This window comes from Typopeltis vanoorti, chromosome 14 (assembly GCF_054136105.1).
Source record: "Typopeltis vanoorti isolate ZY-2024b chromosome 14, IOZ_Tvanoo_1.0, whole genome shotgun sequence".
Classification (NCBI taxonomy): domain Eukaryota; kingdom Metazoa; phylum Arthropoda; class Arachnida; order Uropygi; family Thelyphonidae; genus Typopeltis; species Typopeltis vanoorti.
In genome coordinates, this window is record NC_143562.1 from 4,908,832 (window position 1) to 4,980,920 (window position 72,089).

Consider the following 72,089-nt stretch of genomic DNA (forward strand, 5'->3'; position numbering starts at 1 on the left):
TCAGCAGAATGTAGGCAACATCTTGCAATGTACCTGAATCGTCATGAGAAAAATTTAAATCATTTGAACAATTAAAAAATGGACAGAATTACATCCTTAAAAAATAAAACTTGTATTGATCATTTTGCAACAAACAGTTATAGATAATGAAAGGAAACGTTGGTATGAAGTTATAAAAATAATACTTTTTGTAGTACAGTTTTTAGGCAAACAAAATCTAGCTCTTCGTGGTAAAAGTAATACACTTTACGATCGCAACAATGGCAATTTTTTAAAATGCATTGAGATGTTCAACTTTCAACTTTATTGGCTTAAAGGGTGAAGCAGATGCTTTTCATATTCCCTGCTGTCTGATGATGATAACTGTGAGAGGGAAAATATTAATGAGCCTGTTGCTCGTTCTGAGTGGGCCTGACGATTAATCATTGAGGTTGCAGTTTAGAATAGCTTTTGGTCTTTTGTACTTGGTATAATCTGTTTCGTCGTAATTTGCAGCTAGTTGAATTAGATTATTAGGATGCACAGATGCTACTGAAAAGAGCTTAGTTGCTATAGTCTGCATGAAGTATAAATATAGGGGACTTCTGTGTCCTGGTGTGGTTGCACAGTGTATGAACCATGGTGCGTTCAGGATTATTCTGAGACATTTATTCTGCACACGTTGTAGTTTGAGGATATTAGTATTTGCAGTATGACTCCAAGCTGGAGAAGCACAGATGAGTATAGGACGAATCATCAATTTATAGATAAGTAGTTTAATTGTGATGCTCAATTTGCCGTTTCTGTTTATTACAGGATAGAGCTGTGCAATGATTTTTGATGTCTTTAAACATTGAGACTTGATATCGGAGCTGAAAGTCAATTTTCTGTCCAACAATATGCCAAGATATTTGATCTCAGACTGCCAAGAGATTTCTGTGTTAAACAGGAGAACATGTCCAGTAGAAAGCATTGATCTTCTGGCGAACAGTACAGCTACGCTTTTCTGGGGATTAATTTTGAGTTGCCATTTGGTGAAATATTGTTCAATTATCAGTAGATTTTCCTGCAATCTTTTGATTGCTAGATGCAGTTTTAAAGATTCTGGCTAGTATCTCTGTATCATCCGCATACAAAGCCTTGATAGAAGATAGTGGAGTGTGCGGAATATCACACATATAAATGGAAAAGTGTTGGTGCCAGTAGCGATCCTTTTGAGACACCAGCTAAGATGCGTTTTTGTATGGAGAGTGTGTCATTTAACTTAACTTGCATGCACCTATCATAGAGGTATGATCTGATCAGGTGAACCAATTCCAATGGTATTCCAGATGTTATCATTTTATATAGCAAGCTGTAGTGCGAGACTTTGTCGAATGCACTGGCTATGTCAATGAAAACAGTCCCAGTGCATTGACGTCAATTAAATCTCATGGTAACATATTCTAGCAATCTGTATATTTGTTGTGTAGTACTGTGAAATTGTCAGAATCCAAATTGCTCCTCAGGAAGAATGTTTAATTTGTGCACTAGTTCTTAGAATCTGGTAAGAATGACTTTCTCGGCAGTCTGTAATTTTGAGGTGATTGCGGGTCTTTTCCTGGTTTATGGACTGGCATTACATCTGCTAGTTTCCAGTGGGAAGGAAAATATTTGTAGTGTAAGGTGGAGTTTATAATGTTAGCCAGATGCGCAATAGTGTGGGGTAGTAGTTTTATCACCCTGTTTGTGATTCCATCAGGTCCAGGTAGTAGCTTTTTGTTTTTAAGCTTCTTGATTATGTTGTATAATTCTACAGGTGATGTGGGTGCAATTTGACTAGAGCATGTGACAGAAAGTTTGAGCAAAGATCTGACATGTCGATGAACCTTGAATATGTGATTGAAGTCGAGATGGTCATATGAGGGTTTGCATTGCTTTTCTAGAGATGTTACTATTACCTCGGCTTTGTCTGCATCAGTATGAATAAGGCCAGTATCTCTTTGGAGAGGAGGAAGAGGTTTGAATTTATTCTTGATGTTTTTGATAAGATTCCATATGGAGTGATTGTCAGTAGGGATAGAATTCAATTTTCCTTCCAAAATTTGATTTCTGTGCGTTGTGAGGGCATCTCTAACTGCAGAGTTGAATCTGTTCAAGACTCTTTTATCTTGAGGTGCTCGCGTGTTGTATTACCTTTTTCTTGCTCTGTTGTTTTCTCTGATCAATTTCATAATGTCTTCTGGCAAGTGGTTACATCTGGGGGTAGTTCTGGAAGTAGTTACTGCTGCAACGGCAGTGTTGATTTGTTTAGTTAGATCAGTTAGACATTGGTAGGGGTCGATTTGGGCTCAGGGGCCGACAGAAAAATATAAGACATCATTGTATGGGTAATATTTAATTCGGTTAACTTGGATTACCTCCATGACAAAAGAGGAGGTAATGACAACGCAATTAAGAGTGAATCGTGGGATCAGTACCTCCATCTTACAGGTCCATGAATAGGACCTGTAAGGTCATGAAAATAGTTACTGAGGGCAATCAAGTAGGCCAAAATGATGTATTTACCAATAAACGGATGTTGGTGGTTCCTGCCGGCCGGCGCAGTAGGAGCGAGATTGCAACACGTGCGTGGTTCTTATTTACTGATACTTACAAGTATTTGATCGCAGTCTCATTTTTGCGCATCGACATACAAGTGAGCGTTAATGTTCTAAAATTCATCAACATACATATTATAATTCAATCGTTATTCATTCACGAACTAAACAACTCTATGTTGGAGAGTGGAGCAGCGCTGGTAGTAATACCAGTGATATTAATACCAGTAGTTTATTAATATCACTAGTGATACCAGTGATAGTAGTAGTAATAGTAATATAATAATATATACTATATTATACATACAATAAACACTGTAACTATAAAATAAACAATCTAAAAACTCACATAAGCGTCTTTTTTTGCTTGTCCTATTATAATTACGTAATAGTAAAATATAGGGGGTCGATAAAAAGTCAAGAAACTCTTGAAGGGGTGAACGGGCAAATAACTTTGGCGACCCCTGAGTTAGATCCTTTATAGCTGTTTCAATTTCCTCTGTGGATTTTATCAATGGTACAGGACAGATATATTTTGGGAATACTTTGGATAGCTTATTCCAAGATATATATGAGTGGGGGAGGTGAGAATCGTTATCCTGGTTTCCCAGCTTTAATAGAATGGGATTGTGGTCAGATTAAAGATCATTTAGAGTCACTACACTCTACTGGAGTCTTACATTCTGTAGGATAGTTATGTCTAGTACATCAGCCCGACCGTATGTGTTGTGATGGGTAGGCGCTGTTGGACCTGCCACCACCAGCACATTGTTGGATCCAGCGTAGTTAGCGAGGATGTGACCATTTGTATTTGTGGAATGGCTTTTTCAGATAGGATGCTTGGCGTTTAAGTCGCCAGCCATGAATGACAGGCTCTCTGTTGATCAGCACAGCATTCAGATCTGAAAATAGTAATGTTTTTTGCGAAGGATTATATGCTGCGAAAATCTTTAGTTTTTCCACCGTGCACGTTGGAATTTCTATGCCTGTAATCTCAATATTAATGGTGGATGGAATATTTATAGAGTGATGATTGATGTAATTTTTAATGTAAATAGCAGTGCCGCCTCCTCTGCAGGATAATCTGTCAGTTCTGTACATCTGGTATCCATTTATTTTGGGATTACCTGATGGTCGGATATGGGTTTCATTTATCAAGAGTACTTCTGGGTGACGACTTTGGGCGAACTCCCAGAACTCCAAGATTCTACCTCTCAATCCTTTCGCATTCCATGCTACAATCTGTAAAGAATCTGGTTTAATTTTATTTCTGTTCATGAGTGAGCGCTGAGATAATAACTTGTGTGTTCTTTAGAAATCTATTTGTAGAGCATGGTGAGAGGTTGGATCTGTTAAACTCCAACAGCATATTTGCCAAGGAAGATGTAATGATACCTGTCAGATTTGGATGTGATGATGGCTGTTCCAGGGATGTCTGTTTAGGGTGAGTTACATCTGCATATGTCCTAAACTGATGTTTCTGAGTTGTTCTTTTAAGGGCCTCAGATTTCAGCAGTGACGGAATAATTCTTCGATAATTCCGTCTCTGTCCTAATACATATTTTCCAATGAGCTGACATGAAAGCAATATTTTCCCCAGTTTTGAACTAATACTTTCAATCGCCTGTTCTGAAAGCTTAAAAAGTTTCGACATGTCAATACCTCCAGTTACGTTGCGATGGCAAATGAAACTTTTCACTTCACTTCTGCCCAAACATGCTCAATAGCATTGTGGTAGCCTCAAAGCTAGAAATCCAGTTTAGTTTTGAGCGAATGACTTTTTAGCAATTCAATTTTTCGCATATCTGGGGAATGAGAAATGTTATTTGCAGAGAGCCAATCCATAAGGACTTGCTTCTTATTTGAAGAATTTTGAACTTTGTTTAATTGAATGGAGTGATATTGGGCATTATCAATTAGAACAACAGCATTTTTTGGAAGGTTTCGAATCAGTTTTTCTTCTGCCCACTTTTCGAAGATGGTAGAATTAATTGCCCATAGTTATAGTTGAATTGGCTTTGTATAGTAAGTTTTAATTTGATTAAAAAAAAAAAAACATTTCTCCACCCCCACACAAAATTATTATGCGCTGCGAGGCATTTCCGGTTTGTAACACTTCACATTCTTCTTTAGATTGCCAACATTTTCCATAAGTTAAATTACTGTCGATCCATGTTTCTCCTCCTAGATACAATCGGTTTTTTTTCCTCCCTGAAACGTCGTATTGCTCTCAAATAGTGCATTCTACATAAAACAATGTCACTTCGTTCCATGATAAATTTCCTTTTATTCTGGGACTTTTTGAAACAAAATCAGATTTCATGAATTATTTTCCTTAAAGTTTCTCTTTTCCAAGGAAAATTATTATTATTTTTTTTTCAGCACAGGAATCAATTTAGGAATAGTTGGCACTTTTTTCTCAACCACGTAAAATTTGTGCATAGTTCTTCTTATAACGTCAACATCAAAATCATTCAAAGCTACGTGGTCAATGGTTTTCTTTCTCTGGCCCTTTTTAGGAGATTTAAATTTTGGCTTACATTTACCATTTGAATCCCTATGAATTCTTTTAATAGTCGACTCCGGCACGCCCGCCATTGCACTTGTAGGTTTTGTGATATGAGAAATTGGAACAAGGAGACTGGTTGCTAATGATTCTTTTTCGCTGTCAGCACGTTATGCAATATTCTTTTGCAAGGGCTACTGACAGGTTTAACACCAGAACTTGTTGATTGTACTGGATCCATCATACAAATTAATAATAATAATAATAATAAATTAATACAAAAAAGCGACAACAAAAATCAAGCTACTACAGCGACAGACAAGAAAGCACGTGATTTCGCGTGTTGGCGACCAATTCATACATCCTTCATTTCTTTCTCTCCTTCAGCATGAATTGACTATTCTTGGCAATTCGTCAAATTAGGTTCTAGGAACTGTGGGCGTACGATAGCCATTTTAATGAGCTTTATCATATGACAGTTTAGCACCTCACATAAACAAGGAATGGTTTCAGGTTTTTGTAAATATTGCTATTCCTATACCTGTGTAGCTCAGTAGAAGTGGCGTTTGCACTCTACAGCGCTTGACCGCACGAAGAAAGGGTTTGGTGGTTCAAATCTAGTCGCCGACTAGAGGAAATTTTTCTAAGCCTTTTTTCGACCAGTTCCCGAGTTAGTCAATCTCTGGCACGGGCAAACGGGTTTTTCCTCCCGGAAACTCGGGTTTTTCGTCCCGTAAACTCAAGAAAATCGACCGCAGAACCCACATTATTTTCAGACATTAAATATATTGTGTTAAGGTTAGGGACCACGAGATGGCGGCACATTTGAGCCGTCTCTCTTCACTGTGTACCGCTTAATTAGTGATAGCCTTGGGCTATCTATCTCTGATTGGTACCAGTGGAGATTGAACTGCCCACTCAGTCTCCAAAAGTTAGATAGGGCTAAATGGCCTCGCCTACTCCCGTATACGGGAATAAAAAGGCGTTAGCTGATTTTTTTTTTTTTTTATTATTGTTCTAATGTTCAAAATAGCTTAAGCACTTATTTCCTGGTGTACTATCTACTCTTCAATTTTACCGCGAAAAATATCGATACTGATAACATCCCATGAGGTGAGGGTTGAAATTGAAGCAAAACATAGGGTGACCACCCAACAAAAATATTTTGTACCTACTTATGCAAGAAAAAGCTACTAAATCAGAAAAAAATTTTAAAAAGTACTAGATTTTTGTGTAACATTTTATGTAAATAAAATTTTAAACCATTAAATTTTTAGTTATTTAGTATTCTATTTTCATATGTACAGGGGTACCCACTCACAAGAAAAATACTGGAAGTATTTATTCATTATTTTTTTAGCAGATTTTGCTAAATTAATTGACTCTTTAGAAATAGTAAAACCTGTAGCTGAGGAATGTTTGCTTTTTTTTTTTTTTTTGTCAAAAGGAGTCCTTTCATCAAAGGAGTTTGTAGTTGATTTCTTATTTATTCTTATTTGTTGTCACTGCTGAAAATATTCTTTCAGTTACTTCTGATGAATGAGGGAGACACAGTACAGCTTTAACTAATGTTATTAAATTAGGAAATATTTTTCTCTTACTGCATTTTTCATTTCAAACACTTTATTCCAAAGAACCATGAATTCTTGACCTTTTTTTTTCAATGCTTCTACAGTCTTCAATAGTTGGTATTCTTTATCAAGCTCTTCATAACTATTTTCTCCAATAGCATTAGGAAAATTTACAACAAGCGCATCATACTGTAAACCAGTCTTGATTTGCATATTTCAGGATTCAGCATCGCTAAACGTTTTAATACCGAATCCGAATATTTCACCTCAAAGTGTCTTATTTCTCTCTCTGGAACTTCACTCTTATTTAAAATCATTAGCAGGGCTTCCACTCTCTCCCCTTTATATACATTTTCTATGAGTAAAACTGACCATTATCGGCTGGATTTATCATTTCAATTGTTGTATTTATAACATATTGAGATTTTATGAAATATTTCGTGATCATTTTCATTTTCTCTCCTACTGATGAAATTAGAAGATGAAGATGATATTCAGTGCCTTGGTAATCTAACTTTAGATTTACTACTGCTGGTAGGATGAATGCTAAGAAGGGAAAATATGCCTTAATTAAGGGATTTTGTAGTGCAGTTAAAATTGATTGGCTTGCTAAATACCATATTCTACTGCACTCAAATTAAAGGATGAAACCAAAGCCTTCTATTGCTCTACTGTTCCATGCACAGCATCATGCATTGAGAGCCAACCAGTTTTACCCAACCTTAGTAAGTTCAGCAGTTTTAAGTTGGACAGTTCCTGAATTTGTATAAATTCTGTTAAAATTTTCAGTTTCTTTTTTTACGAAATTGTAAATATCAATTACTGCACATAGTTGAATAAATTTGTTAGTTGTGGAATGACTTTTAATGGGATTATATTGATCAAGTGCATATAATAAACAACTATGTTATACCCCAGTTTCACCAACTAAGGCTGTTGGCATCTTCAGGGTACATAACTGATGTAAGGCACTAAAAAGTAAAAAACTGTTACAAACTATAATCAACCGATTCCAATTATATTAAACAAAGAACAGAGCGAGTACAATACATGCATAGAGTGTGGATGATATCACTTGTTGTTATTTAGGAATTCTATAGTTGGCACTGTAATTCAGTTCTGGTGAGTTAAGAGATCTAATAAGGATCTTCCAGATCACAGGAAAGATTAGTCCTAGGTTCCTGTTAAGGTTTTGTATACAGCGGGCAACTGTTGTGACCTCTTTAAAAATTCGGGAGCGGAAATCCTCCTCCATGTAAGGAATTGTGCTTCTATCCCACTCCATGGTATGGTTCGTTCTTGAGAAATGAAAAGCTAACCCCGATTTTTCTTCTCTGTTATTATTAACGTCACCTATATGTTCTTTTTGCCTAATTTCAAGGCTCCTTGAAGTTTGGCCAATGTAATTCAAGCCGCACCAGCAGGGTATGTTATAAACTCCAGCATATTTGAAGAAAGCATGGCTATCTTTTGGAGATCTTAAGAGTTGTCTAATCGTTTCTGTGGGTTTAAAGGCCACTCTTATTTTATGTGGTCTGAGGAGTCTAGGAATCTTCTTGGAAACTGTCCCTAAGTATGGAATGACGGTGGTAGAAATATAACGTATATCATCTCGTTGTCTTTGTCGGGGTTCAGAGAAAAGTATCTTGTGGACGAGTGTTCGAGGAAATCCATTCATGGTAAGGTTGGTGGATATCAGGGATAGTTCTTCCTGGAGGTCTTGTTGATCTGTTCTAAGGAGAGAGACACGGTTCTTCAGCATCTGTACAATACTATGTTACTGAGAAATGTGGTGGCAGGAAGTGAAATGTAGACAAAATGTAGTGAAATGTTAACAAAACCAGAGATCAATATACTTAAAAAAGGTTTCTAATTTGCGATAACACCTGATCATGTCCCTAAAGTGGATATCATTTGTAATATAGAAAAGGCAGTCTCATCTTACTGGAACCCATAGCTAATGATGTTAGATTAAAAAGTAGTATCATCCTCTCATCTTCCAGAACTCCTAACCAAAACATCACTCCTCTGGAATTGTATAGTTTGAAGAAAAAGAAAGACATTATCAGATAAGGAAAATTCCACAGTGATTTTAAACACCTGTGATTACGAAGATAAGATTAACAGCTTACTGTCGGATACATCAACTTACCGTGTCCTAGTCACAGATCCAACACTAAAGAATCACAATGACACCAACGGTTTAATACGTCATATGGTGAACTGGTCTATAGGCTTAAAATGAAGATTGAAATCCATGCATCCACTAACACCAAGACTATATGGTGCTCCTAAGGTACACAGAAATGGAATACCACTACGCCCGATTGTAGATGGAATCAATTCACCAACTTATCTAAACACCTGGCAGGCCTCCTGAAACCACACATCCATAATTCAGATAATCATATACGAAATTCGCAACATTTCGTTGAGAAACTGAACAACATCTCTATCTCCAATACGGATCTACTCGCCAGCCTGGATGTTACATCTCTATTCACTAACATCCCTGTGGAGGAAGTCATCAACATTTTAGGAAGTTTGCTCCCACAAGACATTACTTCTCTGTTCTCTCATTGTTTAACATCAAACTTTTTCTTATGGAATAAAACCATATATCAGTAATTGACTGGCCTTGCAATGGGTAGCCCCCTCTCTCCATCTTGTGCTTATCTCTTTATGAAGTATTTTGAAATCAAAATCTTATCTCAAACAGACCCTAAACCCACGGTACGGCGGAAATACGTGGACGATATCTTTATTGTTTGGAACCACACAAAAAAGGACCTATTCGACTTTCTTAACAAAATCAACTCTCTACACCACACAATCAAATTCACTCTAGAACTTGAAAAAGTTAACCAATTATCGTTTCTGGACAATTTAATTAAGAAGCTTCTGAATGGTGGTATCAACCTCTCAATTTACCGCAAACCTACAAATACAGGACGATATTTACATTTCACTTCCTGCCACCACATTTCTCAGAAACTTAGTATTGTACACATGCTGAAGAACCATGCCTCTCTCCTTACAACAGATCAACAAGACCTCCAGGAAGAACTATCCCTGATATCTACCAACCTTACCATGAATGGATTTCCTCGAACACTCGTCCACAAGATACTTTTCTCTGAACGCCGACAAAGACAACGAGATGATATAGTTATATTTCTACCATCGTCATTCCATACTTAGGGACAGTTTCCAAGAAGATTGCTAGACTCCTCAGACCACATAAAATAAGAGTGGCCTTTAAACCCACAGAAACGATTAGACAACTCTTAAGATCTCCAAAAGATAGCCATCCTTTCTCCAAATATGCTGGAGTTTATAACATACCCTGCTGGTGCGGCTTGAATTATATCGGCCAAACTTCAAGGAGCCTTGAAATTAGGCACAAAAGAATATATAGGTGACGTCAATAATAACAGAGAAGAAAAATCGAGGTTAGCTTCTCATTTCTCAAGAAAGAACCATACCATAGAGTGGGATAGAAGCACAATTCCTTATATAGAGGTGGACTTCCGCTCCCGAATTTTTAAACAGGCAACAACAGTTGCCCGCTGCATACGAAACCTTAACAGGAACCAAGGACTAATCTTACTCGTGATCTGGAAGACCCTTATTAGTTCTCTCAACTCGCCAGAACTGAATTACAGTGCCAACCACAGAACGTTCCTGAATAACAAGAGATCATGCACGCTCAATGCATGTTTTGTACGCGCTAAGTTCTTTTGTCTAATATAATTTGAATCGGTTGATTATAGTTTGTAACAGTTTTTTACTTTTTAGTGCCTTACATCAGTTATGTACCCTGAAGATGCCAACGGCCTTAGTTGGTGAAACTAGTTGGTATAACATAGTTGTTTATTATATGAACTTGATCAATATAATCCCATTAAAAGTCATTCCAGAGCTTTTTTGGTCAAGAAAATTAAACGTTATAACTAAGATGAAAAGCCAAATGGCTATATTTTTTTCTGGCGAGGTTGATAAGTTAAAGGGATAAAAATCCCTTATTGTTTTTTAGCCAGTAAGAGAAACTAAGATCGAACACTACGATCTGAACGTTTCATGCCGGCGAATCCAAGCGTAAGTGACCCCTTGGTAGTGCCACACCAGGGCAACTCGTTGCAAAGGTAGAGCAAGGTCCCTCCCTATTCTTGATATTTTCTCATAATGTAAAAACACCCAGCTCCTAGGAGATGTAGTACTGTTTTACACTATGAGGAGAGGTCACTACCCAGACCGGTTTCAACCTTTTTTGAAGTCTCATCAGTGAGTAGCTAGACCTAGAATAGAATATCAAAGTTTAAGTGAAAAGAACTTACATACTTCCGCTATACGATTGCCAGAAAGGTGTGTCACTATATTATATTATAACATAAGGGATTTTTATCCCCTTAACGTATCAACCTCGCCAGAAAAAAAATATAGCCATTTGGCTTTTTATCTTAGTTATAATATGTTATAATATAATATAGTGACACGCCTTTCTGGCAATCGTATAGCGAAAGTATGTAAGTTCTTTTCACTTAAACTTTGATATTCTAGGTCTAGCTACTCACTGATGAGACCTCAAAAAAGGTTGAAACCGGTCTCGGGTAGTGACCTCTCCTCATAATGTAAAGCAGTACTACATCTCCTAAGAGCTGTGTGTTTATGCATTATGAGAAAATATCAAGAATAGTGAGGGAACTTGCTCCACCTTTGCAACGAGTTGCCCTGGTGTGGCACTACCAAGGGGTCACTTACGCTTGGATCCGCCGACAGTTCGTCGGCATGAAGCGTTCAGATCGTAGTTTTCGATGTTAGTTTCGCTTACTGGCTGAAAAACAATAAGGGATTTTTATCCCTTTAACTTAAAATTAAACGTTTTCTAAATTCAGTAGTTTCTCACATGCTTCAGCTGCACATAAAGTAAAGCTATGACATATGCATCTGGCAACATATAAATGTTCATTTAATGATTTAAGGCGCCCCTGAATGCCAGAATGTTTGTATCAATATAAGTGAAGCATTATTAGCGGCAGCCTAATAAGTTTGCAAGAGGCACCTTCAGCTCGTTTACTGATTCTATAAGAGGCTTCAAACAGAGTTGAACTTGTTGCATCACTAACATCAATGATATTTAAAAACTAATCCTCTACTGATTTTGGGAATTATCGTAGTGATGAGCCACAACTTCTAGAAAATTAAAGAAAATAGCCAGCAAAAGTTGGTCGATTGGTAGAGCCTCTGCTACTAATGGCTCGCAAAACGTTAAGCAAGTTTGAGCGCGGTTGGAAGGGGATCATTCATTCGATACTGTTGGCACACTTTCCCTCGATGTGTAACGACTCCCTGGAGGTGTAACGTAATAATGCTAAAAATTAGTGTTTTAATTTTTTTGTTTGTTTGATTGAGATTTCATTGGGTGAATCTACAGCCAAAGCGTTTTTGATAAGACAGTTACATTTAGTTCATCCACACTGTTTTTTCTTAGCAATTTCACTACCAGGGGCAGTTGTTTTCAATTGAGTTGGAAGAATATCCATAAGCCTCAAAGGTAGATTGTGTTCTGGAACAATGGACATAATCTTAATTCTGCCCCTTTAATTTGTTTCCAACTGCTATTAGGAACCAGATTTAAACAATGAGATTATACCTGGTGTGCTTCTTTTAGATTCTACATTCTGCTTGTGTTTTGGAGTGTTTGCATGATGAGTCATTAGATCTTTGTTACCATTAATGCTTATATCACAAAATTTACAATAAGCAGTAACTTTGACCTGAACCGATCCAGGATTTAAGAATGGGATCCTCCAACCATTCTTCTTTGAATTTTTTCTTCTATGATTTTTTTTTCATCTTTTTAAAAGAACCTTATAAGCCTGATTCTGAATTTGAATCATAACTAGCATCACTTTCTTTTTCGTCTGAATTATCTGTGTCAGAAGTAGTTTCTTGTGTGTGGGAAGGGCCAACATTGAGATCTTCACTTTCAATGGCTCGTTTATGTACTTTACTAACTGATGCACTGCACTCTTTTCCCTGAAATTTAGAATGAAATATAAATTTAGAAGGTTTTTTTGCCACGTGTCCATGTTTAAAAGGAAAATCTAAATAATAATATTTTTCATGAAAAAGTTGTTAATAAAAGCACCGGACTTCAAACCCACTGTAGCGAACATCCACCGACTTCAAATCCAACTGCGAATGCGAATAATGAATTGAAATTCGTACAACGTCGATTATATCTCACTGCTGAAGTCTGAAAAATTTAAAACATCTGACTGTTTACATATCTCGAGAATTTCATTGTTGTGTGCTAAGTATTAAGTATGGAGCAAAATGTTTACGTAATGGGTCCAAATTACACTGTGCATCAAGATATGGTGGTTACTGATATAAAAAATAAATAAAAAAATCAGCTAACGTCTTTTTGTTCTCACATAGGGAGTTGGCAAGGCCGATTTAACCCTATCTAACTTATTGGAGACTGAGTGGGCAGTTCAATCTCCACTGGTAGCCAATCAGAGATAGCTGGCCCAGGGCTATCACTAATTAATTGGTACGCAGTGAAGAAGGCAGCTAGCAAGCGCCGCCATCTCGTGGTCCCTAATCCTAACATAATATTTTTAATATATGAAAATAGTATAGGTTCGACGGCAATTTTCTTGAGTTTGCAGGACGGAAAATCCAAGTTATTAAAATATTTAAATTTTCCATTTATTTTCATTTTTCTAATGATCTTATAACTCCCTAGAAGTGTTTGAATAGCGAAGAATATACAGTATTTTCATTGGCGAATGTCAGTTGGATGGCATGAGTAAGGGAATAGAGAAGGTTAGCGAACAGTGAGAGGGAGAGGGATAAAAAGAAAAATCATGCTTGTGACATATGGGGAAGGTGTGTACGGTATACAGTATCTTATATGGAAAGTGTATGCTTCCCCGTATAACCAGGTATACAGGGAAGACTGTGTGACCCAAATGCAGTGCTATGAGCGGTTTAAGCGTTTTAAAAAGGGCAAACATCGGTCCGCGAAGATCCCAAGCCTGGACGACCTTCTACATCAACAGAAGATGATCATGTCGAGAGAGTTCGTGCTGTGATTCGTTGAAATCGTCAATCAACTGTCCGAGAAGTTGCTGATGAAGTGGGCATCACACTGGATCTTGCCATAAACTTTTGACTGAAAAACTTCAGATGCGTCGCGTCAGTGCAAAATTCGTGCCGCGTTTGTTGACTGACGATCAGAAAGAGAACCGTGTTGAAATTCCTCAGGAACTTTTTGCCAAGCAAATGATAATGAAAACTTTCTTAAGAACACCATAACAGGAGATGAGACATGGGTTTCTTGCTGTGATCTTGAAAACAAGATGTGATATGCGCCATCACAGAAAGTGAGTTCCGGGAAGTATTCCAACAATGGAAGAAACGTGGGAAAGATGTGTAACCAGTAGAGGGGACTACTTTGAAGGGGACAGTATTTAAAATGTTGTAAAATGAGCAATAAAGTCTTTATAGCAAAAGTTCGGACTTTTTTTAAACATCACTTGTATTTTGTCTGCTAGTTTTGTAGAGAAGATATACACTGAGTTAGCTTTGCATTAGGTACCCCCAAGTAATATCGCGTTGGTCCACCCCTCTCTGTGCAATCACAACTAGCAGACGCCTAGGAACAGATTCCACAAGGTTTCGAATATCCTCCATGCATAACTCAACCATGTCCGATACAGCAACTCCATCAGTTCCCTCCCATTTCGGATCAGCAGTGCTCGCACCCCATTCGAGCATATCCCACACACGTCAATTGGGTTACAGTCAGGGAATTCTGGAGGCCAAGACAATGTGGTGTATTTGCTGTAACGTTCCTCCAACCACTCAGCAATTGTACGGCCTGATGACAAGGGTTGAAAGATTGAAAGCTCTCCAGACCATGTCAACCATGTTGCATGTGAAATAGTTCGAACTACCCCGCTGTTGTTCTGGTTGGTGAATTGTTCGACTTTGCACGTCATGGTACAGGACTGGATTAATCATATACAGGAGCAATCAACAAGTGTAGTTGTTTACGAAATACAGCACTGGCACCTACCCTCAGGGCCCCAGATATCTGCTCGGGGTCAAATTGGCTTACGTGATAATAGAGTAGAAAATCTCATCATCGGCCTCTTTAAATAAAAGAGGTGAGAAAGAGGGAAAGGTAAGGGAGAAGTAGGGATAGGAATGATGTGGAAGAAAAAAATAAGAAAGTCATAGGGAAGATGGGGAGGGAGGAAAGGCCTAAGCTAATAATTTTGATCTTTCACTTAGATTAGTAACCTCTACCTCTTCTTGGTGTTGGGAACTGCAGGAAAATGACTTGATCCTGCATTACCAGTGGGATGCCAGCACGTCATTCAGCGTCGTCCAGATGTTTTGGGAAACCGAGCACTCACAGAAGGCATTCTTCACGTTATCCACACTCAGGCAGAAGTCACAGAAGGGGTTCCTGGTGTTGTGGAACTGCAAGATGTTAAAGTTGACTGGAAAGCTATGATATGCTATCCACCATGCCAGGTACTTTCTCGACGGGCAGCCACGATTTCTTGCTAGGTTACCAAACAGGATGTTGTTGTTGTTGTTGTTGTTGCTGGTGGTGGTCCCTAGAACCAGAACGCAGAAGGTTAACGATGACATTGTATAAGTTTTGCGGATTTGGATGTCATTGATGTCTATGCCTGCAGAGTGAGTTGCTGTAAAATCTGGCAAGCTGGTTGTAGCACTCTGGGACAATTTCTCCCTTGCATCGTTTGTGAGCTGTAATTCCAAAGAAGGAGAGATTGAAACCCAAATAAGATCGAACAAGTTAACTGTTAAGATGGTACAATTGCAGTATCATGTTCAGATGGAAAACATTATTACTTATGTATCGTTATGAGAACTAGGATGCCAAACCCAAACCTAGAGGTTGAAGGATTTTGGTATCAACTTCACAACGAAATTTTCCCCAGAATAATGTTAAGTATACAGGCTTTCTGTATAGCCGGTTTTCTTGATGTTCAGAAATATCTGTTTGTGTTGATAACATATTGGTAAGCTTTGCACACAATAGTCTTGATTACTGGAGCCTGTGAGGAAAGTGACAGAGGTCTGTTTTTCTAGTGTTCAGGCTTTCGACGGTCTTGGCGATGAGATGTTGTTCGACTTGTCTGAGCCCAAAAAGGCACCCCTAGGGTGGTAATAAGGTCTTCCTTTGGGATAACACTCATTAGGACGTTGAAGGGATCCATACTCCATATGACTGGAGCTGTCTTATTGGGATTTGTTTGTAGTTGCAACACTAAAAATCTCTCTAGAATGTGAAAGAGATTCCTGATTGAGTCGTTGTCCCTAAGGGTGCCAACACATCATCTGCATAGGCTGTTATTTTGGACTCCTCCATATGACGTCTATAGAAAAGGCTCCAGGACAGTGCAAAAGAAGGGGATGAGAGGACATTTGTTTTGGCCCTTGTTGGATGATAATTGGGTAGGATAAATGTCCGTTTATTTATATATAGAGTACAGAGTATAGAGCGCTTGTTGCAGCTTCCCTGGAAACTGAAAAGGAGGCAACTGGTGTCCCAAACTTCCTGGAGAATATGGAACGTATATGAGTGACAGACGTTGTCAAACGCTCGGTTTGCATCAGTTAAAGCAATGCCATTGGGATTTTTTGGTGGATACCAGACGGAGCAGATGTGATGATGATGATGATGATGTGCATATTAAATTCTATTGATTGGCCTGGGATGCCATACTTAGGTGCTTTTGATGACGTATTTCATCCATACTTTGTCTGATATTGATGGCTCGGGCGAGGATCTTGAGTTTATGTTAAAGAGCCTGATATACTGCCAGTTCTGTATCACGGAGGAAACCCTAATGGCATTGGTTATCAAAACCATATGCATTCCACGAACTCGCCTGGCGTGTCTTCGCTGGTAAGGAAGATATCGTCGAGTGTCAATCTTAGAGTGCGTAAGGCCTCCACAGAGCCCTCATCTCAACTCTATTGAGGTACGTGAACATTCTGGCAATGCAATGCTTCCTATTTTGTGGCATTTCTATAGAATTCACCATTGTCTCTTATCAAGACAATGCACTTGGTCATAAGGCAAAAACAGAACACTGATCTCAACTCTACTGAACATGTGGCATGAACCTGAGCGTCGGGTGAAGCCAAGAGACGTCTTCTCCATAACAAAACATGACCTCCTACAAGAAGAATGATCCGAAACTACTGAGTGTTATCGTACACATGTAGAAATTATGCCGCATAGGATTGCTGCAGTCATCGCAGCAAAAACAGGTCTTATAGCTTATTAAAGTGAACGCCATGGCTGTTTGTTACTTACACTATGGTGTCTGTTAACTTCTTTTCAAACAGAGTAAGTGTCCACTCTTAGACTGGCAGTGAGGGAGAATTACTTTTCCCTTCTATTTGCTTTGCTACTGTATGCAAAGTCAGAATGTACAATTAAGCTAATCGGAAACTAGTTGCAATAGCGTATCAAAAAAAAAAAAAAAAATCAGCTAACGCCTTTTTGTTCACATATAGGGAGTACACAAGGTCGTTTTTTAGTACTAACCTTTGGAGACTGAGTAAGCATTTCAATCTCCACTGGTAGCCAATCAGAGATAGCTGGTCCAAGGCTATCACTAATTAATCAGCATGCAGTTAAGGTGGCGGCTAATAAGTGCCGCCATCTGGTGGTCCCTGACCCTAACACAATATTTTTGTCTGAAAATAGTGTGGGTTCTACAGCTGATTTTCTTGAGTTTATGAGACGAAAAATCCGAGTTTCCGGGAGAAAAACCCGCCAGCCCATGCCAGAGACCGGGAAAAGGCTTAGAAAAAGTCCCTCTAGTCGGCGACTAGATTCGAACGCCTTTCGTCGTGCAGTCAAGCACTGTAGAGTGCAAACACATTGTTATACCAAGCAAAAAAGCAACCACAGGTCAATTGCTGCTTCAAAGAAATGAAATAATCTAGATAAAGAAAAATGTTTTCTTATGGAGGCTAAAGAACATACAGAGAGAAAAAGCTGACGACTTTTCTTGAAGGTAAAAATGGAGGTAAAGGATTGCTTTGCAGTAAAGAAACAGCATCTTTGAATTTCCTGTCACCGAAATTCGCTGTGGTGTCTGATACGCACTTAATAACGCTTTCGAAATCATTATTTAGGTTTTTCCCCTATATTACTTCAAAAAACAAAAAGAAATCAAAATGAAAACATTAAGAAAATAGTTAATAAAACAGGGAGCCTGTGTAGCTCAGTGAATGTGGCATTTTGCACACCACAACACTTAGCCACATAAAGGAAGATTTGGTTTCAAATGTAGTCAGCGACTAGACGTAATTTTTCTCCCAGAAACTCGGTTTTTTTGTCCCATAAACTCAAGAAAATCGACTGAATAGTGACAGCCTTCAGCCAGCTATCTCTGATTGGGTACAAGTAGAGATTGAACTGCCCACTGTCTCCAAAAGTTAGATAGGTCTAAAACAGTCTTGCCTACTCCCTATACAGGAATAAAAAGGCATTAGCTGATTTTTTTTAGTCAATCAAACAAAATTGACAAAGCAAATTATTTAGAAAGATTTATGAAGTATGTCAGGTAGAATCCATAAATACATGAATAAAAAGAGATCAGAATGTATTCAACTTGTTAATAGGATGGATCTAAAAAGAATACACACCTGCCACTGAATTAGAAACATTTATGCTAATATATGTAAACATCATTTACACAATGTACATGCAAATATATGCTACATAAAGGACGTTTGTGCTGCATATATTTGGTCATGCATGTCACCCCATGTTCTGTGAAACTATATAAGAATGCTGCTGTTCAGTATTTGCCAACAGTGTTGATCAAAATGAGAAAAGCAAAGGATTCTTCAGGGTTTCATAAAGTGCTTATTGTGGTTATCTGGCTGGAGCCATAACTCTGATTATAGCACCAACTGGATTCTCAAAAGGTGACATATCCCAGATGTTTAATCAGTTGAAGAATAACCCACATTGCTTGTCTAAGAGGCATAACTGTGGTGTTAAGAGAGTGTCAGAAACCAGATCATCATCGTCCGAGGCTTCCTTCCCGATGACTTCAAATTTTTTAATGGTCGTCACTAATGAAGATGAGACAAAGGGTGAAGTCTTCTATTTATTCTTCAAACTCTAGTGACGTATTCTGATATCACATCATTTAATTATTTTTTAAACATTTCCTAAACACTGTCAATATCCTTACAATCCAATAACTGATACCATGGTACAGAATCCAGCATATACCTCAAGGGATTATAATTTCTTGCTTTGTAGTTCAACATGTAAACTTCTCTGAATGGAACATTCATAAACTTAGCCACTTTGCAAGCAAGTTCCACATGTCCTGCCACCAACTGGAGGCGGAATAGTTGTCTTTAACTGAACTTCTACCTCTGACACTATAATCAACATCTCTAACTCTTTGACCTTCAGTTCCTTCTTGCTGTTGAGGAAGTTGTTTGCAACAGCTCAACAAATGCAGTGTCATTCTTCTCATGTGATTTCATAGTTATCCACAATCAATGTCAGTAGACATCACAAACCTGTTGTCTAAATTAGACACAAAAAAGTCTCCTGACCATGATGGCATTCCTCCAATTATCCTGAAGGTCTGTGCATCGGAACTGACTCTGATCCTATGTCACCTGTACACACTCTTACTCCACTGGTATATATCCCAAAACCTGGAAACTGGCCTATATTCAACCCATTCCTAAAAAAGGGTGACAAATCACTGCAATCTAACTACCCCCTATCTCACTCACATCAGTGCTATCTAAAGTAATGGAGAAAATCATCAACTCTTAATCTACCTTGAAGGTACCTGGCTATTAAGCTACCACCAGTACAAATTCCATCAAAGCCGTTCAACAGGAGATCTACTCTCACACCCATCACTGGACAAATGCCATGAAGAAATTCAGTGAATCCCAAGTAGTTGCACTTGATATCTCCAAAGCCTTTCATGAAATCTGGCACAAAGGCTTAATAAGCAAACTCCCATCATTTGGACTGCCTCAAGACTTCTGCAGATGGATTGCCAGCTTCCTGTCTGGATGCACACTATGTGTGATGGTAGACGGCTCCTATCCTCTCACCATCCAACTAATGCTGTATGGTGAGAGGATAGGAAGGTTCAGTTCTCTCACCGACCCTCTTCCTTCTATATATCAATGACCTACTTCAGTTGACCTCTAACCCAATAGTTTTGCAGATGACAACACATTACATTCCTCCCTTTCATTTGACAAACCCTACTCTACACAACTCACCTCAACCCACAGAGCATCAACCACCACTGCCCTTAATTCCAACCTCCAAGCCATTCACCAATGGGGCTCAGATAACCTTGTCAACTTCAATGCTATTAAAACCTAGTTCTGTCTTATTTCTCACAAAAAAAAAGAACCATTTTCCCCCAGCATTGTTTTTGATAACACTGAAATTCTCAGACAACATGAAATTTCTCTTCTCTGAATTACCTTGACATCAAGCCTCTCCTGGCATAAACACATCACAACCACTGCATCCTCAGCTTCCAAAAACTAGGTTTTCTCTTTCGCTTAAGATGCTACTTCACCTCTAAACAGGTGTTAACGCTATACAAGTAACAAATTTGTCCAGTTCTCAAATACTGCTCTCACATCTGGAGTGGGGCTCCAAAAACCTCCCTCAAAATCTTGACTCAATAGAGGAGAACAATTAGGCTAATAAATGACCCATCCCTCAGAAACTCACTCTTCCCCCCCCCCACTTTCACATAGATGCCTGGTCTCTGCAATCTATATATTATATAAATATTTCCATAGGAAATGTTCATCTGAAACAGCATCAATAATTCCCCCACCCTGTACTATGCCCATTGGAACACATACAGCTGCCACCCAACATCCTATCACAGTACACCTCAAAACCCACAGAACAAGTTTTTTTTCCTCCTCATTCATCCATTCTACTGCAATACTGTGGAACAGTCTTCCCCCAGACGTATTTCCCAAGGAATACAACATACATGCATTCAAATCAAATGTAAACAAGTTACTCCTTTTGCAACCCACTACCAATATATGGTACTAATGTACTATAGGTTGACCAGCCAACATCCTGTATATGGGACCAACAAAAAAAAAAAAAAAAAAAAAAAAAAAAAAAAAAAAAAAAAAAAAGATCAGATAAAGTCCACCATTATTATTACTCTTTTCATACCCATCTTATTTAGTGATGCATTTCTTTGTCACTAGCAACTGATCAACCAGGTCTGTAGCTACACCCTAAAATGTATTTAACCTTATCAGTGTCTACCAAATACCAGATGACTTCAAACTCACTGCCACATGGAAATGTGTTATTATTATGACACCTCCAAGGAGTCCAAAGACTCATCGCAGGAGGAACCTATTGTACAACTCTCCATCTCCACCACACCTTTACCATCAATCAATAACATCAGCACCATCTACTGCCCACCACTACCACAGCTAGTATTTTTGTCTGTAAATTGCTGTGTTCTGAATGGCCAATTTGTCTGTATGCGGGATGAAAAACCTGAGTTTCCAGGAGGAAAAAACCCTGCTACCTCACCTTCCATTGAAAAAGTCCATATAAAGATTCCTCCCATCATGACAAGAATCGAACTTTGGCCTTTTCCAATCGAGGGGCACAACGTACCACCATTCTTCCAATTGCGCTAAGGAGGCTAGTGTTAAATGCACTACTGTGTTACTAGTATTGCAGTCACAGGTCTGAACTCTAACTGGATTCAAGTGATTGGATATCATTAGCAGCATGCTTCCTTCTCTCCTATCCTGTTTATCTTACCTAAAAAATACTACCCCTTTTGCACTTGATACCAGTTAGTAGATCTGCTTCTGATAGTCAGGTCTTACTTCTTCTTCTGCAGCTTCTCCCACTTAAGTGGGGTCACTGTTTATTATGAGTCTCCTCCACACCTTCCTGTCTTGGGCTGTCACCACATCCAAGTTCTTCATCTTCAAGTCCTCTTCTACCAGCTCCCTCCATCTCTTCTTTGGCCGCCCACGCTTCCGCCTTCCTTGCACATCCATCTGCATGACCCTTCTTCCCACATATTCGTCCTCTCTCCTCATCACATGACCAAACCATCTCAACCTTGCCTCCTGTATTTTCGCTCCTAAGTTCATAACTTTCACTGTTCCCCTGACATAGTCATTTCTCAGATGATCCTTTCTGGTCACACCGCACATCCACCTAAGCATTCTCATCTCTGCTACTTCCATCCTGCTAATGTTATTTTTCCTCAGGGCCACAGTTTCTATAGCATATGTCATAGCTGGCCTCACTACTGTCCTATAAATTTTGCCTTTCAGATTGATCGGCACCCTCTTATCACATAACACTCCAGCCATCTCCCTCCAGTTCCTCCAACCTGCTTGTATCCTGCATCCCACTTCCTTCTCACCTCCTCCATCTTCTTCCACTGTCGAACCTAAGTATCTAAAGTCTCTCACCTTCCTGATGACATTTCCTTCCAGCTCCAGGTCTGTCTCCTGGCCACCGCCCACTGCGCAACACATATACTCTGTCTTACTTCTGCTGACAATATGAGGTTACAATATATTAATCAAGGCAGCAAACTCTACCTCTTTGTTTCTGATACTCAGTTGGACAACTTGTAAATCTTTATTCTTGCCATATATGTGTAGACATCTATATACACATTTGATGGATCAAAATAAAGTTCAAATCATTCTCTCCTCTTAATCATTTCCATGATAATGCCCATTCCCATCATTATCACAATTATATAATATCGCTGCTCTTACACTCATATTCTCACCATTTCTCCCATTATAATTTAGTTTCCCTGACTCTCTGTGTTAGGTCTCATACCAGTTATTAGTTTTCAAAACTCCTGATCCAAACACATTCATGTGTAGGCTGTCCCTAATCTTCCAGCAAACTCAATCCACACATCCATTCCTTGTACACAACCAACACATCAAATTGTTTGTCATCATAGCCATTCTTATTAATTCATTTTATCATATCAAGGTAATAACACTCTTTTCACTCTTCATGCATGCCTCTTTCAACAACCCTTTCATGTCCTCTCTCTAATACTAAACTTATTAGTTGAGTTGCTACTACCTACTACAAGTATGATATCATTTTCTTTCTTTTCTGTTTTTGAAATGCTTAGGTTATACTTTTAATATTTACTCCTGGAAAACTAGAAGTAATAATTTTCTTTTCCTCACTCTGTTTTACATGCCTCTCAATTTTCGGTAATTGCGACATCATTTCTCTGAAAATTTGTTTAAATTTCACTATTTTGTGTTAATTGATTTTCAATAAACTCTTCAATAAACTCCCCAGCAGGTAAAGCCTTTATTTTTTTAATTGTGATAGAAATCAGTCAAGATCATCTTTGACAATCTGCATAAATACTTAAAATAAATATTTCACCGAGATTTTACTTGTTTTAGCAATATGGTAACACAGAGAATTTTAGCCAAGAAGGTAACACAGAGGATTGCTGCTATTATGAGAAGGACACTGACCTGCAGAGATAAGAGGGTTATCATTCCATTGTATAAGTCTCTGATCAGACCACACTTGGACTATTGTTCTCAGAATTGGTCCCCAGGATTTGAAGGGGATAAATTAACTGTGGAAAGGATACAAAGACGGATGACAAAGATGGTTTCAGGACTGTACAAGGATAGTTATGAGGATCGGCTGAATGTGGACTGCAGAGTTTGGTGGATAGAAGAAGGAGAGGTGATATGATTGAGACTTTTAAACTGTTGAGAGGTGGTTACAGGGTTGACACTGGGGAGTTCTTTCGCTTGGTTGAACAGCGGGAAGGAGTGATGACAAGAGGCCATCCCTGGAAGTTACGAAAGGAAACTATGAGCAAGAGAGTAAGGAGTGGTTTCTTTGTGTGGAGGGTGGTTGAGCTGTGGAATGCATTGCCTGATGGAGTGGTGGGAGCAAGAACGGTCAGTGAGTTTAAAGAGTGGTATGATAGACTTTGTGTTTCTCAGGGGGGGACCTCCCCTCGATGAGTCTTGACAGACTTTATGTCTTAGGAAGGACCTCCCTCGATGAGTCTTTTGACTTCTTGGAGGCCTGAATAATAATAATAATAATAATTTTACAGAAGGAGATTCAAATCTGGGATCACAATGATGATTTTAATGATAATTCTACAAAGGCAAAATTTTTAAAATATTAAATGTGTAAAGATAATCAGAAATGTGAAAGATAAAAGATTTCTCATTACTACGAACTCTTGAGTTGCTTAAGGGCAATGTCTTCAAATTCTGATAATAATTGACCATATGTTTCACATGTGAAAGATTTCTCATTGGAGTGAATTCTTCTGTGTCTTTTAAGACTTACCATTCGTGAAAACGATTTTTTACAAATATCACAGCTAAAAGGTTTCTCATTAGTGTGAATCCTTATATGCTCTTTAAGATGATGAGACATCGTAAATGATTTATCACAAATTTCACAAGTATAAGGTCTCTCGCAAGTGTGAATTCTTGTGTGTCTTTTAAGACTCTCCATTCGTGAAAATGATTTTTCACAAGTTTCACAGGTAAAAGGTTTTTCATTAGTATGGATTCTTATGTGGCGTTTTAGATCTGGAAATTTTGAAAATGATTTACCACAAATTTCACATGTACAAAGTTTCTCATTAGTGTGAACACTAGTGTGTCCTTTAAGATGATGAAAGTATGAAAATGATTTTCCACAAGTTTCACAAATAAAAGGTTTTTCATGAATATTTGCATGTTGTTTAAGAGCTGCAGATTTTGAAAATGATTCACCACAAGTATCACAGGTAAAAGGTTTCTCATTAGAATGAACTCTTGTGTGTTCCTTAAGGTGATATGACCGTGAAAATAATTTACCACAAGCTTCACAAGAAAAAGGTTTCTCATTAGTGTGAATTCTTGTATGTCTTTTAAGAGTTCCCACTTGTGAAAATGATTTACCACAAGCCTCACAGCTAAAAGGTTTCTCATTGGTATGAGTTCTTGTGTGACGTTTAAGATCTCCTAATTGTGAACACATTATACCACAAGTGTCACAAGTATAAGGTTTCTCATTGGTATGAATTCTTAAGTGTCGTTTAAGACTTTCCACTCTTGTAAATGAATTACCACAGGTTTCACAGGGAAAGCGTTTTTCACTGGTGTGAGTTCTTGTGTTCAAGACTTCTTCAAGACTGGATTCATCCAAAGTTTCATGGATCAAAGTTTTTTTACTTGATGGAACTAGTGTGTCTTCCTTTTGTGATCCATGTTCCTCATATAACTTCTCAAAAGTTTCAGATATACTTGTTTCTCTGGTCTGTGTTTCTTCTTTTTTATTCCACGAACTTGAAGATGAATTGTTAACTGTTTCAGTTAGCAAGTATTCCTCCATATTATTTAACCACCAAAAGCAGGAAATCATACACAATAAAACTTCAGAATTGATATGAAGGGTTCTGCATTCGAATCCAGATAGCAGTTAAGTTCAGCACACTTCACTTTGCTGCATCAATAAACTTGATCTACCAGGGAGAAAAAAATGTAATTAAGTATTCACACAATTTATTTTAAAATAATTCACTGTGAGCTACAAAAAAAGTTATTTGCAATGGGCAATACAAGGAATTAAAGTCCTAACTGGTGTCATCTATTGTTGGATAAAGAGAGAGAGAGAGAAACGTTTTAATTGGATCTTAAAATTAGTATTTTCCAGATTTTTGGCAAACTGTGATACAGCCATACTTGAGGTTTGGGGAATACTTTAAAGCTGCTGCTGATTCTAAAAACAATCTCTCTCTCTCTCTCTGAGTTATGACGACTTGTCTGCTAGTCCTGACTTGCCATAATGATAATCCCAAAAGTATTTTTTATGTTCTCCAAAGCAGATGCCAACAGGTCTTCCTGTCTATCCATAGTAAGCGAGTTCAAGTATAGGACAAGTTTGTATGGCCTGTTGAACTTTAACTTCCTATATTAAAAATTCCTAGCTTGATCAGTTTCTTTTTGCATAATGCCACCACAACATTTACTAGCAATGAACTGACAGTCATTTTCACATGTCAACAATTCTAGCCTATTCAAATTATTCTGAAACTGCCATATTCCTGATTATTCTGCCTATCTGTGCATCATCAGCAAAGATGCTACATTGTCACCTGTCAGATCCTTTCCATTATCATCAATGAAAAGATTGAAAGCAATGAACCAAAGACTGATCCCTGTGGTAGAACACTGGTCATCTTAAATCTTGTAGAATCACATCCCCCATATACCACTTTCTGATATCTGTTAATTCTCCAATTTATGTGACAGCCTTTCATGATGTATGCTACCAAAAGTCTTAGTGAAGTCTAAAAGTGTCACGGTATGTCCATTCCTATTGTTTAACTCGATGGTAATGTTATTATAAAATGTGAGCAAATTGCTGAAATATGACCTTACCTTAATAAATCCATACTGTTCCTTGCAAAGTATAGATTCTCTGTCAACCTATTTCTGTATAAGAGGCTCTTACTAACTTTTCCAAAATCTTCACCACCATCCGAGATATACTGATAAGTCAGTAGTAGGGCATATTAGTCTTTGTATCACCCTTCTGCAATGGGATTATCATGCATTCTTTTCACTTCTGTAAAATCTTCTCTGTTCTGGGGCTAAAATTATATAGCATGGTCAAAGGGCATATCAGTTCAGCTGAACATGCTTTTAGCATCTATGCTGATATCCCATCAGTCCCTACTCTCAAATTCTTATTCAGTTTGTGCAACAGCTCTAGTATCTTGTCCTCATATGCCTGAGTTTCTTCATCAAGTAAAGAGCACTAAACTCAATGTTGCATACTCCAGGTTTAGTTAGCTTTCAGCAAAATGGGCACTCATTATTTGAACAATTTCTTCTTCATCTATCTCATGCATACCATTTTCACACTCATTCTTGCTTATACTTACAGAATAATGATAGAATTGTTTTTTTTTTTTTAGCTTGCAGAGGAAGTTTCTTTTCATACTCAAACTTAGTTTTCTGTACAACAGTTGTAACTCTTCTAGTCCTTATAAACTTCATAAGATTATGCATCCATTTTGCTCCTACCCTATTTATTCTCATCTTCATCTTCCTTATACCCTCTTTTACCTTGCGGTGTCGAGGACCCTATTTATTCTTTCAACTTAAATTATGCTTTCCAACTGCATCATTTAAGAATTTTTTTTAAATGCTTCCTCCATTCCCTCCCATCTAGCAAATGATACCATGGAATAGAAACTAGCCTACTACTCAGATGATCATAATATCATGCTTTGGAGTTCAGCTTATAACTTTTTGAATGAATGGAAATGCATTAGCTGCTTCCCAAGTGAGTACAACATGATTACTATGATGGTGAGAGTACAGTCATGTCTTTCAATTAAACCCCTTCCGATACTATAATCAGATGTAACACTCTTTGACCTCAAGTTCCTTCTGACATATGCTGCTTGAAGAAGTTGTTTCACAATCGCTCAGTAAGTTTAGTTTCATTCTTCTCATGAGATTTCACCATTACACAATCAATGTTTGAATAATTAAAGTCACTATGATGATTACTAAACTCATCTTGATAGGTCTGTAACAACGCTCACTATGTATTTGATCTTGTCAGACATCCTCTCACACCAGATGGCTTTTAATTTGCTGCCACATGGAAAATTGTTACTAGTATTGCAGTAGCAATATTATATCTAAAAAAGTGCAATGCATCATCAAATTCCTGACATGTACCCTCAAGGGGTGTACAGGATATCATAGTACTACATGAAAAATTTACATAATTACTAACTTCCTATCTACAATTTTCCTCCAAATCAGTCTATTACTTGTCAAGACTCCAATATTATCATTATCAGATCTTATATTTCTATCGTCTAAGGCAGCGCTTCCCAAACTGTGGGCCGCAGCCCCTTTGGGGGCTGTAGATTTTGTTGAGTGGGGCTGTGAAATAATGAAAACAAATTTAAAATGTTTTAAGACTAAGTAGATTTTTTTTATTTTAAAAGAAATGTATTTAACTTTTATTATTTATTTATTTTTTTTTTGTTATTTTTTATATTTTAATGGAAATATTCACACATTGGTGTTGGTTCACAAACTTTGCTTCCTGCGTATTTCGGTGCTTAATGAATATTAGTAAATATTGCTTATTCATATGTTTCATTTCAAAGCAGTGGTTAATTGTATTTACTTCGAATGCTCTCCAGGGAAGCTCCAAATCTTCCTGTCCCTTTCATCACGTGTTCGTAATCAGGGACTTTATATACATATCAAAACTCATTTTATATTATCACTGTCATCCGAGCTAGTTTTCTGTTATCAATAAAAGTTTCGCATATACTTCACACATGAAAAAAAGCTTAAACAAGTTCATGTAGGGAGAAAGTAACTCGCTTGCAGTGGTAAACAACACGCCCTCCCTAACAGCCACTATACTGCAGAGGCAATGAAACCAAGTACTTTTATTTTATTATGCCAGTGAATAAGGTATGAGGAGTCTGTGTAATATATTTCTCAACAAATAGTGCAATTAGACACAACTGGGATAAAAACACACTAATTAATGAATCACATGTCCCCTCATACAGAAACTATGCTGTATATATAGACAGAAACAAAACCATATGTTGCATGGGCAAACACAGTATCTAACTAAAAACTATTGTTATTAATTAGATGTGCGCGAGTTCGATTTCCCAAGGCAGCAATAAAATTCAACCGAACGTGTTAAAATTCGTAAAAGTGTTAAAATTAAGTAATATATATATATAATGAATGTTATGGCAGTTTCACATATTATTATTATTATTCAGGCCTCCAAGGAGTCAAAAGACTCATCGAGGGAGGTCCTTCCTAAGACAAAGTCTGTCAAGACTCATCGAGGGGGAGGTTCCCCCCCCCTGAGAAACACAAAGTCTATCATACCACTCTTTAAACTCACTGACCGTTCTCGCTCCCACCACTCCATCAGGCAATGCATTCCACGGCTCAACCACCCTCCACACAAAGAAACCACTCCTTACTCTCTTGCTCACAGTTTCCTTTCGTAACTTCCAGGGATGGCCTCTTGTCATCACTCCTTCCCGCTGTTCAACCAAGCGAAAGAACTCCCCAGTGTCAACCCTGTAACCACCTCTCAACAGTTCAAAAGTCTCAATCATATCACCTCTCCTTCTATCCACCAAACTCTGCAGTCCACATTCTCTCAGCCGATCCTCATAACTATCCTTGTACAGTCCTGAAACCATCTTTGTCATCCGTCTTTGTATCCTTTCCACAGTTAATTTATTCCCTTCAAATCCTGGGGACCAAATCTGAGAACAATAGTCCAAGTGTGGTCTGATCAGAGACTTATACAACGGAATGATAACCCTCTTATCTCTGCAGGTCAGTGTCCTTCTCATAATAGCAGCAATCCTCTGTGTTACCTTCACCACCTTTTTTTATGTCCACTAAACTTCAGGTTTCTATCAATCATCAACCCCAGATCTCTTGTCTCCCCTACTTCCTCCAGTATAACTCCTCCCATAGAGTATGCAGCATCCCATCGATGTTTCCCAAACCTCAAGACCTTATATTTTGCTGCATTAAACTGACACCCCCATTCATTTGCCCATCTATCTAGCTTATTTAAATCCTCTTGCAGGGCTACCACATCTGCACTATTACTAATAATCCTTCCCAGCTTCGCATCATCTGCAAACAACTGAATATCTCCCTGCAATCCACTGGCTATGTCATTGACATTGATATAAAGGTTAAACAATATAGGTCCTAGTACTGAGCCCTGTGGGACCCCACTTGTAACCCTCTGCCTCCTGGAAACTGCTCCACCATACACAACTCTCTGATACCTATCAGACAGCCAATCCTGAATCCAGTTGACCAATCTGACATCCAGACCCATGTGCTGCAACTTAAATATCAGCTTATCATGTGGCACCCTGTCAAATGCCTTCGCCAAGTCTAAGAAAATTGCAGTATATGCCTTTCCCTCATCTAATGTTCTTGTAACTTTATTATAAAACGCTAGCATATTGCTAAAACAAGTGCGTCCTTTCACAAATCCATGTTGATTCCCACAGATAACATTTCCCTCATCTGCCCAATGCTGTATACGGTCCTTCACTACTTTCTCAAAGATCTTAACAACTACTGATGACACACAGACTGGCCTATAATTAGACACTTCCAGTCTGTTACCACCCTTATGCAATGGCACTATCTTACCTTCCTTCCATTCCCTGGGCACCTTTGCCAAAGCCAGACTTTCATTGAAAAGCCACGTTAAAGGCACTGTCAATTCCCTAGCACATTCTCTCAAAACTCGTGGTGAAATACCATCCAGTCCCACAGCTTTACTGACATCCAGAGTACTCAGTATCTGAAACACACTCTCGTCCTGTACCACCAGACCTCGAACCAGTCCTATCCCTCTAGCATTAAAACTGACTCCTCTAGGATGAAATACTCCAATAAAGTGTTCATTGAACAATTCCACAATGTCCTCTGCATCAGTCACTCTGTTCCCATTTTTACCCCACAATATCATTCTTCCACAGTCATTTCTCCTCCTACTGGCCACACAGCTAAAAAATTCCCTAGGATTTTCTTTGGATCTTAGGGCCAATCTCCTCTCATATTCCAGTTTCGCTTTCCTTACCACACTAGTCACTCTTCTGGCTTGTGTCTTATATTCCTCATGCATCTCTTCACCTGTCTCCTTATATCTCTTCCACAGCCTCTTTTTCGCATGCAATTCCTGTTTAATATTGTTTGTCATCCACTTTACTCCAAATTGCATCCTCTTCTTCACTCGGGTATACAACTTACCATTGCTGATAACAAATATTCTTTCACAATTTCCCACGCACTAGTGATATCCCGGCCTTCCAATTCCTCCCTCCAAGAAACTTCCCGAAGTTGACGTCTAAGACTATTATAATCACCTGCCTTATAATTCCACATAAGTTCCCGTCTCTTTGATACTCCTGCATGTCTATTTATTTTCCAAGTCAACACCATATGGTCACTCTCTCCAACTGGTGGGAGAGACGTCAACTCAGTTATTATCAACTCTTCTGATGCTATAACCAAATCCAAAACTTTTGAACCTCTTGTTCCCTCTGTTACATGTTGCCTAAGACATTTGTCCCTCAAGAATTCTAGAAATTCCATTCCCCTATTGCTACATGCATCTTCGTCTCTCCAATTTATACTACTGAAGTTAAAATCTCCCATAACAATCATTCTTCTTGCACTTGCCAAACTTAGCTGTCTAAACATCTCCTGGTCCCCATCCTCTGTGCTCCTGGGTCTGTAGCAACACCCCACTAAATATCCTGTCTTGCCTACCTCTATCTCACACCATACGCTCTCAAAATCATTTGTCTCACTTCCTTCCAAATTCTCCACTCTTAGAGGACATAGGTCATCACTTATCATAAGCAGTACCCCACCACCACCACCACGCTTTCCCCTCCTATCCTGACGAAAAATGCTATACCCAGCAACTTCTATTCCTGTTGTTATATCCCCTTCTGTCAACCACGTCTCAGTGATCGCAATAATTTTTGGCCAGGCTGATGCTATCTGCGCCACCAATTCCTCTCCCTTATTCCGGATACTCCTGGCATTAGTATAAAGCATATAAATGCCATTGTTTCTATACCCAGCATTATCCCTTCTAGACTCCACTGGGCTCAGTGTTACCTGACATTGTCTCCCTTCTCCCAAGTATCCATTCCCACAAGAGGCCACCCCTGCTATCATCCTCCCTGGGACACACCGACTCGTTCAGAACAGCAATATCTCCAGATGCCTACGTCCTTCCTCATTCAAATGTAAATGGTCTCTCGCATACAATTCCTCTCTTTCCTCAAAGGCACTCCAAGCATCCACATATACCAGTCCTCTCGTTACACATTCTCGCTATTATGCCATTCAATATCACCGCTCTTCTGCTCAGCTCATCATTATCATACCTAGGCAACATGCACACTATTTTTCCTCTCTCTCTCTTCTTCCATACAGTCTCAAGCAAAAATCTCATATCTCTCGCTGCCTGACTTACATTACCACTCAAGTCATTCGTTCCTACCATCACAATCATCTCATCCACCCTTTCACCTCTCTTAATTGCCATAGCCACCCTTTCTATTGTTCCTCCTGGCAAACACTCCTCACGCATCCTATCTTGAACACCACGGATCATTGAGTCACCATACATTATACCTCTTACCATTCCCTCGCTCCTATTGTTTCCATTCTCTCCTCTTCTTTCATTCCCATATCTCTCTCTTCTACTGTTTCCATTCTCTCCTCTTCTAGCACTCCCATACATCTCTCTCATTCCCTCTCTCCAACTGTTTCCATTTTCTCCACTTCTAGCACTTCAATATTCCTCTCTCATTCTGTCTCTCCTACTGCTGTTTCCATCCTCTCGTCTTCTAGCATTCCCATACCTCTCTCTCATTCCATCTCTCCTACCGTTTCCATTCTGTCCTCTTCTAGCACTTCCATATCTCTCTCTCATTCCGTCTCTCCTACTGTTTCCATCCTCTCGTCTGCTAGCATTCCCATACCTCTCTCTCATTCCCGCTCTTCTACTGTTTCCATTCTCTCCTCTTCTAGCACCCCCATACCTCTCACTCATACTCCCTAAATTCTCTCTCTCTCCTATTCTGATTCGCCTTGCATTTATCTCTTCCATTCTCCTAATCTTATCTTTCATACTTCTGCTCTCATTCACAAGACATTCCATCTTCTCTTTCAACTCATCTATCTCCCTCTGCAGGTCAGTCACTCTTAATCTAAATTCACTCTCCCAAGCAAAACCATCTCCTAAACTTTCACAGTCAGTCACACCTTCCACACTATCAACTATTATTTTCTCATTCTCTCCTATCACACTACTTGTCTTCCTACATTCATTCCCCGTTCCTGGAGCAACAAAGTCGGATATCAATATATCTAATGTACTTATTTCCTCCAACTGCCTGCATTTTGCGCACATACGCTCTCCACTCTCTTTAACAAGCCACATATGTAATTCCCGAGACGCATACATCCGCAAGTACTGCATGCCAGAAAGTCCCTTATGATATTGCTAATAATTGAGTTCTTAAATGGCGGAGGACTTGGCGTTACGCCACTTGCGACTGCTGCTGAATCCACCATCATTCCTTACTGCCGAGTAGCGTAATCTTTAATAATTATTCAATTAATAAATAAGAGGAAAAAAAAGTACAAACATCAGAACATTTAAGTACTAAATATAATTAAATAAAATGAAATATAACTAAATACAGTAACTTAGCTTCGTTTTGTCTTCCGCCGTTACGCGTTCGATTCCGATGGTACCAAAATATATTATATTGCGACAGCAACTAACTTCCAAAAAACAACCACTCAAGTACACTCGTATTCAGAGAAACAATTTAGCACTCAAAAACGTAGAAAAACGGGGAAAAAAGCGGACTATTCACCGATTAAAAATCACTTTCTTCTGCACAGCTCGAATTCACCGCCACGTGCTCAAAGAATTAATAAGAACGCAGCCGACAGGATGGAATTCGGTTGAAGAGAGTTAGCATTTCAACTCAATTGTCAGCTATGCTTTTATCTTTTGGTTGCGCGATCTTTTGTTAATACCACACCAATCATATGCACGTTTTAATAACCCGCCTTTACTGTCTATTTTGCGTTAGGCTTAATTACCTTAAAGGGAGAAAAGTCACAAAAGAGAAAAAATGTTCCTGGTCCAGGGATTCCCTGATTCAGGTAATATTCACTAATTTCAGGTTATCAGTCTGTGGTGTGCCAGTATCGGTAAGTGGTGTTATTATTTGATCTATTCTATGTTAAAAAATTTAACCCTGAGATGGATAAGTGGCTGATAAAAAATAAAACAATTCCTACGAAAAATCAGAAGAAGCAGAAACAGACTCGAAAAAAAAGGACAGTATTTCATATTTTAACAGAACAGCTTGCATCGTCTTCAGAACCAACGGTAAGAGGCAAAAAATGTAATATATGCATTTGATTTTTGCAATATTCGATGTGTATAATAACTAGGAAGAAAGCCAAATGGCTATATTTTCTGGCGAGGTTGATAAGTTAAGGGGATAAAAATCCCTTATTATTTTTCAGCCAGTAAGCGAAACTAAGATCAAAGACTACGATCTGAACGTTTCATGCCGACGAACTGTCGGCGGATCCAAGCGTAAGTGACTACTTGGTAGTGACACACCACAGCAACTCGTTGCAAAGGTGGAGCAAGGTCCCTCACTATTCTTGATATTTTCTCATAATGTAAAAACACACAGCTCCTAGGAGATGTAGTACTGTTTTACATTATGAGGAGAGGTCACTACCCAGACCAGTTTCAACCTTTTTTTGAGGTCTCATCAGTGAGTAGCTAGACCTAGAATATCAGAGTTTAAGTGAAAAGAACTTACATACTTTTGCTATACGATTCCCGAAAGGAGTGTCACTATATTATGTTATAACATATTATAACTAGGAAGAAAGCCAAACGGCTATTTTTTTTTCTGGCGAGGTTGATAAGTTAAGGGGATAAAAGTTAAGGAGAGATATATTATTATAATATTTATTGTATTGAATATAAATACAATAAATATTATAATAATATATCTCTCTATTATGATTTTTTTTTCGATGGGGGCCGTGAAACATTTTAATTTTTGCAAAGGGGGCCCTGACATCCAGAAGTTTGGGAAGCACTGGTCTAAGGCACATTGTACTGTATTAATCCACCTATATCTTGGTCTTCCTCTGGGTAGTTTTCCTGCCAACCTGGCAGAGAACACTTGTTTTGCTAATCTTTCCTTGCCCATTCTGTTTAAGTGACCATACCACCTGAGATTAGCTCTGCTAATGCATTCCTGGATGCTGACAATGTCAAGTTCTTTCCTAATATCCTCGTTTTTAATATGATATTGCCATTGATGGCATCTGTTCACGCCTCTAATCTTTCTCAGGACTCGTATCTGCGGTCTCTAGTCTTTGGTCAAGCGTTTTACTTCTGACCCAACTCTCAGATCCATAAGTTAAAACTGGTTTGAACACTAGAAAGTATTTTATTTTGGGTATAATAAATGTTAAAGATACCAAGATATTTTAAACCTGATTTTACTCCATTTCCCAAGTAAGCAAACAGACAAACAAGTCAAGTTTGCGCCTGCAAGTGTTGTAAGTCTAGCTGATCCTACACGTAGTGCAAGACAAAGGGAACTCATGGTAAAAGTAGAATAAGCTCTGATCACTAATCTTAATATTTACCCTTAATGCAAAGCACATCTCCTGGAGGAGATGTATGATGTTTTGTATTAAAGGCAAGGGGGCCACTACCCAGACCAGTTTCGACCTTTATTGAGGTCTCATCAGTGGGAGCGAGGCTAAAAAAATACCAAGATTTTAGTAATACAGAGCTTATAAGTATTTTACCAGAACAAGTTACCATAAGGTGTTTTAACCTTATTAAATAAAAATCTCAGGAGGAGATATAAATGTAGAAAGTATTTTACCTTGGGTATAATAAATGTTAAAGATACCAAGCTATTTTAAACCTGGCATTAGTACGCAAACAGACAAACAAGTCAAGATTGTGGCTGCAAGTGTTGCAAGTCTAGCTGATCCTACATGTAGTGCAAGATGGTTTGAACACTGTCTTGTATACAGCTAATTTAGTGTTCCGACTAATTTCTCTCTTATTCCATATGAATTTATTCAGTTGACTTCCTACCATACCAGCTTTGTTGATTCTGTTGTCTATTTCCATATTTAACTTAACATCTTCATTAAGAATCGTGCCTAAGTAGCTGAAATGTTTTACTTGTTCCACAGGTTCCCCGTTAACAACACAGTTGATATTTTCAATAATTCTACCTATTTTCATTGTCTTTGTCTTTTTAATGCTGACCTTCATACCATATCTATTACAACAGTTATTCAATTTAGTCAGGGAATCTTGCAAACTTGTAGCGGATTTATTTAGCAGTATAACATCGTCCGCATAACGCAAAGAGCTAACATTAACATCTCCAATTCTGATACCATGTTTAATACCACTCTCCTTCATAATGTGATCCATATAGATAATGAATAACAGAGAGGATAATGTACATCCTTGTCTCACACCAGATTTAACATTAAATCATCTTTCTGTACATCCTTCAATTCTAACTGCCGACTTACAACTTAAATACAGACTAAGTATTGCTTGATATAATGCCCCGTTGACACGGTATAACTGTAGCGTATCAATAGCTTCTCTCTTGGCACCTTGTCATATGCCTTTTGCAGATCAACAAAACTTAAATACAGATCTTTATTATATTCCCATGCTTTCTCGGCTATTTGTCGTAAAATGAAGATCTGATCCTGATAGCCTCTATTTGACCTGAATCCAGCTTGTTCTTCACCAAGCTTTTCTTCCACAATTCTTCTCAACCATTTCTCAAGTACACTTGCATAGATCTTGCCATGAACACTCAGTAGGAAAATACCTCTGTAATTCTCACATTCAGTTTTATTTCCCTTTTTATATATGGGTACTATTAGAGCTCTACTCCAATCATCGGGAATTCATCCCTCTGTCCAGGCTTTCTGAACTATGCAGTGCAGCCACTGTAAGACTTTTATACCACCATACTTCAGCATTTCTGGTCAAATATCATCTACTCCTGCTGTCTTTCCACATTTCAAGCCTTTGATGGCTTTTTCTACTTCAAGTATGGATATGTATTCTTGACTGTATGCCTGTTGAGTGTTTTTTACCACTGTGCTATCGCTGCTTGTTTCATTTAGCAATTTTTCGAAGTAATTACTCCATACTTCAAAGATATCTTTTTCTCCTGTTTTCATGTCACCTTTATCATCTCTAACTCCTTTTACAGCACTCTTTCCTCCATTTCTAAGCTTCTTCGACAACCTCCAGAATATCTTACCACCTTCTTGATATTTATTTTCTATGTTCTTGCCAAAGCCCTCCCATGACTTTTGTTTAGCTAGTTTTACACAGTGTTTCGCTTTCTTATATTTGTCTTTGTATTCTCTAAGAGCAAAAGCTGACTTATTTGCCAGGAACTTTTGATATGATTTCTTCTTTTACTTCACTGCCTCTTTAACTTCCTGTGTCCACCATGGAGTTTTGATTTTTCCATCCTTGCAGACAACCTCACCACATGCCTCTTTGGCTGAATCAATCAGGGTTTTCTTCAAGGCTTGCCACTGAATCTCCAAGGTTTGGTCTCTGTCCTCAAACTCTTTCATTTTTTCTTCAATAATTTTTGTATATTTTAGTCTACAGTTCACATCTGAGAGCTGCTCAACTTTTATTCGCTTTAAAACTTTCTTACATGTTATTCTTTTCAATATGAAATTCAATTTTATCCTCCTCAAGACTAAATAGTGATCGCTTCCAATTTCAAATCCTCTGTACACTCTGGTGTCCTGCACCAGGGAGAAAACATCACTATCAACAATAATATAGTCAATGAGACTTTTCTTATTCCTTGCCTCTTCTCTCCATGTGAATTTGTGCACATTTATATGTTGGAACATGGTGTTAGTAATAACCAGTCCATGTCCTGAGCAGAAATCCAACAGGTATTTGCCATTATTATTAGCTTTGCTCTTTTCTCCAAATTTTCCCAAAATATTTTTGTATCTGACAATCATTACCTACTCTGCTATTCAGATCCCCAACAAGGACCAACTTTTCCTTTTTCATTGTATCAGTTGCTTTTTCTAAAGCATCAAAAAATTCCTCCACTTCTACCTTAGTAGAACCTTCTGTGGGACCATAGGCACAAATAAGTCTCATTGTCCCGTTCCCCATTCTCATATTTGCCCACATCACTCTACTTGGGACTGCCTGCCATTCAAGATTAGCCTCGTATTTTGTGTTGAATATTATGGTTACTCCTTCTTTTCCTTGATTGTCATTGCATGAATATAACATTTTGTATTTATTCCTCAGAAAGATCTCACCAGTTTTTGTCTTTTTTGTTTCAGTCACCCCTATTATGTCGATCTGGTATTTATCTAATTCCTCAGCTAGCTCCATTTCTTTGCCATTCAGGCTTCTTATGTTGATAGTACTGATCTTTAACTCTGGTGATGTTGAGTTGGGGTGTGTTTTCAGATTTGTGCAATGTAGAAAGTACAATGCAAGGCACTAGAAATAGAGATCTCAGAACAGTGAACCTGGGGTTTCTGCTGTAAAGCCCTCTGGGAATAATCTAGTCTGTCAAATATGGAACATAAGCAAAATTTTTATTAGGGGGACTCAACTTGACATTAAGATACACATGCAGCAGGAAACCCATGTTTAGCTTTTTGATTATGAAAAGGCTTTTGAAAAAAAAAAAATCAACATCCTAAACTAACACAAATTCTGAAAAACACTAATCTTAATGAAAAAGAAGTTAGAATAAAAAAAGAATGGATAGTGGAATGTATTCTCCTGTTGGAAAGAGTGGCCATGGAGTGCTGATCACCTGGATGAGAGCTATCCGTTTGAGGACTTCTATATGTGGAACTACAATTCCAATAATTATGGACAGCCCAGGATACAACTTGAACAATAACACAGAATGAGGAGTTGGCTGAAATGGAGATTAATACTGCTTGAACAATGGGCAAGTATTAGGTAACAGCAGCAATATATATCCAATGCATTTGGATATATATTGCTGCTGTTACCTAATACTTGCCCATTATTCAAGCAGTATTAATCTCCATTTCAGCCAGCTCCTCATTTTGTGTTATTGTTCAAGTTGTATCCTGAGCTGTCCATAATCATTGGAATTGTAGTTCAACATATAGAAGTCCTCAAATGGATAGCTCTCATCCAAGTGATCATCACAGGATGAGAACTAGCCTCCCAAACTTTGGAAATGCATTCCAAAGTTTGGGAAGTTGAATAAGGTATACATATAACATGGATGATCAGAGAGATAAAGCAAAATGCAGAAAAGATATTATCATTATTATTATTATTATTGCCTGATACCTCAAGGAATCCAAGGACTCATTGTAGGAGGGTACTCTACTCCACTCTGATACACACTGTCTCCCCTAGTACTTAATTCTTCCACTACACAGAACTACAATAAAACCATCTACAACCAATCAACAATACAACACAGTATTTTTTGACTGTAAATTGCATGTGTTCTGATGGCCGATTTGCCTGAACATAGGATGAAAAGCTTGAGTTTCCGGGAGGGAAAACCCTCCTATGTCCATATGAGATCATCTAACTCACCTTCAACTGAAAAATCTCATATAAAAGTTCCTCTCATCACGATGAGAATCGAACTCAAGCCTTTTACAATTGAAGTGCACAATGAACCATTGTTCTTCCAACTGCACTATGACGGCAGTAGGATAAGTAAGGTGAGAGGCAATAGTCACTTTATGAGAAGCATTAAGTGCACACTAAGAAGTTAACCAAGCTGGTATCGAAAATATAAGTGCATTATGAGTACTTAGCTAATTATTCCCCCAAAAAAAATATCCCAGGAAGTTCTTTCAATATGTGACTATGAAAGTAAAAGTCACATATCGAAAGTTACCTTTCATTCTGATGAATTGTTTATCAAATATCTTGAACAATGATCAAGATATTCATCTTCATAATGTGGCATTATGTGGTATTAGAATGAGTGTGCTAATTTGACGATAATAAAACAATACAACTCATCACGTTGAATGTTTTAAGAAGTGTTCCAATGTAACTTTACTTGTTTTACTTAACATACAAGGGGGAGGTTCAGTTTGCAGCAATTAACTGGCTCAGTGATAAAGGAAAAAAATAAATAAAAATAAAAAAAATCACAAACGACAATTTTTCCCTAGGGAGATTAAAATAGAAAATTTGCAAAAAATGAACAATTGGGAAATTTTGCCTACCATTTCTCATTAACCGTGCAGTGATTAAGTGTGATTGAGTACTGTTACTACTGATTTTTATTTGTAATTATTATAAGTGAATTATAATAATTACAGCTAGCTAATGGGTTAGTGATAGCGCAAGATATAGCCTCTCCTAACGAAATGTCAACCCCACCTCCACGTGGTGCAGCCTGGATTCTAACAGATGGGGCTCTGATGTCCGAGTATTGGCAGAATAACCATAACAACAGGAACTGAGGAAATGCAGTTTCATAAGCCAGTCCAGATGCTTTAAGGTAGTGGCCCTACCACTGGACTTACTACACTTTGGCCAGCATCAAATTTGTAGGACATCTTACCTTGCTTCCAGGTCTCATAAAGGAAGAAAATTTGGACAGCCTAAATCAGATTCTCAACTCAGCTCGATCAAGGATAATTGGAAAAAATAAAACATTTTCAAAACAGCAACTTGGAATATACAGGGAATTGGACACGATAGTCAATCGGATAAAATACTATCATAAAAAAAAAAAGATAAAAATTACAGCTATAACAGAAACTAAGAGAAAGCAAAAAGGAACCAAATTTACATTCAAATTTACTCTGGTGTTCCTAGAGAAGAAAGAGCCCGAATATGGCTAAATCAAAAACACCTAATAATGATAGCAGTTTATGCACCAACTGAAGGCAATGAGGAAGAAAGCAATGACTTCTACAGTATGCTACAAGATGTCTGGAACAAGGTAGATAAAAACGATTACATATCTGTTCAATGGAGACCTTAATGCCAGAATTGGAGACATTCCTATTTCTTAGGCTTCATCCCAGATGAGTCTTTGACTCCATGAGGTCTTGGGGGTAATAATAATAATAATTATTGTTTAGGAAACTATGGAGAACATATATGCAATAGCAACAGTAAAAAGTTAATTGATTTTTCAGTATTTAATAGTTTAAAAATCCCAAATTCATTCTTTAAGCATAAAGACTGCCATAAGCATACTTGGTCAGCACGTGATTCGCAGACAATTATAGATTATGTAATAGTTAAAAAAAAACAAAATTCATTCTAGATACAAGAGTATCTAGAATGAATCTAGATACAAGATATCTAGATACAAGAATATCTTGAGGCTGCGAATTAGAAATGGACACTTTCTTTTTGTTTCAAACCTAAGATTCCCACCTCAATGGTTAATAAGAAAAGTCCATTCATCTGAACAGGAAACTTTTTTGAGATTGGCCTTTTAAATGACACCAAATAGCTCTATAAAATAAGAATTAATGAAAAAATAGAAAATATAAACTTAGGCAAAACTGCCGAGGAAGAATTGAATACAGATGCAGCCAATAAATCACTAGGAAAAAAAGAGGAAATGGTAGAGAAGAAAGGGAATTAGATGGAATGATCAGACTGCTTAAATTATTGAAGTCAAAAGGAATGCTTTTAAAAAATACTTAGCAACAAAATCACAAGATGACTATATAGAAAATAATACAAGAGAAAAAGAGGAATCGCTAAACAAGCTGTAAGAAAAAAACACACAGAGTCCTGGGACAACTTTGTCTCTAAACTTGAAAAAGATATTACATGCCCACAGTCCAAAACTTTTAAAATATTAAATAATTGAAATAGAGATCTAAGAGAAGATGCACATCTTTCACCCACCGATCAGAATACCTGGCTAAGTTATTATAAAAACCTTTGGACTCATAATAAAGATTCTGAAACAAACTTCAATAATGAGATGCTCTTGGATCCCATATCAATAGATGAGTTAGAGACTACTCTAAAAAGTTGTAAAAACTATAAAACACCAGGTGAAATGGGTTAAATACTGAATTAATCAAATATGCAGGCCCAAACCTCAAAATTTGTTTCCTTAAACTAATAAATAAAATATGGAATGGTGGACCATCGCCAAAAGACTAGCAAAAAGGTAATAGTTATTCCTACACAAGAGTGATATTAATAACTGTGAAAATTATGGAGGAATTAGTCTCCGAAACTCTGGATATAAAATCTATAGTAAAATTCTGAAAAATAGACTGTCCTAATGAAGATATGATAGGAGAAGAGCAGAATGGATTCAGGAGAGGCTGCTCTTGTGCAGATGGATACTTTACCTTAAAAATTTTATTGGAAAAACATAAAGGATACAATGTGAAAATCCATATTGTTTTTATTGATTATTCTAAGGCATTTGAGAGAGTTAATTGCAATAAACCTTTTGAGATATAGAGTTCCTCATCACCTAATTAAAGTGATCCATGATACATACATATACAGACAACACGATTGCATTAAAAGTTAATGGAAAAATCTCTGACTGGAAACCTATAAACAGTGGGGTTAGGCTTCTGGGAATACAGCCTATCACCAATTCTCTTCACAATCTGTATGAATTCTATAGTAAGACGGAGACTCACAGTACATGTTTATATCCCAATTAACAAATGCACTAATTTAGGCACAATACTGTTTGCAGATGATCAGGCTATACAATTATACAATGTATTTCAATAGATCTTTAAATATTATTAATCAGATTTTTAAACCCTCGAAGGTACAAAACATTCTTCAATTAGAGCTTATAAAACATTAGCAAGACCACTGCTGACTTATGGAAGTGAGGCATGGGCGATCACAAAAGGAGATGAGAGAAGCATTATGGGATACTAGGGAGTGGAAGGAAGGCAAAGTAGTTCCTTTGCATAGAGGAGGCTATAAAACTGTGGTAGTTAATTACAGACCAATCACAATCTCAGGAGTGGTGGTAAAAATATTGGAAAGGTTGGTTAAAGACAAAATTCAAGAATGGGTGGATCAGGATATGATACTCTATAGGGACCAACACAGCTTTGTTAAAGGTCGATCCTGACTTAGCAATTTATTAACTTTTATAATAGAATGACATCTGAGTTGGACAAAGTAAATGGCTACAGTGGCACTTCTGGATTTTGCTAAGGCTTTGACAGGATACCCCATGGAAAACTGTTGTGCAAATTGGAGTAGATGGGGATAGATACTAAACTGGTGATATGGATAGGAGAATGGCTCAGGGAGAGATACCAGAAGGTAGTGTGCAGAGTCCAGGATGAGGCAGGTGATCAGTGGTGTGCCTCAGGGCTCTATGCTTGGGCCACTGTTGTTTAATTTGTACATAAATGATATAGGAAATGGCTTAAAGGGAGATATTCAGTTGTTTGTTGATGATGCAAAGTTAGGTAGCACAATAAAAAATCAAGTGATGTTGAGAGTTTGCAGGATGATTTAAATAAGCTGGCAAAATGGGCAAAAGGTAATGGATGTCAGTTCAATGAGGAAAAGTGTAAAGTTATGCATTTTGGGATTAAAAGATTACCAGCTGTGTACTACATTGATGGAACGATACTCCAACAAAAGATTGATGAGGCTAGGGACTTAGGGGTGTTTGTTGGTGGATAGGGAGATGAAGTTCGGGGGACATATTGCTAAGGTGTCCAAGATTGCACATAGAATTACTTGGTTATTGAGGAACACACTAACATCCAGAGATAAAGAGGTTATTATTCCCCTTTATAAAGCATTGATACTTCCACATTTGGATTACTGTGCTCAGGTCTGGCCACCTGGATTCCTTTGAGATGAGGAGATTGTGGAGAGGGTTCAGAGGAGAGTGACTAAGTTGGTGAGTGATGTAAAAAATGCTCCCTACATTGATAGATTGAGAGCACGTGGATTGCAGAGGTTGGTTGATAGGAAAAGAGGAGATATGATAGAAACATTTAAATTACTAAAAAGGTTTTTATAAGATTGATGCAGGGGAAATGTTTGAGCTATGTGATAGTGATGGAAGAACAAGAGGTCATCCCTGGAAATTAAGGAAAAGTGTGGTTAACAAGACTGTTAGAATGAGGTTTTTTACCTGAAGGATGGTGAATGAGTGGAATGCATTGCCTGACTTAGTTGCGAGTTCTTCATTTGTAAATGAATTCAAGAAGAGATATGATAGATATTGTTTTGATAGTTTGGGTCTCCAGCGATGAGTCTACTGACTCCATGGAGCAGATACCCGTAATAATAATAATAAATCAAGTGATGAGAAGTTATACTACCTTTGCCACAGCCCTGAAAATATTTCAGGTGCAAAGTTTGTTTGCTTACACTTGGATAAACGATTAAACCAAATATATAATTGGTGGCATAGCCAAGTGATAAAACTTCCATCAATTTATCTCTAATCAAGAGAATTTTAAATAAGGTGTGACACCTTTTGGAAATTGGTATATGGAAATATGACATCTCCATTACTTCAACCTTAGTATCACCACCTATGGTTCTGGTTCCTACTGATGAGACCTCAATAAAGGTTGAAAACTGGTCTGGGTAGCGACCCTTCCCTTAATGCATAGTATTATGGGATACTAAAGCAGGCGATGAGAAATTATACCACCTTTGCCACGAGTTGCCCCACTCCTGAAAATACTTCAGACACAAACTTTGTTTGCTTACACTTAGATAAAGGATTAAACCAAATATATAATTGGAGATGAGAGAAGAATAACTGCAGAAGAAATGAGATTTATGAGGAGAACAGCAGGATACACCTTGGATTACATTCCATACCAGGATTAAATCATAAAAGAAATAAAGAAATCATGGAAGAAATGAATGAACAACCAATAATAGAATACATCTAAGACTATAGATGGAAATGTAAACAACACGTCAAAAGAATGGACAATAGTAGAATCGCCAAACAAACCCATAGGGAAGAGATCAGCTGGAAGACAATATAAAAGATGGAATGAGACCATAACAGGCCCAAAGGCCTAATACAAGATATGATGATGATAAGTGAATTATTTGAATTATTAAATAAAGGAAAGTGAACTGCATTCATAACTTGTGTGTGAACTAAATTTTTTTTTTTTTGAGAGTGGTGAATGACCGGAATGGATTGCCAAAGGTAGTTGTGTGTTCCCTGACCCTAAATGAGTTTAAAGAGAGGTACGACAGGTATTGTGTGTAAATTAAACATGCCAATAAATTATATGCTTGGTTTTATCCTTTATCCAAGTGTAAGCAAACAAAATTTGCATGTGAAGTATCTTCACAATTGGGCTAATTGTATATAGGGGCTAATAACTTCACATCAATTGTCTTAGAATCCCATAATGCAAGGTACATATTCTTACAGACATGTATAATACTATTATTATTACCACCCCAAGACCTCATGGAGTAAAAGACTCGTCTGGGAGGTCCTTTTATCACACAAACACAGCTCATCATACCATGTTTTAAACACATTCAAACTCTTTGCAGACACCACATTCTCAGGCAAGGCATTCCAATCATTCACAACTCTGCACGAAAAAACCTGCCACTCACTGTCCCTACTCACACCCTCATTATACAGTTTCCAGGGATGACCTCTGGTTCTCCCCTAATCTTCCACAATTCTCTGTAAAACTTCTCCGGCATTGATCCTATAACAACCCCTTACCAACTTGTAGGTCTCTATCATACCTCCCCTCTTTCTCCTGTTCACCAGACTTTGCAAATTACATCTTCTCAATCTTTCCTCATACTTGACATTCCAGAGATCAGAAACTACCTTAGTCAGTCTCCTTTGGACCCTTTCCAACATCTCTTCATCCTTCTGAAAACATGGAGACCAAATCTGGGCAAAAATGTCCATGTGTGGCCTAATCAAAGCCTTATACAACGAAACAAGAATCTCCCTACTTCTACACGTCAGTGTCCTCCACATCATTCCCAGAAGCCTTTGTGTTGTCTTCACAATTTTGATGATGTGTCACCTAAATTTTAGATCCTTATCCACTATCACCCCCAGATCTCTTATTTCCTCTACCTCCAACAATATATTCTCACCAAGCATAAATTCTGCATCCCATCTTTGTTTTCCAAATTTTAAAACCTTACATTTTGCAACATTGAATTCACATCCCCATTTCCGTTCCCAATCACTCAATCTATTCAAGTCTTCCTGTAAGGCCACAACATCTTCACCACACTTCATAGTTCGTCCCAACTTTGCATCATCTGCAAATAACTGAATATCTACATCCAAATCTTCACCTATATCATTAATATACAAGTTAAACAGTAATGGATCTAAAACAGACCCCTGAGGCACTCAACTAGTGACTTTCCTTTTCCTGGATATCGCTCCCCCCATACACAACTTCTTGATACCTATCAGATAGCCAGTCTCCAATCCAATGCACCAATCTAATATCCAACTAGTTTGACTGTCAACATATCATGAGTTACTCTTTCAAAAGCCTTTGCGAAATCCAAGTATATTACTGTGTGTCCTTTTCCTCTGTCCAAGGAAGCAGTCACTTTATTGTAATAAGTAAGTAGTTTACTAAAACATCACCTCCCTTTAGCAAATCCAAGCTGTCCATCAAAGATAATACCATTGTTATCAACCCAACACTGGATCCTAGTTCTCACGTTTCTCCAACATCTTAACCACAACACCTGACACACAGATAGGCATACAGTTTGATGCTTGAGTTCGATCAAGCGACCTCCTTTATGAAGTGGCACAATCTTGCCCTCCTTCCACTCCTTAGGAACTTGACCGAGTGCAAGACTCATATGGTAGGTGTCAACTCCCTGGCACATTCTTTCAGAATACATGGCGATATATTATCAAGTCCCACAGCCTTATTAACATCTAGTTTATTACTCAACTCCCCATACACCTCTTGCTCACCTACAGTTAGTCTCTCCTCCCCATCATCAACTGCTCTCAATCCCTCCATGAAGTCACAATTGAAAGATCTTTATGAACTGTTCATTAAGTATCTCCACCACACATTCTGCATCAGCTGTCTTTATACCATTTTCTCCAATCAATGTCATCCTTCCATAATTATTCTTTCTTTTGCTGGCTACATATCGAAAGAATTCCTTAGGATTCTTTTTGGCTTCATTAACCAACTGCTGTTCATACCTCTCTTTAGCTACCCTCACCAACCAAGTCACCCTCCTTGCTTGGTCATTGTAGACCTCATTGAATTGGTTATTTCCACTTCTCTTATGCTGCCTCCACAATGCCCTTTTTCCCTGTATCGTATGCTTAATCTCTTTATTCATCCATCTCACACCCACCTTATTTAACCTTCTCACCCTTGGAATACATTTAGACATTGCATCTACTAAACAGTTTTTGAAAATCCCCCAAGCTGCATTGATCTCTTTTCCAGCTAATTCCTCATTCCATGCTACACCCGCAAGCTGTCTCCTGAGCTCTTCACAATCACCCCCCCTTGTAGTTCCACATATACCCTTTTCTCACAGAGATCCTCGCACTGCTGGCAACCACCCAGGTAATCACCTCATGGTCACTCTCACCAATTGGTGGATGATCTGACACCTCATTTATAATTACATCCTCTGATGAGATGACCAAATCCAAGACCCTCAATCCTCATGTGCCCTCTGTTACATACTGTCTGTGTTAGTTATCCCTCAAAAACTCAAGAAACTCATTTTCTTTACTTCCAGTTGCTATCTCATCATTCCAGTCTATATTGCCATAAATAAAATCACCCATAATGATCACCCTTTTCTGATTTACTTTGCTAATTTGATTGTACATTTCATTATCATCACCTTCCACATTACCTGGTCTATAACAACATCCCACCAAGTATTTGATTCCATTCACCTCTAACTCACACCATACTGCCTCAAAACCACTGACACTATTTCCCTCTTGCATCTCTACTTTATATAGACATAACTCTTTCTCTATCATCAATAGCACTCCCTCTCCCTTTTTACTCCTTCTGTCCTCACGAAACACATCATACTCTTCCATCTCTATTCCTGTCAGGATGTCATCCTCTTCCAACCATGGCTCACTTATTCCGACAATTTTTGGGTGAACAGACGCAATTAGTGTAACCATTTCATCTGCCTTGTTTCTTATACTTCTAGCATTTGTATACAAACACAACAGCTCATTTCTGGATCTACAGCTAGTTCCACTGATACCACCACTCACTCGATGTGATCTCTCCATGCTCGACTGGGGCCATTTCCCTTTCTGCTTCTTCATTTTAAAACCCTTTTCAATTTCAACTGTTTCCTCTTGATCCCTGGTCATCCCATTCCTGCCTACACATGCTGACCTCCTCTTGGAACATCCACCTTTCTCATGCTGTGTACCCCTGTCCACCCCATGACTCCCCATTTCCCTGCTCCTCTTGCACACCCATTCTCTCATTTTCTATACTCATATCACTCACTTCCCCATTCATAACCACATCTTCAGTCTCTCCTGTCTTACTCTCCCGCTCTTCCACATCACTTCCCACTCAATCTGATTCATTCTCTCTATTCACTTCTCGACCTTCCAGCAGCAGTCACTCCAAGCGACTCACACCATAACCACTCAAATGCAATCCATCGCTCCCATGCAGCTCACTTCATCCCTGAAACTCATTCCCACATTAACAAACTGTACTCCCGTCTCCTCACACATTTCAGCCAGCATATCATTCATAATCCTTGCTCTCCGCCTCATTTCACCACAGTCATACCTAGGCAACATGCTAACTACCCTTCCTGTCATACTATTCTCTTTTATACTTCTAAGCAGCCTCCTGATATCCATTCTGACACACTCCTTGTCCTCTCTCAAATCATTCGTACCTATTAATACTATTAACTCTTTTGCTCGCTCCTGCCTCAATCACTCTACTCATTTTAGTGCCCGGAAAACATACCTTGTGCATTTTATCCTCCAGCACACCTTTAAGAATGAAGTCGCTATACAACGCCACTCGCTCATCTTTCGTTAACTCTTTCATGCAATCATTATTTATTTTAATAGTTTTTACCTGAATTTTCTTTAATTTCATTCTACATCCATTTCATTTCTTGCCTCATCCAATCCATTTCAACTTCCGAATCTTGTGACACATTCTCTCTATCATTCAATCTTTCTAACTCTCGACCCCCTCTTCTTACTTTCACTCTCATTAATCCTTCTTTGTTTCCGTACTTTCGGTCCAACATGCGTCCAACTTTCACTATCATTCTTCCCATTTTCACACTCCTTCATCTTTCTTTGTTTCTGTACTTTCAGTCCAACATGTGTGAGACATTCTCTCTATCATTCAATCTTTCTAACTCTTGACCCCCTCTTCTTACTTTCACTCTCATCCTTCTTTGTTTACATACTTTCGGTCCAACACGCGTCCAACTTTCACTATCATTCTTCCCATTTTCACACTCATTCATCTTTCTTTGTTTCTGTACTTTCAGTCCAATGTGCGTCGAACATTTACTATCATTCATTCTTATTTCACTATCATCCATTCTTTCGATTTCTGCATCACGCCATTTCTAGTTTCATTCATTCTCTCAATTTTGTTTCCTTCCTCCACTCTCACCTCACTTTCGTCCCTTTTAACATCCATTAGAGTTTTCAAATCGCACTTTTTCTTTTTTACTGATTTTTTAACATTTTTTTCCACCTCTCTCTTTCTCACCATCCTTCTCTTTCAAATGTGCACTCATTTTCTCCATGACAATTTCGCTACTAACACTTTCTGTCATCAATTTCATATTTGCATTCATCAATTCCTCGTTCAGGTCACACTTCGCACACACCCTCCTTCCATCCTCACCAAATATCCACAAATCATTTATGTAATCGAAAGAATACATATAACAGACTTCACACTTAACAAAATGACTGAAATCTAAATTAAAGTCATAAAATGACAATGCCGTCGTTATTTTTTTGCAGGTTACTAAGTCTAATAATAACGATTTCATAATTAAGTTTTGGCAAAAAAAATCCCCCACACTAATAAAACCAGTAGCGCACAACGGTTACAGCTTCTCTCAGTGGGAGCCAAGGTCGAAACTGGTCTGGAAAATATGTGCCTTGCATTATGGGATACCAAGACAATTGATGTGACGTCATTAGCCCCTATATATACAAGCAGCCCAGTACTGAAGATACTTCACGCACAAATCTATCTCTAATCAGAGTATTTTAGTAATAAGGTGTGGCACGTTTTGGCTACTCATATATGGAAATATGACTTCTGCATTGTTTCAACCTTGGTATCACAAGTCTGGCTCCCATTGAGGTCACATCAATGGGAGCCAGTTTCGACCTTTAAACTAGTCTGGGTAGTGACCCTTCCCACAATACAAAGCATTATAGATGTCTGTAAGGATTATGTGCTTTGCATTATGGGATACTAAGGCAAGCGATGTGAAGTTATTAACCTCTATATACCAGTTGCCCAGTTCTGAAAATAGTTCAGGCACAAACTTTGTTTACTTACCCTTGGATAAAGGATGAAACCAAGAATATAATTTCTAGGCATCTTTAATTTATAGTATAACCAAGTGAAAAAAAAAATTTTAACAGGTATTGTGTCTATAAATCATATGTGAGCCTCCCGTGATGAGTCTTCTGTATTCTTGGAAATACCTATATAATAATAATAATTTATGCATTAGGACAATTTTCGAAGGTTATTATTAAGTTTTTAGTGCATTAGTAATAAATAAATCCTTTGATTGGTAAATATTTTGATAATTATGCATGCACATGTTCAACATATCTGTGCCCAATAAAGATGTCTTGGTGACTAAGGCAAAATATTGGTTTAGTAATCTAGATGCATATATTAATTATATTTAAGTTTTTTTAGACATATTAAGTGTATATATTCCAAGTGTTTTTACCATTTTGTATATTTTCACAACTCTGCCATTGGAAGGTGGGGGGGGGGGTTAGAACTTCCCCCATGGGTCTTAAGCCCAGATAAAGGAAGAGGCAGCAAAAGGAACTCTTCCCAATAAAAATTCCCTAATTATATAGCAAAGAGGAGATTTGATAGAGACCTACAATTTAATAAGATGTTGTTATAGGATCAATGCTGGAGAAGTTCTACAGAAAATAGTGGGAGATCAGGGGAGAACCAGAGGTGATCCCTGGATGCTGTTTAAAGAGGGAGGGGTGAGTAGGGAAGTGAGAATGATTTGTGAATGATTGGAATGCCTTGCCTGAGAGTCTGCAGAGAATTTGAGTGTGTTTAAAGCACGATATGATGAGCTGTGTGTGTCTTATGATAAAAGGACCTTCTAGATGAGTCTTTGATTCCATGGGGTCTTGGGTAATAATAATAATAATAATTATGGAAACCGAGCCCAAGAAAACAAGTACACCACGTGTCAGATGTGTTGGCTTGTAGAATTTTTGATGACCACTATATAAATTGGCAAGAGGATAATGCATGGATGAAGATTCAAGGGCAAAGCCAACAGAAACCTTGGAAACAGATGAAGTCACCACTTTCACTTAAACATAAAACATTAATTGCAACATGGAATATTAGAACTATCTTTCAAATTGGAAAGACACAGGAAGTTATAAAGGAAATGGGAAAGTAAAGAATAGATATTTTAGGAATAAGTGCATTGAGACAGACTGGCTATGGAAGAGTGAGAATGGTAGATGGATATCAAATATTGTATAAGAATCAGATGAAAGTCATTAAACAGATGTGGCACTTATATTTAGTACAGAAACAAGTGGCATAACTATAAATAATAAATTACACAATAATCAGAGTAACATCAGTCTACACTGATGATGTACAATTAGTTTCAATATGAAATATCTGTACTTTTATTTCATGTGGTTATTTATTTATTTATGTGGTGTAATTATTATTATTTAAAAATCAGAGAAACCATCATTTTGAGACCTTCAGTAAGTGTATGCAACTGCACTCATAGAGAGTGTGAGTTTGGACTAGGAGCAGTTAGGAATAAGAGCATGCCTTTTACAATCTGTCTGTGATTACCATTTGCTTTCCTATTAGTGTTTCATAAAGGAGGTGATAGAACTTAGGCATCAAATTATAGGCCTATTTGTGTGTGTGGTTCAGTTGTTGGAGAAGCTGGTGAGAACTAGGATCCAGAATTGTGTTGACAACAATGGTATTATCTTTGATAGACAGAATGGATTTGCTAACAGGAGATCATGTTTTAGTAATCTACTTACTTATTAGAATAAAGTGACTGCTTCCTGGGACAGAGGAGAGGAATACACAGTAATATACTTAGATTTTGCAAAGGCTTTTGATAGATTAACACATGATAAGTTGATAGTCAAACTAGAGTGGATGGGATTGGATGTTAGATTGGTGCATTGGGTTGGAGACTGGCTATCTGATAGGTATGAACAAGTTGTGTATGGGGGAGCGATATCTAGAAAAGGAAAGTCACTAGTGGTGTGCCTCAGGGTTCTGTTTAAGGTCCATTGCTGTTTAACTGTATGTTAATGATACTGGTGAAGATTTGGATGGGGATATTCAGTTGTTTGCAGATGATGCAAAGTTAGGACGAACTATGAAGAGTAGAGAAGATGTTTTGGCCCTTATAAGAAAACTTGAATAGATTGAGTGAATGGGCATGGAAATGGGGGTGCGAGTTTTAATGTTGCAAAATGTAAGGTTTTACAATTTGAGAAACAAAGATGAGATGTAGAATTTATGCTTGGCAGGGATTGTTGGAGGTGGAGGAAATAAGAGATCTTCGAGTGATAGTGGATTAGGATACTGAAATCCATTGTATAATGGAGAATGAATTCCATTATACAATGGAAAAGAAGTAATCTTTTCCATTGTATAATGCTCTGATTAGGCCCCACATGGACTACTGTGCACAGATTTGGTCACCCAGTTTTCTAAAGGATGAAGAGATGTTGGAAAGGGTCCAGAGGCAACCGACTGAGGTAGTTTCCGATCTCTGGAATGTCAGATATGAGGAAAGGTTGAGAAGATGCAATTTACAAAGTCTAGTGGATTAGAGGAAGAGGGTTGATATAATAGAGACCTACATGTTAGTAAGGGGTTGTTCTAGGAGCAATATTGAAGAGGTTTTACAGAAAACGGTGAGAGATCAGGGGAGAACCAGAGATCATCCCTGGAAGCTGTATAAGGAGGGTGTGAGCAGGGGAGTGAGAAGCAGATTTTTTGCATGCAAAACTGTGAATGATTGGAATGCCTTGCCTGAGAGTGTGGTGTCTGCAGAGAATTTGCTTGCGTTTAAAGTGCAGTATGATGAGCTGTGTGTATGACAAAAAAGACCTGCTAGATGAGTCTTTGACTCCATGTAGTTTTAGCATAATAATAAATAATAATAAGAATATGTCAGTATTTAAAGCAGAAAGAGGTTTGAGAGAGAGAGAGAGATTAACTGATATAAGAGCTAACACAAAAAGTCAGGGAAAATGAATTCTAATGGGAAGAATCGTGAAAATCTGTGTGAGAGCAACAATGTTAGGTAACTATGTTAATGATGGGAATGGTTATTATTATGAAAATGATTATGGAGAGAGAACGATTGCGTACTTTAGGTTCGGACCTATAAAGTATGTGTAACTAGGGCCACATTTATACTTTTGGAGGCTCTAAGCGCAACATCATTATGAAGCCTCAAAACAACAATCATTCAATTTATTCAAGTCTCCTTGTAAGACCACAACATCTTCTCAACTCATCGTTCGTCCCAACTTTGCATCATTTGCAAACAACTGAATATCTCCATCCAAATCTTCACCAATATCATTAATATACAAGTTAAACAGCAATGGCCCGAAAACAGACCCATGAGGCACACCACTACTAACTTTTGTTTTCTGGATATCACTCCCCAATACACAACTTGTTCATACCAATCAGATAGCCAGTGTCCAATCCAATGCACCAATTTAATATCCAACCCCTTCCACTCTAGTTTGACTATCAACTTATTATGTGTTAATCTGTCAAAAGCCTTTGCAAAATCTAAGTATATTACTGTGTATCCTTCTCCTCTGTCAATGAAGCAGTCACCGTATTGAAATAAGTAAGTAGATTAGTAAAACATGACCTCCCTTTAGTAAATCCATGCTGTCCATCAAAGATAATACCATTGTTGTCAACCCAATTCTGAATTCTTGTTCTCACAAGCTTCTCCAACAACTTAACTACAACACCTGACACACAGATAGGCCTATAGTTTAATGCTCGAGTTCTATCACTTCCTTTATGAAGTGGCACAATCTTGTCCTCCTTCCACTCCTTGAACCAGTGCAAGACTCGTATTAAAAAATATGTCAAGGCCAGCTTCAACTCCCTGGCAGATTCCTTTAGAATATGTAATGATATATTATCAAGTCCCACAGCCATATTTACATCTAGTTTGCTCAACTCCCCATATACCTCTTGCTCACTTAGAGTCAATCTCTCTTCCAATCATCAACTGCTCTCAATCTCTCATTGAAGTCATATTCACAAGATTGAAAGATCTTTACGAACTCCACCACACCTTCTGCAACAGGTGTCTTTATATCATTTTTTCCAATCAATGTCATCATCATTCTATAACCATTCTTTCTTTTGCTGGCTACATATCGAAAGAATTCCTTAGGATTCTTTTTGGCTTCATTAGCCAACTGCTGTTCATACCTCTCTTTAGCTACCCTCACCAACCAAGTCACCCTCCTTGCTTGGTCTTTGTAGACCTCATGGAATTGGTTATTTCCACTTCTCTTATGCTACCTCCATAATGCTCTTTTTCTCTGTATCGCATGCTTAATCTCTTTATTTATCCATTTCACACCTACCTTATTTAACTTTCTCACCCTTGGAATACATTTAGACATTGCATCTACTAGATAGTTTTTGAAAATCCTCCAAGCTACATTGATCTCTTTTCCAGCTAGCTCCTCATTCCATGTTATGCCAGCAAGCTGTCTCCTGAGCTCTTCATAATCCCCCCCCCCTTGTAGTTCCACATATACCCTTTTCTTACAGAGGTCCTCAGAATGCTGGCAACCACTCAGGTAATCACCTCATGGTCACTGTCACCAAAGGCCTAGTACAATTGCAAATCTTGATTTAAAGTTCTGAATAAATTTATTATTATTATGGTTATTATTGAGGACCTCTGTGGAATCACAACTGATTGTGGAAGCCCATTTTAGATTACAAAATCTATCATACCATTCCTAAAACTCATTCACAGTTCATGCCCTGACAGCCTCATCATAAAAAATCTATTTCTATACCTGTCAGGACATCTTCCTCTGTGAACCATATTTTGCTGATTTCAACAATCGTTAGATAGGCTAGGGCTATTAATGTGCTACTAATTCATTCCCTTTATTCCTGTTTCTCCTGTCATTTGTATGTAGACGCATCAGTGCATTATTAGAATTCCTATACTATTATTATTTTCTCTAGATTTCATTTGATTCCACAATATACCATACATTCCACCACCTCCCAAGTGACCATACCTACAAGATGCCATTCTTACCCCATCTTCCCTGGCAACTCTGGTTTCCTGCCCTAACAGTCTGACTTGCCCCAAGAAACAATCACTCTAGATTGTTGCTTGGGGCTAGCAACAATCACTCTAGATTGTTGCTTGGGGCTAGCAACAATCTTCCATGTTTAGATGCAGCTCATCTCTCACATATAGCTCTCCTCTATCATCAAATGCACTACAGGCATCCACATAATCCAAGCCTCTTTCGACACTTTCTTGCTAGGCATTCATTATTGTTGCACTTCTTCTCAACTCTCCATTATCAGAGATCGGCAATATCAACCATTTCAGATGCTACGCTGCCTCTTGCCAGCTGATTCAGGCTACCTCTCGGGCCATTAATATCCATTATCACTCACGCAATAGCCATAGTCACAGTCCTTGTTCATTCCTCCAAGAAAGCACTCCTCTAGCATTCAATTTGCACATCACAAATCATTGAATCTCCATACATCACACTTTTCAATGGTATTTTATTGAGATTGTGTTCATTATTTACAGTTTTAATTTGTTTTAACTAATATAAAATACATGTTTTTTTAATTTAATTAATTAAATAAATTTTATTAGCATATAAGTTAAAATAACACAACATAAAATAAAACAGGCTGGGTAATTTACATTTTTATACCTTTATAAGGTGAGGGACCTCAAAACTACCTGTAATCTCCAATGGAATTAAGCCAATGAAGCAATTTAAAAGGCAAATTAGATTCTATTTATTTTGTCCATACATCAATTTAAAAAAAACGGCATGCCATCACTTGTAAAGGATCTCTTACATAAATCAGAACAAATGGAGTTAGATAACTGGAGAACCAATAAATGGGCATCAGAAAGTAGTACATTTGGTGGATGAACTACTACTATGGCATTTCATAGTTAAGTGTTAGTGTATTCACTCTCCAACCAATAAGTGTTAATCCAAATCCCACTCTAGACATAGATTGCAAGATGAGCATGAATCTTTAGGTGTGAAAAGAAATTTCATTACCCAGTTTGAGATCACCACCCTAATTATTGGATGCCAGAAATGATGAAATAACCTTTAGATTAGAGACTGAATAGCTCAGTTGGTATAGAGAAGCCCTTTAATCGGAAAGACCTAGATTCTATTCCCATCCATAAGGTGAGGAACCTTTATCTGGTCTCTTTCGATTAAAGCTGAGTTAGCCAGTCTCATAGGAAGGTAGAGGTTTTTTTTTCACCTGGAAACTCAGGTTTTTCATCCCTCAGAACAGGCAAACTGACCCCACAAACACACGCACACACATGGATCTACAGCCATGAATACTTACAACAATATGGAGGAGATAAGGTCCTCACCACATTATCTGTATGCCCACAGTCAACCACAAGTTACACTGATAGACAACCTCCTGGATGGAGATGGCACATGTTGCTGATTGTTAACCTTTTATGGTATAATAAATTTAGTTTAATCCTTTATCCAAGTGTAAGCAAACAAAGTTTGTGCCTGAAGTATCTTCAGAACTAAGGCAACTCGTGGTAAAGGTGGACCAAGCTCTCATCACTCCTTGTCTTAGTATCTCCCATAATGCAAAGCACATCTCCTTGCAGACATGCATAATGCTATGCATTAAGGGAAGGGCCACTATGCCCAGACTGTCTTCTTTAACCTTTTATGGGTAGCAGTTGCATAAAACAAAAATGCATATTGGTAAAACAGAATTTAAGAGAGCAGTGGTATTATAAGCGATGGAATTTCTGAATATGTGAGAATAATCAGCCATATAAAAGGAAGTAACAGTTGTGCTATTGCACAGCATCTAAATGGTTTGAGATAAGATCTGGTGCGAGACAGGGTTATAAAATGTCTGGTTACCATTAACAATAATTGAGGAGATTATGAGAAAAGTTAAAGGTGTAAGAAGAGGAATTAAATGGAATCCTAAGCCACAGTTAGACAATCAAGATTATGTAGACAACACAGTCTTCATATTATTAAAATACAATGATATATAAGCAAAATGAGAAGACCTGTATAAAACAGCTGAAACTGTTGGTCATACATAACTTTAAAAAAAGTTATTAAATTGAATAGCAAATGCCACAAGGAAATTAAAAACAATCAATCAATATGCAGTAGAAGTAAAGAATTTTACATACTTGTAAAATTCTTAACTAATTCTTACTAAAATTCTTAGCAAATGTAGACACTGAAGGTGAAACCGACATGGATATAATGCAAAGATTGAAAAAAGGTAATACTGCTTGGGAAAAAAAAAAAGTAATAATATACAGAAATCATCCAAATATCATAACAAAACCAATGGAAAGATCTTCAATAGCAATGCTAATGCTGTATTATTATTATTATATGGATTAGGGACATGGAAGCTGAAGGAAGGTAAATTAAACAGTTTTAAACAAAATGCCTGCATGAAATATTAAAAATATCAATTAAAGATGCCAAGACATTATATTCTTGGTTTAATCCTTTATCCAGTGTAAGTAAACAAAGTTTGTGTATGAAGTATCTTCACTATCAGTCATAAGGATACTTTGCATGAATTATATAAGCTGAATGACCAAAAGAGCATCACTAATGAAATAAAATAAATGAAGATGGAAATGGATTGGGCAAATACTGGGAATGGACAGCAGAGATTCCTAGAGTGGCACTGACATGTATCCCAGAAGAAAAAAAGTAAAGTAACTGAATTAACTTGGCAGAGAATTGCAAAAAAAAGGAAAGAGTGGCTGGCTGAGAGAGCTAGGGAGAAGTTGAATTATCTCACGGTAATTCAACTTCTGTGCCATGAGGAGGATAAGTGAGTGAGTGATATAGCACAGGATGATGGAATTGCTGCCGTTCCTATTGAATTATATTAACAATGGCTTCAATGGGAAATAGCCAGTTATTTGCTGTTGCTAAACTAGAGGGACTAAACAGTAAATGATGCAATGTGGAGTATACACGAGAATGTAAATCAACTGGCACTGAAGCCAAAATATAATAGTTATTCTGTTCAATTTTGCATAGTGCACAATTATGCAATCTAGATTGAAGAGATCAGAGTGGCTACATATGAGAAGGCACTGAAAAAAAAAAAAAAAAAAGATCGGTGATGAGTTTTCATGGCATTTTCATAGGTTAAGAAAGTGAAAAGCACTCTGCCAAGTAGGGATAAGCAGTCCTTATCCTCCTAGTTACTAGGCTTTGTATGACCATATCTTAAATACTATGCATAGATCTGGTTACCTAGGTTTTAAGGGATATTTAGATGATCAAGGGGATTTAGATGCAAGTGACCATGACGGGTGATGCATATATAAAATACTTGCTATTGGACCAGATTGAAGGTTTGTGGATTGCAAACTTTAGTTAATAGGCTATGACAATTTAAGTTACTGTATGTAGAAGAAATTTTTCTCCATATGACAAGAAGGAACATAGGATCACCCATAGAAACTGAATAAGAGCATTGTAAGCAAACATGCTCTTCAATTTAAGGAATGATCCCTGTGTTCCTCCTACCAGGAGAGAACACAAGGTGAGGTGCTGAAAGTAGAATGGATTGCCAGAGGGTTGGAAGATCACTGTGTGTGTGAATTAGTACAAGAGGCATGATAGGCATTGTGTAAATGGCTCCAGCAATGAGTCTTTGGACTTCATGGATAGTCCAAATAATATAACATCTAGAATAGCATAAATACAAGTACTTTCTTAGAAGGAGATTAAGTTTTTAGTTGTTGTTTTCTTTTTCCGATTTCAAAACATAAATAAAGAAAGAAAATAAGTTGTTTTTTTTTCCAGAAAATATACTAAAAGACATTAGAAAGCGACTGCCATAGAGTCCAAGAGTCAATGTACAAGATGTCCAGACAAAAAGATAATCAAATCACACCTTAAACTCATTTCCTCACTCTCCACACACTCACGCAATGTATTTAACTCATCAACCACTGTGTGCAAAGAACCTGAACTTGGCTCAATAGCTCACAGTATTCTTAATATAGCTTTCAGAGATGGCCTCTTGCTCTATCCTTGTCTTCCTCTACTCTATGAAAAATTTCATTCATCTTGATAACAGTCCCTCACCTTAACCTGCGCGAAGGAGAGAAAACATTTGTGGCAATTGATTTCGCCAAGGAAATAACCTACTTACCAGTACTAAAGGTCGACGGTCTGCAATATGGTGAAGAAGTGACTACAAAAAGTTTTTCGAACTTCTTGTATCCATTTTAATAAACCTTGTCATATGACAGTTTCGCACGATACATAAACAAGGAATGATTTTCAGATTCTGTAAATAACAGAATTTCCAGGTGGTCTACTCTTCAGTTTTACCCCGAAAAATATTGCTACTGATAAGATCCCCTGAGGTGAGGGTAAAAATTGAAGCAAAACCTTATTAATTATAACATCCGTCTTTCAATTAAGGCGATTCCAGCAAATCTTTCGAACAGCTGTTCGTGAAAAACCCCGCCTATCGCTCTAACAGCCAAATTTCACGAGAATTACAAGTAGCGCTTTATTTTATGGACGCATTCATCAGCCCAAGTCGATGACCAAACAGTTTCAACCCTGTTCGTTATAAATCAACACGTGACCTAGCTGACTGTCAGAAGATTGGGATTTTTGTCTGCTAGTTTGTAGAGAAAATATATACGCGTTTAGTAACTTATATATTTAGTTTAATCCTTTATCTAAGTCTAAACAGACAAAGTTTGCTCCCGAAGAATTTTCAGGACTGTGGCAAAGGTGGACTAATTTCTGATCACTTCCTTAGTGTCCCATAATGCAAAGCACATCTCCTTGCGGACAGGTATAACGCTATGCATTATGGGAAGTGTCCCTACCAAGACCGGTTTCGGCCTTTATTTAGTTCTCTTCAGTGGGAGCCGGACCCAGAGGTGATACCAAGGTTGAAGCAATGCAGAACTCATATTTCCATATGCCAAAAGGTGTCATACCTTATTATTAAATTACTCTGGATTAGAGAAACATGTTAGAAGTTTTTTCCCACTTGTTAGACTATAAATTATATATTTAGCTTAATCTTGTATCCAAGTGTAAGCAAACAAAGTTTGCGTCTGAAGTATCTTCAGGACTAGGGTAACTCGTGACAAAGGTGGACTAAGTTCTGATCACTTATAGTCTAACCAAGTGGGAAAAAACTTCCAACATCTTCCTCTAATCCAGAGTAATTTAATAATAAGGTGTGACAACTTTTGGCAACTGGCATATGGAAATATGAGTTCTGCATTATTCAACCTTGGTATCACCTCTGGGTCTGGCTCCCACTAAAGAGACCTCAATAAAAGTCGAAACCGGTCTGGGTAGGAAACCTTCCTATAATGCATAGCATTATACATGTCCGCAAGGAAATGTGTTTTGCATTATGGGATACTAAGGAAGTGGTCAGAACTAAGTCCATCTTTGCCACAAGTTGCCCCACTCCTGAAGATACTTCAGGTGCAAACTTTGTTTATTTACACTTGGATAAAGGATTAAATTAAATATATAATTTATAGTCTAACCAAGTGGAAAAAACTTCCAATACGTGTTTTAATGCACAGAAAGAAGTGGAAGACGAAGTAGTTTTCACGAGAATGCACAGAGTTGCCTCATTCATTTCAACTAATCTTCATCTATACATACAGTAACGATATTTTTTGTGGAGAAAATAAAGAACAAATCAGAAATTGTTTTATAATAAAAAAAAAACAGGTTGCGTTTATTTGTTTCACTAAAACTAAAAAGCTTTATAACGTTTATTATAAAATATAAGCATCTACATAGCATTTTAACAATCATATTATTACTTAATTAAATTAAGGGGATATTAGATCCCACATTGTTTTAAAACCGAATAAGAAACTCAAAGATTGGAATCAGAGAGTTTCATGCCGAATATAGTGTAAAAAACTATAAAGGTATCGGCGAATACTAGCGCGAGATGAATGCAAGTAGTCCTAGAACGTAGTACAAACACGGGCAACTCGTTGCAAAGATGGGTATAGTTCTGCTCGCTATTTTGGACAACTCGTATAGCAGACTATATAAGTTCTTTTCGCTATACCCTTTGGTATGATTTTGGTCTAGCTACTCACTGATGAAGCCTCAATAAAGGCTGAACCCGGTCTGGGTAGTGACCTCCCACCATAATATAATAACAGCATACATTTACTAGAAACGTGTTTTTACATTATGGAAAATACCTAGCCTAGCTGTTTTTTTCCTGAGATCCAGAGCCTGAGAATCCTGTGCGAGCCCTACTGCATGATACCGGCAAGTCAACTTGGTAAGACCCTTATTTTGTTATTTTCCTTGTTTTTTTCTCTGCTATTTTTGTTCTTGCCTGGTGCCTGTCTGTCAGTCTTCCGCCTGTTAGCAGGAGAGTTCTGCGGACGGGGAACGCTTGGCGTTTCTCTCTTTTTTTTTTTTTCTCTTTTTCTCCTGGAAGGCCCACTGGTTCCTTCCTTTTTTTTCGGGAAATTATAACAAGGATATTCTTAACTTTCTGATATGACTTCCTTCTTACCTAGAGTGAAAACCCTCGGTTTCGAGGTAAAATCTAACATCGAAAAGCGGACGTTCGCGAAAGCTTTAATAGATACTGTAGGGATAAATAATATATTCAGATTTACCCCGTACGGGGGAGGGAGGTTCCAGGTCGTTGTAAAAGACGAAGCAACGAGAGAAAAACTCTCTTTAGGAATTCAATGCGAAGGGCAAAATTACCTCCCTACTTTAATAGGAAGTATGTTAAAAACGATCAGAATAGACAGATTCCCAGTCGAATATTTAGAAAGCGGGGACGCTCTAATTAAGAATATTTTTTCCAAATGGGGAACAGTGAAAGAAGTTAGAATAATGCAGGACAGTGACTTTCCAGAATGGAAATCGGGGGTGGTATACGTCTCCATGGAGATGAAAACACCCGTTCCCAACTTCGTCTTTATCGGTTCAGCCAGGGTAATGATCAATTACCCTGGTGTCAAGAAGCAGTGCTTCAGATGCGGATCCTTCGAACATATGGGGGCAGACTGCCCCAAAGGCAAATGCCAAAACTGCTTGACAGCAGGTCATGGCCTGGATAAATGCGATCAAGCATGCTTAAAATGCGGGGACACAAAACACAAAGTAAATGAATGCCCGCGTAGAACAGCTGCGGAAAGAACAGGAGGTAATATAACCCCTGCCTCCGCAATACCTACAGAAAACCCTGCGATGGCAGAGCAAGAAGCAGCTCCATCCGTGCAGCCACCACCTGACACGATGTTGATAGCAGATCCTAAATTGTTGAAACAAACCACACCAAGGAAAACAGAAAAGAAGAAGAAGCGCTCCTCAAAGGTAGAAACCCCTACTAGTAAAACAGAAACAAGAGAAGAAAAAATGGAAGCAAACAGTGCCGCAAAACGCATGAGAGACTCGGACACGGAAGAAAATAAAAGGACAAAAGCCAGTAGCACAAATCCAACAGAAAATAATAGTGAAACCCCAACACCAGCAAAGGAAAATCTAACAACGGGGGAACCAGGGGAACTGGAATCCCAGATCTCCAGTAAAGACGATTCTGACGATGATATGAAATTCTAGGACATCAACATGGAGGATAACAATACAACTTCCCCCCCTCCCCCCAGAAATCCAGGAAGTTCGTAAACGAAGTAACACCTCCCCCAACCTCTAAAATGAACCAAAGTTTAAAAATTGCAACATTAAACGTAAGCGGTCTGCGCAATCCTCGGGCACAAAGCGCTGTCTAGAGACTGATGCTAATGCATAATATCAACATTTTATTCTTGCAAGAAACCCACTTTTACAAACACTGGGACGTGGAGAATTTTTCGAGAAGCTACCCGGTCACCAGGTACTGGTGCTTCGGGGAAGCTCACTCGCGAGGGGTGGGGATACTAATTCTCCCCCCAATCGCGGGGGGGGTTTCAATGTCCAGAAAGACGCTAGGGGACGTTTCTTGTCCGTGGACTGGAAGTACGGTGGCCGTAACACCCGGTTTGTGGCTGACTACGCCCCGAACAACCCCCACCAACGAAACGGTTTCTTTGCCACACTGGAAAACTATTTTCTAGGCGCGCAACACCTAATCGTGGCGGGCGACTGGAACTGTATAGAAGATGCACGATATGACAAAATAGGCGGGAATGCTAACAGCAGAACTGGCGGTTTTGCAGCACTGAAACGCTGCTGCGAAAACTTCGACCTTGTTGATATCTGGAGACGGCAGAATCCACTAAAAGTCGGAACAACGTGGTGTCGTGGTCAGATATCAACAAGTCTCGACAGGTTCTATGTATCCCAGTTTTTAGAACCACATGTTCTTGGGGTACGTCATATCGCTGTGAGAAGTCTGCTAACAGACCACCAAATGGTACTATTAAAAATAAGGATACCAGAAATAATAGAAACAGCCAGAAGTCCTTGGAGGCTCCCTCCCAATTTCCCCTGTCTTTTTAGCGATAAGCTACAGAACCTCTGTAACGAATGGAGAGACACTAACTGGGACTGGGAAACCTGGCTACAGTTCAAGTCGCAGGCAAGGGAACTCTTTAAGCGGTGTGGGCGTGAAAGGGCGCACCAACAGAGACAACGTCTGAGGGATCTCTATAGGGAGCTCGGCTGGTACCGCGCAAACGAGCGGAGAGGAATTTCCTGTAGCGATCTTATCAGACAGGTAGAAATCGAGCTACATCAAAAGCGGCTGATTAGAGTCGAGGACCTCGATTTTCGAGCGAGACTCTATCTCAGATATTTGGAAACACCTTCCGCCGCTTTCTACAATCAACAACGGGTGGCGGCAAATGACGAGCGAACGGTTTACCAGATCCAAGAGAATGGCAAACTGATAAAATCAACCCCTGAAATACTTCGCATTTTCCATCAGCAGTACCTCGGCGCTTTTTCGGATCAGCAGAGCGCAGATGTGTTCAATGAGTGGGACATCACACGTCTTCCCGAGCATCTTACCGCTCTGCATGACAGGCCGATAACTGCTGAGGAAATAAAAACAGCTTGCAAAACAATGAAGGCAAGAAAAACCCCAGGATTATATGGGTTAGGGATACAATTCTACCGATCTGTCTGGAACTACGCACTACCAGTTTTAGTCAAAATATTTAACGAATTTCTCACTTCGGGAAATATCCCCGAGGAATTCGTTAAAAGCTACACAATTTTTATCCCAAAGAAAGATCGAGATCGCACCTTGGCAGATAGCTGGCGACCGATCTCCCTAACAAATTCGGATTACAAAATATTTGCAAAAATTATCTGCAGCCGCATCAAATGCGGAGTAGAAAGAATCATAACAAGCACCCAGGATTACGGAATACCGGGTAGATCGATGGAATTAAATCTCTTTTTCTTAAGAGATCTAATCCGTCCGCGAAAAATAAAAATTACCCTTTGGCACTTCTCTCTACGGATCTGGAAAAAGCGTTCGACAGCGTCAGACACACGTACTTGCAGGACATCCTTCAAAAAATAGGTGTGGGCTGGAGGCTTAGGCAAACAATCAAAAACATCTACGCAAAGGCCGCTACCCAAATAGCTATCAACGGGTTCCTCTCGGAACCAGTTCCAATTAAAAAGGGGGTAAGACAGGGCTGCCCACTAAGCCCTCTCCTCTTCTCACTCGCGTTAGAACCCCTCATAAGAAAAATAGATAACTCCCCTGCAGTTAGAGGAATACCGCTACCTCTAGTCTCCAGACAGAGCAAAATTGTAGCATATGCCGATGATATAGTGGCGACGCTCAGAGATTCTGAGTCCATCTACATTTATTTCGGCATTTTGCAAAAATTCAGCATGGCCAGTGGTCTTCGCGTTAATACTTCAAAGACAAAAATTAAAATTTTTGGAAATTTCCATAGAAATAACCTTCCTTGTGGTTTAGTCCCGCAAACTCAGCCGCTAACAGTACTAGGCGTCCCATTCACGGCGAGCCCGGTACTGCCTGTTAAGAAATTGAGGGTAGAGTGCGAAAAGAAAATAAAACCTTTTGAACCCAATTATTTCTCCTTCTACGGAAGAACAGTAATAATAAAAACAGTAATAATCCCCATGCTAATGCATACAATAAATATTACTAATATAAAAAAAACCCAAGAAGGACAACTTTACAAAATACTAATAGATTTTTTTTGGAACGGAAGAAAGCATGAGGTTAAAAAAGAATATCTAAAACTCAAAGTCAATCAAGGGGGTTCCTCACTTCCGAAATTAAACTGCCTATTCTATGCAAACACTCTGAAAACCATAGGGAAGGCCTTAAAATCTAACCATATTTCAGGATCCCTAATTAAATACTTTCTAGGGCATTTTCTCCCCTCCTTCGGGACCACAGGACATGCTGATCCCAGCGCAGAGGTTGTGCAAGAATGGTATTATCCATTATGCCAACAGCTTAAAAAATTTAAAACCGAAGGGATGGCAATACTAAAATTAAAGCCACAAGCAAGATATTGGGAGTTCTTTCGACCTTCCGGATGTGATAAGCCAAATATAGAAACTAACATGGAAACGCTATTTCAAAATATCAGAAATAGGCTGGGGACAGCCCTTTCACCGGGATCTGGCATGGCGAATAGCCTATGGTCAGCTACCGGTGAAACTGATTATGTCCCGATACCACTCAAGACCATGCGACCCCTTCTGCGACAGCATTGAAACGGTGGGACATTTCTTTTACTCATGCCCCCCCCCGCCCGATATGTCTGGCAAAGATTAAGCGCAGTACTGGGAATCCAGCCGCTTACACTAGAAGTCTTGTACCTTCAATTTCCCCCACCAGTCAAGAAACTTCAGAAATTTACAATTTTTCCCATCAATGTAATCAAGTATCACATCTGGAAAGTGCGGAAAAAGTCCTAAATCAGCGATGAAAACAGTATACAAGCCAAAATACTCAGCAGGATCTATTTCTACCTACCTAGGTTTTTCGCACAAGAAAGACATATACTAGGGGATGGGAGGTTTGTAAATAAATGGTGCAAACCTCCTATCCTCTGTGTCCTGAGACAAGGCTTAATCATACCGTGTCTCTTCCTTTAAAAAGAAATACTTTTGTCTATTTTTTTTTTCCCTTCTCTTATTCTCTCTTCACGAGTTCTTACAGTTCATATAGGAGGGGGCAGATCTGAGAACCCGGGCTGCGAAGGCTTACAGCGAGGCGGTGCTGCTCCTTGTGAGCGGCATCTCCCGGGCCAGATTCTTCCCCCAAATCTTGCTCTTCCCGTGGTGTAAGGTTGGCCAGTTCTTTTACTGTTTATATATATATTAAAAAAAAAAAAAAAAAAAAATTGTTGTTTTTCAATAAAATTAAATGAAGTTTTAAAAGAAACTTAGGCATTCTTATTTTTCGAAAAAAAAAAAAAAAATCTGTTAGTTTTCAATAAAATTAAATGAAGTTTTAAAAGAAACTTAGGCATTCTTATTTTCCGGTGGGGGGGGGGGGGAGAAGAAAAAAAATCCGATTTAAGTTTTATACTAAAACAGGTGTTAGAAGATGACCTCCAAAGACACCTGGTCAGTTAAATTGTTAATTTAAAAGTATTTTACGAGCGCATTTAAGAAAAGTTTATTTCAAAGTTTTTTTTTTAGAACAGGTGCAAGAAGATGATGTTTTACAGACCTTTTAGCCACAACCTCTGGGTTATACAGTTAAACGGTTTGACTGAGGCCTCTTTTTACCTACTACTATCCTACTCTACCTTTCTTTAATCTCCCCTATTACTACCTGCTGACCCTCAGCAATCTTTATACTCCAAAGGCCGATGATGAAAGACATTAACTCCCATTCTAGCTACTCTAGTTAGATGGTTAGGGATACAATTCTACCGATCTGTCTGGGACTACGCACTACCAGTTTTAGTCAAAATATTTAACGAATTCCTCACTTCGGGAAATATCCCCGAGGAATTCGTTAAAAGCTACACAATTTTTATCCCAAAGAAAGATCGAGATCGCACCTTGGCAGATAGCTGGCGACCGATCTCCCTAACTAATTCGGATTACAAAATATTTGCAAAAATTATCTGCAGCCGCATCAAATGCGGTACAGAAAGAATCATAACAAGCACCCAGGTTTACGGAATACCGGGTAGATCGATGGAATTAAATCTCTTTTTCTTAAAAGATCTAATCCGTCTGGACTAAAACAAAAAGTACCCTTTGGCACTTCTCTCTACGGATCTGGAAAAGGCGTTCGACAGCGTCAGACACACGTACTTGCAGGACATCCTTCAGAAAATAGGTGTGGGCTGGAGGCTTAGGCAAACAATCAAAAACATCTATGCAAAGCCTCTACCCAAATAGCTATCAACGGGTTCCTCTCGGAACCAGTTCCTATTAAGAAGGGGTAAGACAGGGCTGTCCGCTAAGCCCACTCCTCTTCTCACTCGCGTTAGAACCCCTCATAAGAAGAATAGATAACTCCCCTGCAGTTAGAGGAATACCGTTACCCCTAGTCTCCAGACAGAGCAAAATTATAGCGTATACCGATGATGTAGTGGTGACGCTAGGAGACTCTGAGTCCATCTACATTTATTTCGGGATTTTGCAAAAATTCAGCATGGCCAGTGGTCTTCGCGTTAATACTTCAAAGACAAAAATTAAAATTTTTGGAAATTTACATAGAAATAACCTTCCTTGTGGTTTAGTAATGCAAACTCAGCTCCTAACAGTACTACGCGTCCCTTTCACGGCGAGCCCGGTACTGCCTGTTAAGAAATTGCGGGCAGAGTGCGAAAAGAAAATAAAACCATTCAAACCCAATTATTTCTCCTTCTACGGAAGAACAGTAATAATAAAAACAGTAATAATCCCCATGCTAATACATACAATAAATATAACTAATATAAAAAAAACCCAAGAGAATCAACTTTACAAAATGCTAATAGATTTTTTTTGGAACGGAAGAAAGCATGAGGTTAAAAAAGAATATCTAAAACTCAAAACCAATCAAGGGGGTTTCTCACTTCCGAAATTAAACTGCCTATTCTATGCAAACACTCAAAACCATAGGGAAGGCCTTAAAATCTAACCATATTTCAGGATCCCTAATTAAATACTTTCTAGGGATTTTCTCCCCTACTTCGGGACCACGAGACATGCTGATCCCAGCGCAGAGGTTGTGCCAAAATGGTATTATCCATTATGCCAACAGCTTAAAAAATTTAAAACCGAAGGGATGGAAATCCTAAAATTAAAGCCACAAGCAAGATATTGGGAGTTCTTTCAACTTTCCAGATGTGATACACCAAATATAGAAACTAACATGGAAACGCTATTTCAAAATATCAGAAATAGATGGCGAATAGCCTATGGTCAGCTACCGGCGAAACTGGTTATGTCCCGATACAATTCAAGACCGTGCGACCCCTTCTGCGACGTCTGCCAGAGCATTGAAACGGTGGGACATTTCCTTTACTTGTGTCCCCCCCCCGCCGCCCGACATGTCTGGCAGAGATTAAGCGCAGTACTGGGAATCCAGCCGCTTACACTAGAGGAGGTCTTGTACCTGCAATTCCCCCCACCAGTCAAGAAAATTCAGAAATTTACAATTTTTCTCATCAATATAATTAAGAATCACATCTGGAAAGTGCGGAAAAGTCCCAAATCAGCGATGAAAACACCATACAATATACAAGCCAAAATACTCAGCGGGATCTATTTCCACCTACCTATCGCACAAGAAAGGCATATATACTAGGGGATGGGAGGTTTGTAAATAAATGGTACAAACCTCTTTGTCCTGAGACAGGGCTTAATCATATCGTGTCTCTTCCTTTAAAAAGTAAGATCTGTTTTTTTCTTTTTCTCTCTTCACGATTTCGTACAGTTCATATAGGAGAGGGGGCAGATCTGGGAACCCCGGCTGCGAAGGCTTACAGCGAGGCGGTGCTGCTCCTTGGGAGCAGCATATCTCGGGCTAGATTCTTCCCCCCAAATCTTGCTTTTCCCGTGGTGTAAGGTTGGCCAGTTCTTTACTATTTCTTAAAAAAAAAAAAAAAAAAAAAAATCAACTTTCAGGCTCTAATTCATGCAGAAAATGGTTTCATTTCCGCAGTCATTTCACTTTTTGACTCCCGTAGTTAAGTGTTCTCTTTTTTCGAGGAAAAAAAAAAAATCCGGCTTAAGTTTTATACTAAAACAGGTGTTAGGAGATGACCTCCATAGACACCTGGTTAGTTAAATTGTTAATTTAAAAGTATTTTACGAGCGCATATAAGAAAAGTTTATTTCAAAATTTTTTTTTTTGAGCAGGTGTCAGGAGATGATGTTTTACAGACCTTTTAGCCACAACCTCTGGGTTATACAGCTAAACAGGTTGACTGAGCCCTCTTTTTACCTACTACTATCCTACTCTACCTTTCTTTAACTTCCCCTATTACTACCTGCTGACCCTCAACAATCATTATACTCCAAATGCCGATGATGAAAGACATTAACTGCCATTCTAGCTACTCACTGATGAAGCCTCAATAAAGGCTGAAACCGGTCTGGGTAGTGACCTCCCACCATAATCTAATAACAGCATACATAGGAAATGTTTTTACATTATGGAAAATACCAAAAATAGCGATCAGAACTTTACCCACCTTTGCAACGAGTTGCCCGTGTTTGTACTACGTACTAGGACTACTTGCATTCAGCTCACGCTAGTATTCGCCGATACTTTTATAGTTTTTTTATACTATATTCGGCATGAAACTCTCTGATTCCAATATTTAGAGTTTCTTATTCTGTTTTAAAACAATGTGGGATCTAATATCCCCTTAATTTAATTAATGTTTATATCACCGAAATAAAACCTGTTGGCTCTTTATATTTAAGTAAATATTATTACTTAAAAATTAAATTTTGATACTTTTCACATGAATGAACTTTTTTTAAATAAATCAGGTTTGTGTTTCAAAAATTCATAAAACTGTATACAATTCATGTCAAAGCTGCCTTTGGTATAAATGCGTGCTTTCAATGTTTCGAATTTTAATTGGGTTTTTTCACTGGTCCACATGTTGTTCACTAATGAAAATACTTGTTCAATGTGTACATTAAATCCAGGGAGACAAGCAAAATTTTTTAATGTTTTTTTTTTTAATTAAGGGATATTACGTCGCATGTTGTTTCATTTAGTAATTTTTAAAATGTTTTTAAAAGACACATGTTTATCTGCAAAATATTTAAAAATTTCAACTCATCGACGTTGGCAGGACTCGTCATTTTGACTCCATTCTTCGATCTTTTCACGGGTAACATAACTTTTAATACACAAAACTTCATCAAATAGTTCGCCGTCATTTATATTTAAGTTCCAGTGACTGGAAATGAACAAAACACTTTCTTCGATCTTCGCCCAAAGAGGGATTTCTCTTAGTAGGACCCATTCAAATACTTTCATTTCAACGAAACAGCTGTCCCAGTTATTTAAATAATCAATGCAAGTTTGCTAAAAATTTATGAATTCCATCTTTAAGTATGTTGGCATCAATATTCAATTTACTATTTCAATTCACAAAATAAAGGACAAAATGGCCATTTTAGAAAAATAAATCTAAAAGACAGAGCAGTGAAATAAAGGCCTTAAACAAAGGACATATGGTCACGTATCCATACAGTATGTTAGATCGAAATCTCCACAATAAATTCTATTAATCGATGTTTTTCATGAAAATAATATATAATTTGCGTGAGTACTTCCAGAGTGAAGCCATTTGTTTGAAATTGTTCGAATCCTTTAGAAGCGCATATGGTAGCAGACGGGATTTTTCCCTGCGAGAAAACACACAGACCGTTCAGAAAACACATACAGAGACAGTCAACAAATACGATGAACTGCATTGTTATGACCAAAATTAGTTCCTAGGCAATGGCTCTTAACCGGTGCTCCCCGGCTACTAGAGTTCCGCCGGTGAAAGATGTCACATGACGATTCTGAGTGTAATTTGACTACTCTGATCCTAACAACTGAAGACTGCTTTTTGAAATTGTAAAATTTCATAGGAGCTGTATGTAGGAAATTGAACGGACGGTGCTCCATCAATCTCCATTAAAAGATCTATTACCCTTGCAAAGAAAATAAACCCAAATAGTATATCTACGCACTGTTTTTTGCACAGAGAATCCCTAGTTTCAAAAACATTACCGGCAATATTACAACTTATACGAGACCAAGTTGTAAATATGGTCAATTATGTACATCAAGTCAAGAGACCTTTAAAAGCACGCCTTTTTAAAAAACTTTGCATGTCTATGGAAGCCAGGTACGAATCTTTGCTTTTGCGCACTGAAATAAGATGGTTATTCGAGGGTAAAGTGCTCTTCCGAATTTTAGAACTTAGGAATGAGTTATTGGCCTTTTTTCAAAATGAAGGTAGAGATGATTTTGTAGAAATATGTTCAAAATGATATTTGGTGTGGTGAAATGTCATATTTAGCCAATATTTTTAATTACTTAAATAGCGTTAATACAAGTATCCAAGGGGAAAATGAAAATATTTTGACATCCGCTGACAAATTGTCAGCTTTTCAAAACAAAAAGCATCTCTTCGGAAAAACCGCATATCAGAAAAAAATGCAGTAGATATGTTTCCTTCACTCCATAATAAAAATGGTGAGGGAATTATTTCCGTTATAACAGAACATTTAACAATATTGGAAGAAAAGATTTCAAGTTACTTTCCTTCCTTAAACACATACAATTATGACTGGATACGAAATCCATTTGGCACAGTTAATGCATCGAGTTGTGAATTTTCGTTACAAGAAGAAGAACAATTAGTTACCTTGTCAAGGGATTCCGTTGACAACAAATAAATAAATAATTATATAAATAAATAAAATTAAAATTAATTAATAAATAAATCTGTAAATTTATTTAATAATAAATTGATTACTGATTAGGAATAAAAGAATTTTTAAAAAATTATTTTGTATAGGCTGCACGCCCCATCTAAAACTTCACGGGCCACCACTGCAAGGGATCGTACTCTAAAGATGAATTTCTCTGAAATAACTCTTGAGGAATTTTGGAATTTTG

The 72,089-nt window shown here is 38.1% G+C and overlaps 1 protein-coding gene across 1 annotated transcript; it reads right to left on the reverse strand.

Moving 5' to 3' along the window:
• Positions 1-23,852: 23,852 nt before the first annotated feature.
• LOC150099135 (uncharacterized) lies at positions 23,853-59,475 on the reverse strand. Its single transcript, XM_090404039.1, has 2 exons — positions 59,187-59,475; positions 23,853-25,252 (listed from the first exon to the last, which is right to left on the reverse strand). Exon 2 carries the CDS (start codon positions 25,150-25,152, stop codon positions 23,968-23,970), a length of 1,185 nt encoding a protein of 394 aa, XP_090260165.1. The 5' UTR covers positions 25,153-25,252; positions 59,187-59,475; the 3' UTR covers positions 23,853-23,967.
• Between the last annotated feature and the right edge of the window lie 12,614 nt (positions 59,476-72,089).

Coding starts and splice junctions, on each gene's coding strand:
- LOC150099135 (XM_090404039.1), bottom strand. CDS start 25,152: ATGATTTCCTGCTTTTGGTGGTTAAATAATATGGAGGAATACTTGCTA.